The 63262-nt window shown below is 40.8% G+C and overlaps 4 protein-coding genes and 1 non-coding gene across 5 annotated transcripts in view; 4 read left to right on the plus strand and 1 right to left on the minus strand.

Annotated features, from left to right (window-relative positions):
• The first annotated feature begins 505 nt into the window (after nucleotides 1–505).
• Nucleotides 506–578, plus strand: Trnar-ccg. Its single transcript has one exon. It is a non-coding gene; the product is annotated as a tRNA-Arg (tRNA).
• Nucleotides 579–4905: 4327 nt separating this feature from the next.
• LOC124152157 (neurexin-4-like) lies at nucleotides 4906–33996 on the minus strand. The gene is made up of 25 exons (XM_046524950.2): nucleotides 33844–33996; nucleotides 31601–31747; nucleotides 29348–29538; nucleotides 28628–28769; nucleotides 27678–27881; nucleotides 26699–26877; nucleotides 25565–25732; nucleotides 24196–24360; nucleotides 23249–23330; nucleotides 22437–22592; nucleotides 20240–20375; nucleotides 17742–17848; nucleotides 17077–17202; nucleotides 15883–16089; nucleotides 15194–15496; nucleotides 14643–14813; nucleotides 13510–13728; nucleotides 12253–12375; nucleotides 11820–11939; nucleotides 10786–10971; nucleotides 9027–9166; nucleotides 7924–8020; nucleotides 7382–7504; nucleotides 6838–6990; nucleotides 4906–6531 (listed from the first exon to the last, which is right to left on the minus strand). Exons 1-25 carry the CDS (start codon nucleotides 33914–33916, stop codon nucleotides 6341–6343), a joined length of 3909 nt encoding a protein of 1302 aa, XP_046380906.1. The 5' UTR covers nucleotides 33917–33996; the 3' UTR covers nucleotides 4906–6340.
• Nucleotides 33997–39104: 5108 nt separating this feature from the next.
• LOC124152626 (neuronal acetylcholine receptor subunit alpha-7-like) lies at nucleotides 39105–40226 on the plus strand. Its single transcript, XM_046525616.2, has one exon. It carries the CDS (start codon nucleotides 39105–39107, stop codon nucleotides 40224–40226), a length of 1122 nt encoding a protein of 373 aa, XP_046381572.2.
• Nucleotides 40227–43455: 3229 nt separating this feature from the next.
• LOC125372269 (acetylcholine receptor subunit alpha-like) lies at nucleotides 43456–44589 on the plus strand. Its single transcript, XM_048381582.1, has one exon. The coding sequence runs from the start codon at nucleotides 43456–43458 to the stop codon at nucleotides 44587–44589; it is 1134 nt and encodes a 377-aa protein (XP_048237539.1).
• Nucleotides 44590–55311: 10722 nt separating this feature from the next.
• The window catches only part of LOC124152145, a 19316-nt gene continuing 11365 nt past the window's right edge, over nucleotides 55312–63262 (plus strand). Inside the window, exon 1 of the mRNA XM_046524938.2 lies at nucleotides 55312–55542. Within this exon, the coding sequence (XP_046380894.2) occupies nucleotides 55418–55542 (125 nt within the window). The 5' untranslated portion in view covers nucleotides 55312–55417. The remainder of the gene's footprint in view (nucleotides 55543–63262) is intronic.

Genomic DNA, 63262 nt, shown 5'->3' on the forward strand with positions numbered 1-63262 from the left:
TAAAGGTGAGTGTTCTAACGATTTATTTCACATTTATTGCTTGTCGAAGTCAGCGGGTTGGTTTAAATCGTAATGCTTTTCTTAATACCACGGAAACACGTGTCGCGAGGGTATATACGTATATTCATCCCCATTCGGCTTTGAAATTAAGAGAATTTGATAGAATTAGTTTTATTTTCATTATTTACAACTTTCTGAGACTATAGATCTATGTGTGAGGCCACAAGCTAACAGTCAGGCCTGTGCTGTGCGCATTGCCCAACTGCATGATTGAATGTGGGCCAAACCACGCGATGTTATCAAGCGAGAGTCAGTCTGCGTGCACAGGTCCCCGGATATGCTCGGTAACGTAATGGGTCACGAATATCGTACCGATACGACTTAGTGTACTGTTTTAGTGTATCAAAGTGATTTCAAATTGTTTTACAATGAAAATATTGCCAAGGAGAGAGAAGAGATATAGCTCGCAAAAGCATACCCTTAATTGCCACGGCTTTGAATCGAAGACCTTGTGGCCTAATGGATAAGGCGTCGGCCTCCGGAGCCGAAGATTGTGGGTTCGAGTCCCATCAAGGTCGAACCTTTTTCATTTTTATTTTTACAACTTAGTTAAACATTATTCACGAATGATACATTCAATATAACAAATTAACACGACAGGAAGTCGTTTTGACTTTTTTTTACAAAAAAATAAGTTTTGGAATTGATTATATAATTGCTGCAACCAAATTATCAGCCTATGGCTGTGAATAACTACAACATAATCGCAGAAGTCGTTTTTTTTAAACAAACATTAGGCCACAGTTGTTTGTTTGTTGGTCGGATTTGCGGTGTTTAAAATGAACAATGTGTGTGTGTGTGTGTGTGTGTGTGTGTGTGTGTGTGTGTGTGTGTGTATGTATGTCACAAAAAAAAGAGTCTAGAACTCGCCTATGCAGAAGATGTGTGACTCGTAAACTTATTGACTCGGTTTGCAATGAAATAATCGTGAATAGATATATAGGTTTCACACGATGTGGTGTGTTTTTATGTAATTTCTTTTCTTGGATAGACAGAGACCGTTCATAAATTATGAAGCAGGGGTTCGGACGAACAACATAATCACTGGATGTGACTTTACACGAATTATTCAAAATAAAACAACGTTGATAAATGTATTGTACACAGTCCACTTGGGTTCATTAGGTTAAACCCGCGACATACATGAAGCAAATTTATATCAACAATAACAATGTGTATATAAATAAGGAGCCAAATCTATCTATTAAATCATGCTCAGAGCGCGACAGTATAACCCGGTCAGTGGATTAGTGTGCACACGCATTTCATTCTCAACTCCCTGGGGAGTATTCAACCCAAGTTGCCTTATGATAGCTCTTACGGTCACATTACCATCTTATCCTACCGATTGCCCATTCACTGCTAGGTGAACAGAGGCATATTTCGACTGACACGTACTACATGCAAACCTGTTTCTGCGCAGGGCCGAAGCTGTAGAAACTCTCAGGAATCAGGTTTGCCGAATACGGTCACCCATCGAACGACTCTCCGCCACCAACGTTCCTTATCTTGCCATCATATATGACGACTCCCCACTTGTCCCACGTCAGTTATGATCTTAATATAATTGATTCATCATTTAGAAGCAAACATGATGTGTTGCAGGTCTCAGATGGTTACCTCTTTGGTGAAACCCACGAGCACGGGTTTGGTGCTGACAAACTTAGAAACATTATCTGGCCGAACCTGGATTCGAACCCACAATCATAGGTTTCTGGCATGATATAGTGCATGTCCGAACAGATATGTTTTAAAAAGTTAAAGTTTAAATGTTTGTAGGAAAGATGCATGTACTTATAAGGCAGGGAATTCCAGGCATAACAGCCTTAGCCAAAAGAGCTAGATCCACCAGGTTTCATTTTTAAATTCGGAATAACATCTCAATAGTCAATCACCAGATCACACAGGCATGTCGAAATTGTGCCACACTGAGAACTAAGGTATGGAACTTTAAAGTAACGAGATCTCAGAACTGACAATCCTTTGGATCTCTTGCCTTCACACCAAATGCATGTATTTAAAGTTTTTTGGTATAAATGAGTGTTAAAATTAAATTAGTAACCAACGCACATTGGTATAATTTCAGCATTTTAGAAGCATTTTATATCAACTCGTTAAAATCAAACCTAATTCTTGCTTCCGCTAACGTATTTGGCGACAGCGATACTAAGATCTGATTTTAATTAGATTGCATTACATATTCGATAGCAACTGCATGTTTATTGTAAATGTAGTATCTTTCAAGTTTAAAAGTGTCATCGTCTTTGACACACATGGTCATGGACCATTGCTATTAAACGACGAACGCATGAGTGGGCGGATATCGCGACACACTAAGGGACCTGGCATTTGGAGTTCCTGGGGGCCCTGGGATATTGTACCGAGATTAGATATTTATTCAGCTACAGCTATAAAACCAGATATCAGGCAGCTTGGGTTGTATACTCCCCATGAAGCTGAGAATGATTCTTGAGTGCACATTGACCCAGTGACGGGGTAATAATAGCGTTTTGATCATACCCCTGAGTGGTGTGGAAATATGGAAATTATTATTTTTTGTGGCAGAGAACTACTTTTCTTTTCAACAGTCTTAAGCATAATTATATTTTAAAGAATTATCGGGACAATTTATTTTTTTCGATAAAATCCCAGCTTACAAACTGTACAATTTGCAGAAATATCTTTATTAATAATATTGAGATATACACCAAGACCACGATGCCCAAGGCGAAGTCTGGGTAAGAGAACATCTTCTCCCTGATTTGTTTTAGATATTTGTAATTTATTAATAAAAGGCTCGATGCCATAGAGATGGTGTCCTTTCAAGAATGATGCCCTTAGCTGTTGTCACTTTGTTGTACGAATGACATTGTGCAGGAGAAGGTGATATTATGTCATCAAAGTCTAATGCAGCTTTTGCCAATTTATCATTCTCATTTCCATACAGTCCTACGTTAGCATTTGCCCATGGAAATTCAACATAAAAAAGATCTTTACTTTATTCATTATAAAGGATGAGTATAATGTTGATTAAGCCCTGCCTTGCTGAGGAAGAATCAGAATACAGTACGTTCATCATTGTTTAGTGCACTACATAACGTGGTACTCGTGGGGCTTTCAGGTAAGAATAAAGGTCCCCAGTAAACTATGCTTGTCGCAAGACTCTACTATATGGATTGGTTGGTCAGGATTGGTGACATAGCTGATTGCATGTCATCGTATCCCAATTGCGTAGATCGATGCTCACGATGTCAGTCACTGGATTGTCAGGTCCAGACTCGGTTATTTATAGACCGGCGTCACGCCGCTGGAATATTGCCGAGTGTGGCGTTGAACAAACCAAAACAAAGCACAACGTAGTGTGGTTCAAGCACAAAGCACAAAATAGGGAGCTGTACAGGGACAATTACCAACCTGGTTTCCTGGGTATGCTGCGCTAGCGCTTGACTGTAGCGCCAGCGCAGCATACCCGGGGAACCAGGCTGAGTCAGATTTAAGAACTAGGAGACTTTGTATCATTGAAATGCTCTGAGTGTTACGTGTAGATTGTGTTGCCTGTTTGGAAGACGTGTTCAAAGTTTTTGAAGAGATAAGCAACTCCAACATATTTTTCCAAACATATGCTATTTAAGAATATCGATGAAGAGTTCCACTTCAACGGGTGTCATTACTTGGACATTATGTAGAGGGGAATGTCCGAGTAACTCTCCATTCCTTAAAAATAATAGAGCAGAGGCCCCACAGGGGTCGATGCCCATCATTTTTTTAAGGAATGGAGAGTTACGAGGATATTCCCTTACTTAAAAAAACATCCTTACTTAAACACTTATACACAAAATATTCTGTTGTGGAAAATATTTGAAAAATAAACAAGAACTCTTTGTTGTCTGCATTTATACTGCGTGAGTCGCCCTTGCGTGATGCACGAGGAATGAGTTCTATGCCAACAAAGAGGTGTGTAGTCAAGAAAAGTTACTTTGAGAAGACTTGATAAAAAATGGGTAAGAACCCAACGATTGGTCAAACAGTCTTGTATAGGGCGTGGCATGGTCCGAAATAATATCCCAATGTCATGACCACTCCTCTTGCAGCGCCTATCCTATTTCAGCTGACCGGATGGCCTTTGACGTCCGCATGCACACGTCAAGGGTGCTGTTGTACGAAACAACTTTAGCCCTATGTTTGTCGAGAGTGTATGTTGAGGTATGGGAGTTATGATCACCTAAGCGCTAAGATCGCTTTGTACAACACCACCCTTGACTCCTGGCTGACCATTGCATTCTTGTGAGGTTTTGCTGCCGGATGTAGTCAGTTAATATTTGCTAACTGGGAAAGAGTGTTATTGTCTTAAAAGACAAAATATGGACCAACAGGGCGCAAACAGTATACTTGTTAACGCCAGTATATTGTCTCTTACATGGGCAACATAAGTGTCAGACAGTGATCTCGCCCCTTGCTTTAACATGCATGTAAGCCTTTGCTGTCATATCTCTGGCATACACTTTTCTGGTGATGCTAGTTGCTGCTGTTGATGCTGCTGCTACCGTTGCTACTACTACCATAATGCCAATGCTCGAAGCGCTGCATTATTATTACCCATAATGGATCAGTGTGCACTCAATTTTTAATTCTCATCTCCCTTGGGAGTGTACAACCCAAGCTACCTGTGAGGTGCAAGGTGAACATCACCATCTCATCCTACCGGGTACCCATTCACTTCTGAGTGAACAGAGGCACATTCCGAAGTCACTTGCTCAAGGAGACACCACATCTACGTTAGTGTGGCTGTGACAATAAACACTGTGAGTCACTTTCTCAAAATTGGAAACAAAATCAAGCAAAATATCACATGACTATAATTTTATTACAAATTATGTTGAGCATGTTCGTATATACATCAATGATCAGAGAATGTTCGGCACGGTTTAACAGGACATACACAGACAGGTAATATACTATTCACAAATAACCAACTGACAAGTTCTTCAATTAAATAAGGGATATTTCAGAAGATCAATTTGAAGTTCATAATTTTTTCATAAACATATTTTTTTTGCCTTATACGACTACTAAGGTTTCTTAAAATAATGAAAATAAAAACTTAAAGAAACAAAGTGAATATATGATGATGAGTGTGAAGCACCTACATTCCGTATTCCATTCATTTTCTCAAGCATCTTGGCACCTCAGATTAAGACTATCTCTGCCATTATTGCTACAGTGACATTAATGTATAAAAATATGGAATGATATTTATATTACAAATGTAAACTTAACCTGAAAATGATTATGTATGGAATTATGTAAATATATTTACACTATGTACAGATATGAAATATAAAAAACCTTATAAAATCTGAACAGTTATACTAGAATGATTCATGTTTATTATCTAAAAATTAAAAACTAAAATCTTTTGAGTGTATGGAATGCAGAAATGACACTGGTCATTGCATATGTTCAATACACAAGCAATGTCATCATTGGACAATGGCAGGTGTATTTTAGAAGGGATTCTAGTTTCTGATATTGTTGTGGAATACAAAGACTCATGTAGATCAACTGCCATTATAATGTTCTAATTCCAGACTAATATATGATTCATACTAAAACAAAAACACCTGAAATCCAACTGAATAGAAGTTTGATTATTGGCCAAAGGACTAAAAGGCAGAGACCAGGGCCTCTATTTCATAATTTACGGTATATTGAATTCACATTTTATCAAGAAGAATAAGGCATACTTAACACTTTACAAAGACAAATGGATTTGGCATACTTGATCCAATACTCAGACAGATGGTAATCGTGATAGTGTCTTTGGGTGAACTATTGTATAGTTCGGGGTAAGGCGAGCTTTATTGCATGTAATGCTGGTTAACACCTTTTCACATATGATAAATTACAACTCATTACTGATAAAACCAAAGTAGTAGCATAACACTACATATAAACAGATCTTTCTCTCAAATCATTTACCATTAAATCTTCATACTAGTCATATCAACAAAGATATTAGTAAGTGAGTGAGTGAGTGAGTATGGTTTTACGTCGCTTTCAGCAATATTTCAGCAATATCACGGCGGGGAACACCAGAAATGGGCTTCACACATTGTACCCATGTCGGGAATCGAACCCGGGTCTTCGGTGTGACGAGCGAACGCTTTAACCACTAGGCTACCCGACCGCCCCCAACAGAGATATTAAAGTCATAGAATTAAAAAAGGTCTGATCTATTTTAAAAGTCCACACCATTCACACTTAATATAAAATGAGCCCCTCAGATAAACCATTCCTGTTTCTTGGCTATATCTGGAAGCCCAGTCTGGTTATAAACAACGGCAGTGTCGGGGTTATCAGCGTACTCGGCCCCCTTGGCTTCCTTGGTGTCGTAGTCGCCGCCACTACATCGCAGCTTCGCGAGGACAACGATGAAGATGATGATGAGGACGAAGATGAGAGCCAGCACAACTGAAACACAGAAGACGATTATTATTTATGTTGTTTCTCTTTCACAGAATGAATTGGGAAATATCTAATTTCAATGTGTGAACTTTTTCTGACAGTTTCTTCAGACTTGGGGACGAACCTTGGCAACTGAGCAGGTATAGATAAAAAAAACAGCATGTGTATGTCTTACTCAAACAATGCTTGTCAAACACAATACAGATTCGTCAGAAAACTGTTTCTAATTTTTGATAAAAAGGTGATGGAAGAACGTGGTGCATACAAAACTGTACGAAGGCGTACAACTTATGTAACAACTCCTGTATGTACCTCCTAAGATGATTCTTTCATTTGTCGTAAGACCCTCATCAGGGAAGTATGGATATGTGACGTTGATGACATCGCCGCCACGGGGACGTGTCTCGATGGGATCGGGGGCCTGTGTGTATTCTTCAAATCCACACATATCTTCTCTCACTTTGCCTGAAATGAAAATATGCCACATGGTGAAATACAGTATCTTTTGATGAAAGTGTATGTATTTGTTCACAGATTCCCTGTGCACTATCCAAATGCAACCTGTACCCTGTGCACTATCCAAATGCAAGACATACCCTGTGCACTATCCAAATGCAAGACCTACGCTGTGTACTTCCCCAAATGCAAGCATACCCTGTGTACTCCTCCAAATGCAAGCATACCCTGTGAACTTCCCCAAATGCAAGCATACCCTGTGTACTTCCCCAAATGCAAGACCTACCCCGAGTACTATCAAAACACAAGACATACCCTGTGTACTTCCCCAAACACAAGACCTATGCTGTGTACAAGGTAAACTACCAACACACAGCCTGCATGTGTCTGTTCTCCTTACCCTCAGGGATGAGGCTGATAAAGGCAGGTCGGGGGTCCTGGAAAGCTCTCTTCAAGGGGAAGATGTTGTCCACTTGCATGCGGAAGATACACCCTTCAAACCCCTTGGCTGAGTTGGCAGTATCTGAAACATCAAATGTTATTGTGTGTCAAAATGTTCTTGCTTTTTTATATCAAATGTCAAAATATTAGGGACTGGTCATATATCATAAGGGGGTTGGGGTTGGGGTGGGGAGTGCAGTGAGATTAAGAAAGGAATGGGGGTAGGTCAAGCAGTAATGAGACAGCTAAAAAATGATAAATTTGAACATTATTAAATATAAAATGGGGTAGTGGGGTGAGTGGGGCGAGTGGGGTGAGTGGGAGGAGTGGGGTGGGGGCAGCAGTCTTGAGACAAATTCCACTCCTCCCCTAATAATAATTGACCCTTAAGTCATTTTAGCTGTGATTCACCGACTGTCTTTCGACATTAAGAGACAATATCCATGTCTTAATTTTATTAATCTGACTAAATTTAAACATGAAGTCCCATCAAAGTCTTACCGTTGCTGCCGATGAAAAGATATTTGGGGTTGTCCAAGATGGTGTCGCTGGACTCGGAGACGTCAAATGTCTCCTCAACTGGAGGGTAGTCATCAACCTACAGTGGGTAAACCATACTGTACTTATACTCAAGTACAAAATGTCAACATACACAGACATAAGGACCTGTACCTCACCTGAATTATTTCACATTTGTGACGCAAAATATAATTCATATATTATTTAAAAATAACTAAAAATAGATCAGGGTTTTACATTGACCTTCTAATCTAGGGGCCAAGAGAGCGCCAATTACTAATTTCAAGGGTCCTGTAAAGTAATGAAATGGTGTAATGTACTGTACTGTACTGTACTGTAAGATGTAATAATTAGTTTACATACAGTAACTTTATATTTCTTGTCAAGAATTTGGTACTCTGAATATTATTGTGCGTCTGGACGCAATATACAGTAAAATACGTTTAATAACGAACACGCTTATAACGAACTAACGGATATTACAAACTTAATTTTTGGCCCCTGCCACTTGCTGTATAGATGTTGTATATATGCTCATAACGAACTACTGTTATAGCGAACTATAATCAGTGGTCCATTTGAGTTTGTTATAACCGTAGTTTACTGTATATCTATTCTACTTCCATTCTAAATATGTGTGTGTACTGGATGCACATTTCTGCGTCACGTAAAACCCTGAATAGAAACTGAACCACCAGCTTCTCAAATGTTCTGATTTAATGGGAAAAAACCTTAATGATGACATCACGCTACTGTTCTTACAGTTGATTCGAAGCCAGGAATTCACTGGGAACTTGCATTTTAAACAAGTAAACTTACGCACATAATTATAGGTCATTTTGCAAAGTTATAGAGAAATTATGATTCAACCATAACATGGTCAAAATCAAAGAAACCACTTGACTATGTTGATTCCAGAGATAGAATCAACTCATCACGGCCATAATCATTGTGAACTGAGAATCAAACCCATGATCATTGCATCCTGGGAAACCCAAGGGAGAAAACTCTGCACAGGTTTTTTTGTCTGGCCTGAGTCAACTGGGCCCCCATGGTGGCTGAGCACTGGCTACCTGTGAGCTTACCTGGACATATATAGTCCTGCCCTTGTTGCTTCTCCTGACAACCACCTCGTGCTGCTGGCCATTGGTGAAGTCTATTCCAATGTTGGGGGTGTTCACCTCTTCCCTCTGGAAACCCACGTCCAGGGCCACCTTCACTCCACCTGCAAACAGGAACATGTATTGTAAACAAAGACAGCGACATGGCTAGATTTAGATATTGTTGGGCATTGCTACAATTGAGGGAAGGAAAGTATGTTAAGGTCACCATTCTGCAGTTTTCATAGGCGGATCCAGATGGTCCAGACCCACCCCTCCCCGTTTGAAAACCAAATGTAGGGCTTTAAAAAATAAAAGAATTGGTTCTCAGACAAATTTGAAACTATAGTGCGGGCAGGTGGTGTTTTTTTTCTTTTCTTAGTTGTACAAACTAATATGTAACCAAATAGACAGTCGTGTAACCAAATAGAATCAACCTGGGAAAGGGACTCCCAACATAAATGTATTCCTCGATGAGTAAATTACTGCAATACAGTATTTGACTACCATTGGACTCTGAATATTTAAGAATTTAAAATTTATTTTTTTTAAATATGGAAATAAAACGAAACGTGCAGTGAACTTTATGATCGTGCGGTGCCTGAGAACTAAGACTATTTTTTTGTTTAGCCTAGTATGTTATAGACAATTTCACCCCATCCCCTCCCCGCTTTTGAGGGAGGATTTTGATATTTTGGACCCCTCCTATTTAAAAATGCTGGCTCTGCCCTTGAGTTTGATGAATTGACAAGGAATAGCCAAGGCTCTAGTAACAAGATTGTTCTACCCGTAATTCACCTTACAAATTAATTTTAAACAATGAAAAAACTAAGGTAACCAAATCATAATGTTATCCTACACTGCTCCTCAATAACTATAGCCTGTGTCTACAACCGGAATAATGTTAAAGTAATGCTAAAGTTCTGTGTCTCACATTGTTGGAGTTTGTGCGAAATGAAAGAATGCTATCAAACAGATTTTTGCAATGGCTGACATTAAACATACATTCTCATCAACAGATACATGTACAAAATCCATGATGAACCTTTGATTTGATAGTCTGACATTCTAGGTGGCCATATTCATCAACAAAAATGTCCCTCAGCTTCAGTGTACAAGAAGGGACTTCTATAGCCACATATTGATACCATGTGATCCTGGTCTGGAAGCCTATTAGTAGAAGTCTATGATGACCTTGAATCCATGGGCTGCAAGGCCTCAACTAATCCCGAAACTAAAATTACTCTGAATGGTCATCCCATCCAATCATCCAATCACCATTTTCACAAAAACATCATAGTGATAGTGACATATGCTACACAACTTTTGAAAGGGAAACTGAGATGCATCAACAGCTTGAGGGAATGTTACATTAAATCATTTTTGTCTATCTTGGAATGACATTGAAAATGATGAGTTCCAAGTCAAAATTAAAAGCTATTTGTATGACGTCTTCCAGAAATCACTGGACACTCAGAATATCCTTATCAAAAGTTGAGTAGTGTATGATAGCGAATTGAGAACCATCAATCTAGCAATCCCTAGCTCTCCTCAAAGAGTGAGTGATTGAGTATGGTTTTACGCCGCTTTTAGCAATATTCCAGCAATATCACGGCGGGGGACACCAGAAATGGGCTTCACACATTGTACGTATGTCGGGATTGAACCCGGGTCTTAGGCGTGACGAGCAGCGCTTTAACTACTAGGCTACCTGACCTCCCCTCTCCTCAAAGAAAACACGTACCATTGTTGTTCATTTCCACGGAGATGTACTCCGTGTTGGGTTCGTTCCTCATCTGCATGAGGATGCCCTGCTTGTTCTTGGTGGAGAATCCTATCCGAGCGTACTGGAAGTCCGAGGCCGAGAGACCCTGATCCTCATCGAAGGTGTATCGGACCATGAAGTTGGTTTGCATGTTGACTCCCACCTCTGTAAGAACATCATTTAAATCAACAGCTTATCTTGACCAGTGATTTGTTGTTTAACACCGCACTCAGCAATATTCCGGCTATGTGACAGCGGTCTCTAAGTAATCGAGGCTGGACAGACAATCCAGTGATCGATATTGCTAGCATTGATCCATGGTATTGCTGTGTGATGACACGCAATCAACCAGTCACCGAGCAACCCGATCAATTTGGCCACCTGCATTGTCTATATTATAATAAGGGGCCCTGTTCCGATAAATCACAAACTTGTACACCAATCTGTAAGTAATCCTTATAAGTGTCCTGTAAAAAGTCTGAAGATATACATGACTGTCTAGTTTCTGTATTTTCCTCTGCTTACAGAATTTCTTAGGGAAAACACAGCAGTGTATAAGGGTTTATATCGCCATGTTAACTGTAAAACATCTCATTCACTCATAAAAGATAACTTTATCTTAAAAACATGCCATCATCTGTGGATTTAACTGTGTCTGAGTGATGCCACACTACTCATTATAGAACGAGTAATTGCGATAAACATTGCCTTCTGAAAATGTATGATGATCCAAAACCTATGATCCTATGATATAATTGCATTTTAACTATAATCAAAATCTTTTTAGTCTTGATGATATAACTGAGAGTTTGAACCCTCTCTAACTCGTTGCGTATGGCTTTAAAAAGTAACCCCTTGGTCAATTTCCTTAGTGCCCAGGCACTTATCATGAGTAATTCACTAAGTTCAGTAAATTCTGCAATACTAAAAAGCCAGTGTTGATGGTACAGAGAGTACACCATATGTTGGTAGAGAGTACACCATCTTGCAGACAAGCCTGGAACCCGACCTACCTCTGCCGCACATCCAGCCTCGGAAGGGGGTGTAGGAGCAGTCACATGTGTAGCCCGAGTACCCCTCCCGGCACGTGCCCCCGTTGAAACAGGGGTTGCTGGAACACTTGCCCACGCAGCCTGGAAAAAAGGGGAACAACTTGCAATTTATTTTGCGCCTTGTTTCCATCATAACGTGCACAACGCTGCTCACTATATATTCAACATTTACACAAAAGAGACGACGTACAGAAGAAGCTACACTGACAAAGCTGTGACAGTGGATCGCTGCTCTCACACATCACCAATGGCCATGAAGGGAAACATGATAATATATCTGGATAGATAAAATCTCCTTGGAAGAATTTCAAGAATTATTTAGCAAAGGTAATAGAGTCACTTTATTAGAGCATATTAACAAAAAGCGGAAAGTGTTATGTTTCCGAATACTGACCAACGGCTACTCCATAGGTGACATCCCCTCTTTCGACCTTGCCCTTCATGTCTAGGAGCTGACCGTTCACTCGCAGGCCCCGCATACATCCTACGAACCCGTCATTGAAGTCAACAGCAGCACCTGAAATATTACATGACATCTCAAATTGTCTGAGATACTGTTTGTGTGATGGTTGTATAACACCCGACTCAAAGTCACAAACAGACAATCCAGTGATTAGGTGGGTGGAGGGGGCAGGGAGAAAGCAAGGGAGTGTGTGGGTGGGGTTGTGGAGGGGAGAGAGAGAGGGGGAGAGAGAGAGGGAAAGAAAGGGAGATGGGAGAGGAGGGATTGAGAGTGTGGGAGGGTTGTGGAGAGGGAGGGTTGAGGGTGTGGGAGGGTTGGGGAGAGGGAGGGTTGAGGGTGTGGGAGGGTTGGATGGTGGGTGGGAGGGGAGACGGGAGAGTGGTGGAGGGGAGAGAGGAAAGGGGAGAAGGAGGGTGGGTGGATGGCATGGAGGCGAGAGGGAGAGGGAGGGGATGGGAGAGTCAGGGTTGAGGGAGGGTTGAATGGTGGGTGGGAGGGGAGACAGGGGAGTGGTGGAGGGGAGAGAGGAAGGGGGAGAAGGAGGGTGGGTAGATGGCATGGAGGAGAGAGAGGAGATGGGAGAGGAATGGGAGAGGAAGGGGAGAGGGTGTGGGAGGGTGTGGGAGGGTTGGGGAGAGGGATGTTGGATGGTGGGTGGGAGGGGAGACGAGACGGTGGAGTGTTGGAGGGGAGAAAGAAAAGGGAAAGGAGATGAGGGTGGATTCAGAGGAGAGGAAGGGGCGAGAAGCAGGGTGGATGGGTTTAACACTGCCATCATCAAAATGTCAGTTACATATGACAACATGTCAGTGATTCAGGTCATATCAAACACTTTGGTGAGCGAGGATCACAACGGGTTGAAATCTTGGAATCAAGCCAACAACCAGCAGATCCAAGCACAGCCAAGGGACAAAACTCAGAATAAACAATTTGCAACTGGGCCACCTCAGCTAAGAAGTACAACCTTATTTCTAAATTATCAAGTGAAATGACAAAATTATCTCTGAGTGAAGAAGAATATTTGATTTTTCCAAAACAGGAAGTGAACTTTTTGGAATCAAAGTGCAGTTGATTTTCAACTTTTCAAGGTTCACTGTCAATGAACACCCATAATAATTTATTCTTTTTCTTAATTCCCATCACCTGACAAGACGATACACAGAATTCCCTTCCTGCACTGCTACATACCAATAACTAGTCTGCTTGTGAGGTCCAACATTCGGATGAGGTCGGAGTCTTCATTTACGAAGACCTCGGTGTAGTCATCGATCCTCATCCAAGCCTGCTTCCTGTTGTGTTCTATGTGGACCGTGTGCCATGTGTCATCGTTTAGGGGCCCTGGAGACTGGTAGGTCAGGACCTGCACGCCGTTGCCCACATCGTAGCGGAACTGCACAGTGTCTCCCTCTGTCAGCAAGATTAAGAACATATAAACTCTGGTGAACATGTCGTGCTTATGGGTCGTTGAGTTCATGGGGTTTACACTACTCAAAACAAGAGTCATCAGAAGATGGCAAATCCCCCCTGGCCCTACAATAGTAAAAGGCACCACTTCAGCCCCTGGTTAATACATGTACCCAGTTTAGATGAAAATCTTTCACTGTTTTCAAGTCACGCTCTGGAAACAAAATACGGGGATGACTTTATTACATACTTCAGTGTGAAAGACTGAGTTTTCTGAAGTTGAGAAAAGTGATATTTTTATTGCAGTGAACATAACACTTTGACGGACTATTGTCATACAAGATCCGTACACAAACTGTTGACTTCCTCTTTGTGTTAGTTCCACATTGGCAAGGCCAAATAATAACAGTTGTCACTTTTGGAGTTAACATCGAATTTGTTATTCTCTTGAAAATGTTTCGTTATAAACAGTAAATTTCTCATTTAACTCATCAATCGAAACTGTTTGTTTGGAACTTGGTACTACTTTTTAAGTCACATTCACATGGGGTGTAACAACATCCCTGCATGTCAGTGTTTCAAGGTTTTACATTTGTAACAAAATTTTTTTTTTACAAACACACAAAAAGTATAAAATAAATAGGATATTCCATGTTTCTAATGAAAATCATGTTTCTCTCATCTCTTGAAAGGAGAAACATATTTCACCTGACACATAAAATATCTCAATATATCCCCGCTCATTATATGCCGGGGATAAATAGAGAAGGATCACTGGATTCTTGTATATTACTATAGTTAATTATGTCACGACATGACATTTCGGTATGTTGACCTTCTATAAATAAAGTTGCCAAATAATACAACCATTTCTAACCTGGAAGCACAACATGGGACCTCTATACTGAACTACTTACGGGAGAGTCGGACTTCGATGAAGTCTCTGGGCCCGACGTTGTGGACCATGACGCCATCTGTGGACGTGGTGCGGAACTGGTACCAGATGTCACCTGCGTTCTCTGCCTCAAAAGTTGCAAATTCTAAAGTGGCATCAGCCTTCCTGAAGGTGATGACGTTATCGAACAGATCTGAAACAAAACAATTTTGAATGATTAAAATGTCACTATCAATTTACATTCAATTCTTGTCGGGCAGCCTCTTCGAAGCAGTCTTAGCGCTTAAGAGTGACCATTTTGTCTGCCAAGGGCACTTAGTTAGAAATCCTAGATAAATCCCTGTCATCATAATATCACCATGGTAACACATATAATGCAGTGGAAGCTTATAGCTTATTATATGAGATAGGAATAGTTGTTTGACAGTATTATCTCAGGGGAGACTACTCCCATCAAACTTCCTGTACTGACCATGTGCTCACTGGTGACCTAGTAAAACTGCATTCACAAACACACAGTTGTCTTTTGAATGTTGCAACTACCCCAGTACCATCATCGCCTCAACAACATACCATCTCCTACACATTCCAGCTTTCCGACTCGGTGTGCCCCAGACTTCGTGTCCGTCACAGTGCCAGTGTCGCCCATGTGAAGCTCCAGCACAGGGAGGTAGTCCTTGTGAACCAGGTACCCCTTGTCCGAGGTCTGCAGCAGTTGACCAGCATCACAGTTACAGGTTTCGCTCCCACTGATACAGCCCTTCTCGTCCAGACCACAGGAACACTTGAAGGAGCCTGGAGCGGCACCGCCCCAGTAGTACATGGGCTGGTATGTGCGGCCCACCCACCAGGCAAACGATCTCTCTAATGTGTCACCTGGAACACAGAGAAAGTCACATGTAAATTCATGTGTTCGTCAGTCTCACAACCACTAAACCCTATTATTTTCCCATCCGCCCAGCCCTTACTGTTACGCTGTAGCCCTGTAATGCTCTACAGCCCTTAGGGACTAACTATTTGATATTCTGGGAGATGGATGGGGTGGGAGTGAGGTGGGTGGAGAGGTGGGTAGCTTTGGATTTAGTATCAAGATTGCATATTTTTTCAGCAGTTACAGGGTAGAAACATGACTTTTATAGTCAGTTAACTCTCTTGCCTCAGGAAGATGACAATTTATTTGTTTTTCAACAGTCTGAAGCAAAATATATGTTTTCAAAAATTTTCGGAACAATGTTCTTTTTTCAATAAAATTCCAGCCTCACCTGGTTTAGCCAGAAGCCTGGAGTTGAAGCAGCTGTATTCAATGTACTGCTTGCAGCTGGCAGATCTCTCGATGACATTGGTGAGTTCTGGGAGGCCGGTGACGTAGTTGACAAAGCGGATGTAGGACCCGGGCTCCTGGTAGCCATTGACCGTGATCCAGTTCTCACTGTCATGGCTGATGTAGGTCACTGGGTATCCGGCATCATCTTAAAGTATCACATGAGAAAGTGTTGATTTAACTTCATTGAATAAACATTTTTCCAGATGTTTCACAGTAATACCAGTTCAATTTTGAAGCAACGCTGAATGTCACCGAGGCTGTAACCCATGAGTATATTATGGATCATAATATGAGTAAACTTAACAATGGACAATAACTTAAGTGAACTTAAGAATGGATCATAATTTGAGTGAACTTAAGAATGGACCATAATTTGAGTTACCTTAACAACGGACAATAACTTAAGTGAACTTAAGGATGGATCATACTTTGAGTGAACTTAAGAATGGACCATAATTTGAGTGAACTTAAGAATGGATCATAATTTGAGTTAACTTAACAATGGAAATAACTTAAGTGAACTTAAGGATGGATAATACTTTAATTGAACCTAAGAATGGATCATAATTTGAGTGAACTTAAGAATTGCCAATAACTTATGTAAACTTAACAATGGATCATAACTTATATGAACTTAAGAATGGGTCATAACTTAAGTGAACTTAACAATGGACCATAATTCAAGTGAACTTGACAATGGATCATAACTTATATGAACTTAACAATGGATCATACCTTATATGAACTTAAGAATGGGTCATAACTTAAGTGAACTTAACAATGGACCATAATTCAAGTGAACTGAACAATGGATCATAACTTAAGTGAACTTAACAATGGATCATATATGTAAATAATCAAGTCTGTACAGGCCATACAGTGAATGAGATTGTGAGCAAGGACACACACCACTGGGATAAGATGACACGCAAACAACAAAGCCTGACAACCCGATCCATTTGGTCATCTCTTATGACCACCATAAATTTATAGCGACTTATTCTGACCAGGTATCCATCCCTACAGGGTATTTAAGCTCTAAACATGACCATACCTATAATTAGTATACACTGTATCTCCTCCCAGGCTCCTCACAGAGTCCTGACTTACATGTCATGGTGGTGCAACTTACTCATTTCACACATGACCTTGAACGGCCCGAGTGGTCCAGAGCCGTCAGGGTCGATGGTGGCTTCTTCAACTCCTTCGATCGTCTCAGAGTACAGCTTGTGCATAGTGCAGGAGATGTGGTGAGCAGCTAGGCAGAGATAACACACACAAGTTACTTCCTGTGGATCAACAGCCTATCTGTCACGTCTACTATGGAACATTTCTTTCACTATTTCCGGCATTCGTCTACACCCCCTCAGCCCCAAATCTGCAGCAAAAGTCCAGCCCAGATTGTTGTTTAACGCCGCACTCAGCAATATTCCAGCCACATGACGGCGGTCCGTAAATAATCGAGTCTGGACCAGACAATCCAGTGATTAACATCATGAGCATCGATCCACGCAATTGGGGTACGATGACGATGTCTCATAGCGGTTTAGCCAATTAGATCTCTTCTATGAACAATACAAGATGACTGTCAAGATCAACCAAAACAGTTAGTGCTTTTCATGATACTGTTCTGAAAAATCATGATAAATGCTTCGGAAAAATAAAATAGTTTGTAGAATCTTGCATTTCTGACACCACCTTCTATATTAAAACGCAATTATAAGTAATATACAGTACAGAGAGAATACATTTGTAGCCTGAACCTCACTCTACTGCATAATGTTATTGGGTACTCACAGATATGACACATCTCCCCCTTGTAGCCGGTGTTGTCGCACCTGCAGTAGAAGTTGTCCCAGTTCTGGGTGCAGTTGCCGCCGTGTTCACAAGGATTTGGGGTGCACCTGGAGACAAGCAGTAATAATAATAATGATGATGATGACAATCATAATAATTATATGAATACATATTATAATGCGCCAATGTCACACCTTAAAGCATGCTCACAGTGTAACATTATTACCACAAGTAGGTCAACAATCAGATTACTATTTCATCCTCCCGGGTACCCATCCACTGATGGGTGAACAGAGGCATATTTTTCTAACAAAGCCAATTCCCTTAGGAGACACCAAACATACGATGTGACAGTGAGTACAACTGACGGCAAAGAGATCATAGCGTATTTGCCGTAGTAAACTTCAACAAGAGCCTTCTGACCAACTTGTACACCTATCTGTAAGTCAATCTCATTAAAATCAGATCTTAGTTCTTGCTGTCGCTAAACAAAAATCTGAGGACATCCCATTACGGGTCACTTCAGACCGACCTTGCGCGAACTTTGACCGACCAATTGAATGACTAATCAGAAGGCAGCTTTCTTGTGCTTTACGGCACAAATTTCAAATTAGCGACTACGCTTTGAAACATATTTTGACAAATTCTCGATTACAAATTTGAAACCTGAACAAAAAAACACATTCTGGGATTGTTACGATTCAGTCGTTAAACACGTAACTATCGTTCGGAATACCCTATGTTAAAGTTTTCGAGATTGCATGATTAGAAATCACATTCTGACTGTCACTTTCATAATCTGGTCAGCAACTCACTGATTGGTCAGATGAAAGGTCGTTCTGACGTGACCCTTAATGGGACGTCTTCAGATCTTTGTTTAGCGGTAGCGAGAACAAAGGTCTGATTTTAATGAGATTGATCTGTAAGTAATCATTATATGCCCCCAGTTCTAAACTTGAAAATTAATATGACTTGTGAACATTACAGACCTTTTACAGAAACACAGCAGTTTAAAAGGGATACAAATTGCCTCGTAACTATTATTGAGTGAGTGAGTTGGGTTTAACGCCGCTTTTAACAGTATTCCTGTTATATTGCGGCGTGTCAGCTTAATGTGGGAGGAAAGCCCGAAGTGATGCAGGTCTAAGACGTTCACCACTTTGGTGAAACCCACGAGTATGGTGCTGACAAACTGACAAACATAGAAACATAATCGGGGCGACCTGGTATTCGAACCCACAATCATAGGTTTCTAGTGTGCCCAAGGGATGCAATTCTGCACATTGAATCACAGCACCTTAGACGACTGAGCCACCCTTGGCCCCCTTGGCCCCCATAACTACTATTGAAAATATTTGAGGTTCATTGACATTCAAACCAAGTTTGTTCTGTCCTGCCCAATCACTGTTACAAAGTTTATGAATTCTAAGGGCCTCACAAACTCTGCCCTTTCAGATGGATGCAGTACTTTTTATCAATCTGAAATATATGGAGGGATAAACTTTATCCCTTGAACAGAGATCCAGATAACTTTTTGAGCAATTGAGTTTTTACTCAAGGGTTTCTATTTTAATTGGGTTCTTACATTTTTCATTGGGTAACCAATATTTTTTTACTCATCTATCAATCACTCTATTTGGATTTTCCCAAAATTAGTTAATATTTTAAGATTTCTAAATGACTTGACTCAGAAAGTAAAATTTTTATACATTTGATTTTTTTCATTTAATGCATGTGTTTCTGTACGCAAGTTTTTGGGGGAGCAAATACACTGCTTATCTGAAGCTCTGCTTGAACAAGTATTTGTCACAGAGTGACGAAATATCCCCCGCCTGTACACCATAGTACCAAATATGAAGACAATCCAGTGTTTAGTTCTTGAGATATCGCGGCAACACCATTTTCCAACTCTAAAAGCAGATTTGTCTGCTGTGACCTTGAAAATGGGATCAAGGTCACCAAAACCGACTGGTGTCTGCGGAGTCTGTATATACACCATAGTTCCAAATATGAAGACAATCCAGCGATTAGTTCTTGAGATATCGCGGCAACACCGTTTTCTAACTCCAAAAGCAGATTTGCCTGCTGTGACCTTGAAAATGGGATCAAGGTCACCAAAACCGACTGGTGTCTGCGGAGTCTGTATATACACCATAGTTCCAAATATGAAGACAATCCAGTGTTTAGTTCTTGAGATATCGCGGCAACACCGTTTTCCAACTCTAAAAGCAGATTTGTCTGCTGTGACCTTGAAAATGGGATCAAGGTCACCAAAACCGACTGGTGTCTGCGGAGTCTGTATATACACCATAGTTCCAAATATGAAGACAATCCAGTGTTTAGTTCTTGAGATATCGCGGCAAGAAACAGGTGGGACGTACGGACGGACGGACGTACGGAAGGACGGTCGTGAATACTATATCCCCCGCTTCGCGCTTTCGCGCGGCGGGGGATAATAAGCAAGGACCTTTGTACAATGCTGGTATATCCAGACTCACCTATCTCGAATAGCACACGTTCCAACATCAGCATCAAAGATGCTTCCCTGGTCCAATGTTGCAAGGTTGACGACCCGGGCAGCAACTTCCAGATTCCGAAGACATCCCCGGAAACCTGTGGCTATATCCTGGCCACCTGGAATAATAGTCATTTCCATGTAGTTAGGCTAAAAATAATAACAGTCTTTGTTCTCAGGCACTGCCTGCATCATCATAAAGTCTGCAGCATGTTTAGTTTTTATTTCCATTTTAAAAAACAAACAAACAAACAAACAAATCCTTAACTATTCAAAGTCCAACGGTATTCAGATACTGTATTCCAGTATTTTACTCATCATGGAATACATTTATGTAGAGAGGCCCTTTACCAGGTTGATTGTCAGAGCTCCGGATAAGCTTTTGGTGTTGTGGGTATTTTACCCAGGCATTTTAAAATCATTGGGTATCAGTAATTTTACCTGCATATTCAAATTTCTGTTACCCACTAGTTTTTACACGTGGGTATTTAAGTTAAATATTTAAAAACACTATTCATCTAGTCCCTGCAAACTGGTGTCGGGTGGGTTCGAGAGCTTTATAGGACTCAAAAATACCACGATACTTCCACAAGAAAGTGTGATGGCAAATGATCATGATGTAACTGTCATCGTGGAGTTTGGCAAGGTTGACGGAATGCCCCTTTATAATTTCAAAATAAGTTGCTGATTTGCTAATCGAATACGCAGGCTTACTTCACAATATTTTGATGATACGCACAAGTTTTATTTTTGTAGCGTATCTGTGATGTTCGTTGTGTATTTGATACGCTTGGATTATATTTTACTGTGTATTTCTGCATTTCTGATGCGTATTTCACGCAGATACGCAGCTTATCTGGAACTCTGATTTACACAGTTAGTTCAACTTAAAAAATAAAATTGTATTTGGTTTTACAACTGTATGTTTGGTTATATACTAGTTTGAACAACAGCAAAAAAAACACTGCCCACACTATAATTTCAAAAGCAAATGCCTGAGAAACTATTCTTTTATTTTTTTACGTCTTATCCGACTGAACTACACTGAATAGGGCCTCTCTGAAAATGTGTGCAAAACTTCAGCCATATCATTGGGAGCTAATAATCCATATCTGTCATTTACCACTTTAGTTAGTTTGTTTGTTGTTTAACGCCACACCCAACAATATTCCAGCTGTATGACATCAGTCCAAATCTGAATCTGAACCAGACAATTCAGTGGTTGATATTGTGAGCAATGATCCACAATGTCGCGGTACGAGAACATGCTTTCAACCAAGTCTGACCACTCGATCCATTTGGTTGCCTATTCAAATGAGCATAGGTTGCTGGGGACCTATTCCAACTCTTAGTGCACATGGGAGTACCAATTTAGTAAACCATTGGTAAGGTGATCACAAACCTAGAAAAATAATCACAGTGAATCTCAGATTCAAACCCATGGTGATAGGTTTCTGGCACACCTAAGGGAAACAACTCTACGCAGAGTATAGAAGCACCTAGACAATTAACTGGTTCAACCACGTACTCCGTAGAAGCTGTGAAAATATTACTTAAACCCTGAAAAATCAAACATATCCAGCTAGACCACACCTGACTCCAGACTCGATTATTTACAGACCGCTGTCATATAGCTGGAGGTGAGGTGAAATGGGGTTTAACGTCGCGTCCAAGATTATTGCACTTATATAGCGACATGCATGTACGTGTGTGTGTTTGTGTGGCTGCTTGTACTAGTCCGGACTGATGCCGATTTATAGTGCTAGCTCACTGAGATACCATGCCGCAGTTTAACATGAATATCCCACTCAGACACAGTATACTGACTCCGAGCAGACCAGTCCTTGTTTTAGCCCCTTAAAGTCGAGCGCCAGACAGGGTAACAACAAGTACCATCTTTTAACGTCTTTTGGTATGACACGGCCGGGGATCGAACCCCGGACCTTCCGCTCTCCGGGCGGACGCTCTACCACTAGACCACGGGGGCGGTCTCATATAGCTGGAATAATGCTGACTTCAGCGTTAAACAACAAACAAACAAACAATATTTCCAGTATTGTTTCTAATGACACCTTACATCTGATATTTTCTCATCACACTACTGACATTTTATTCTGATTAATGCTATGAACTAATTTCAATATTTCATCATCGAAGTAAGCTGGAATGAGATCACTGACCTATGTAGTAGGTAGTCGACGCTCCAATGTCCAGCGCCCTGTTGGAGACCTTGACATTGCGGTCAACGGTGCAGTTGACCTTGGTGGTGTCAACATAGATGGAGAACTTGTGCCACAGGCCATCAGTGAAACCTCTCGTAGAACTCAAAATGTCCGCTACAAATCAAATGAATGTACAGTTCAGTTAGTGAGTGAGTTGGGTTCAATGATTGTTTGAACAATATTTCAATTATTTTCTTCTCATTGATGAAACCCATCAGGGTGTGGTGGTGATAAACATATTCAGGGGAAATCTGTGAATCAAAACAAAGATCCTGCCACGCCTAAGGGAGGCAACTTAACACCAGAAAATATGCTGCTATTATTCAAACTAAAAAATTATTCTGAAAGGCAGTTTTCCCATGGCAGTGATATTTTAATTACAATTTAAAGTAGGTATAACTACTTTATATTTTGATGGTCTTTTCATCCCGACAGTGTATCTTGAACCCTGGCAGGGCATGACCACACATGGATGTCCAGTGGTCCGTTCCACAAAACGATCTTAGAGTTAGGCGATCGTTAATCTGATCCTTCAACATTACATTACGACAGTCCTAGCACTAGAGCCGCTTTGTTGATCGGGGCCCAGGACTGTTCTGTATCATCCCCTACCCTACATAATTATTGTCTGTTATCTAATCACCTTCTCACAATGCCAAAATCACCTCATTTTTTATACCTGAAGCAAATATTTTTTTTTTATAAGATTCCCAGAATTACCCCAGAATTTCAAATGGAAGGTGTATCCCTGACATTCAGTCTATGCTTACTGTTTCTGACGACATCTTCAATGATCTGTCCAGTCCGCGACACCACCTTGTATGCCACGTAGCCATTGTTGTCCAGCGTCACCTGAAACAGTCACCAACAGTTGCCATGGTTACACATAGTCCTCCTTCACACTAATGCCCTCATGATACCACACCCACTTATGGACTATTTCACTGATTGGCTCATAATAGTGAGTGAGTGAGTGAGTGAGTGAGTGAGTGAGTGAGTGAGTGAGTTGGGTCTTACGCCGTTTTTAACAGTATTCCAGTTATATCACGGCTTGTCAGCTTAATGTGGGAGGAAAGCCCAAAGTGATGCAGGTCTCGGACGTTTACCACTTAGGTGGAACCCACGAGCACGGGTATGGTGCTGACAAACCTAGAAACATAATCGGGGCAAACCGGGATTCAAACCCACAATCATAGGTTTCTGGTGCGCCCAAGGAACGCAACTCCCAGTGAATCGTGGCGCCTTAGACGACTGGGCCACCCGTGCCCCTGGCTCATAATAGAATGGGTGGGGCTACACAGATTTCTACAGCATGAACACTGCTTTTTACATTTACACCTCCATAAAACACACAAACATGTTCCAAGTCAATCCTCAAAAGGAATTCATGACATCATACAATACAATATATATCCCAATTCTCTATGAAGGGGTGAGTGAATTGTGTTGAAATTTGCTCTGAACAGCTAAAAGTGGGAAGAAAGTGGTAGGAATGGATAAGTGAGGATGTTTACACACTAGTGACTAACCAAGAAACATTGTCAGAGCAAACCCATGATCAGCTGATCCTGGCAGACCTAAGGGACACAACCCTGCACAACAAATTCAGGCACCTTAAACTAGCAGTAAATCTTGTACTTTTCCATATTAGCCTATTGTGTTGAACATTTTGTGATGCACATCCAAATACAGTGTTTGTTGACCCCGAGACACTCACCGTGACCCCGCTACCCGCCTCCTCCAGCGCATGGTACATCAGCATGCCGTTCTCATCGTGAGTACGGAAGTCAAAGTTCACTCGGATTGGTCCACCCGCATCTCGGCCTGACAGCTTCAGGTACGACTTGGTTGTTGGGAATGTGACAGGAATCGATGAGGAAATCTGTGAATAACATAGTGAATTCAATGGCCTGTAGAGCTACAAACAATACACTGCCACTGTATAGTGTTACACCTGTCATTGCATGATGCATTTTGTCCAGTTGCTGATATAATGATTTATCATATAATGGGTAAGTTTCTCGGCAGGATAAACCCGACGGATAAAAACGATATCCGTTGGGGTCATATGCAGATAGTGATGCAAATATCAAAGGTCAAGTAGGGACTACTTTCACTGTTTATACACAAACATGGCATCGCCCTTGTCATTCAGCGATCGAGTCAGAATTAACCATAGGGAATCTGGATGAACTACAAGGATAATTGCTATCATTATCAAAAGAACAGCCTAATATACTGAAAATCTGTGTCTAACTGTGACATAGCTAAGGCATTTGATAAGTTTTGGCAACTTTGGAGATATAAATTCGAAACAATTTTGCGAGGACACGAGGCCTAGCCAAGCGGGATCAGTAGCCATATCTGTGCTTGTAGACCTCTGCGGCTTGAAACCTTCTCCACAAATTAAAATAGTTGGATTTGGCCGAAATATATTTGAATTGTTACCTTGTTTCGTTTTGTCGCTGTGTGTACATCTGACTACACTTCTTAACGTTATGACAGGACAGACCTACTGTCAACGTCTGACCGTGGCCCCGACGTCTCATAGACTAGGGTTAGGGTAGCTTCCCTTTGACAAAGGGCAGTTACTCCAGCAGACAGACCGATGGATTGCCACGAAAGGCAATTAAAAACAATTGTTGTTTTGCGTATATGTTGCTTCGCCACTGGATAAGAAACCGATTTCAGTTGGAACTATATTGGCTACTGTCACTGTCCGACTGACACATCACTTACCCTATGACATAATAAATATTAATAAATGTTAATGCGCGCATTCCAGGAAAACTCGCAATGTTTCGGTAATGTTTGTGAGAGATGGAAAGCCATTTTAAAGCACCGATTTAAAGTATGACATTGTATGATAAAGAGGTTATCACACATGTGTGTTTGGGGATGGTAAATATCCTGTATTAGGAATAAACACTATGTATTTAGCTCGCCAAGGCTCGCTAAATACGATGTTTATTCCCAATGCAGGATATTTACCATCCCCAAACACACGCGAGTAATAACCCCCTTTTTATCAAGTGTAGTACATTCTTATTGGAGGGCAAATATGGGCCTAGTTTGACCAAACTTACCCCACAAGTGAAAGCAACCACGCCCCCCTTCAGTTCAGCCGACGCTCCACCTTGAGCATCTTCCAACAGCTTGGCACCATTGAAGTTGACATTTTCCACACAGCCCACAAAATTATATTTAACCTCAATCCCCTCCTGATTGAAGTATGGGACACCTCCAATGTACAACTGAAAACAGAAAAATAAAAATAATAACAAACATATTCCCCTCAAACCATATCAACTACAATTGAAAATTATAATCAAAATCCTGTGTAACTTCCTTTATGATGGACCCCAACTGGGGATTTCAGCAATCACCATGGTAACCCTACTGGGGATATCTGCAATCACCATGGTAATCCTACTGGGGATCTCAGCAATCACCATGGTAACCCTACTGGTGATCTCTGAAATCACCACAGTAACCCTACTGGGTGATCTCTGCAATCACCATGGCAACCCTACTGGGGATCTCTGCAATCATCATGGTAATCCTACTGGGGATCTCTGCCATCACCATAGTAACACTACTAAGGATCTCAGCAATCACCATTGTAAAACTACTGGAGATCTCTGCAACATCACCAGTGTAATCCTTAAAGGAAAAAGTGCCTTGAATTGGTATAACTAATGTTTTGGCTTTGTAGAAATGATAGTAGCTGGATCAAGAGTAAAAGGAATTTTAATAATGTTAATGCACAGATTTACAAAATCATTTGCATTGCATGGAATATGAAAGTACATTGTTAAAATACTGAATTAAAACAAATACAAATTTGAACAAAATGGTTATTTTTTTTCGCAAAGGCACTTTTTCAGAATCCTAAATAAATCCTGGTTATGTTTTGTTTGTTTGTTGTTTTACGTGGCAATCAGCAATATTCCAGCTATATGACGTCTGTCTGTAAATAATTTAGTCTGGACCCGACAATCCAGTGATTGACATCATGGCATCGATCCACGCAATTGGGATAAGATGACATACATCAAGTCAGCGAACCTGACCACCCGATCCTGTTAGTTGCCTCTTACGACAAGCACAGACGCCTTTTATGGCAAGCATGGGTTGCTGAAGTCCTATGCTAACCCAGATCCCTGGTGATGAGGCAAGTTGGGACAAAAGCCTCATGTCATTATGAACTGTCCACTCACATATTTATCCAAGTCCAGCCGGTAGAACAGTCCGTTGGTTTCCAACTCATTGACCAGCCTGTCCACTACGACCTTCAACTTCTTCTTCTCCCGAGTGATGACCACGTCATGCCACTGGTGGTCGTCAAGGAGACTGCCGCCGATCACCTCGGTGCGACCACGGCTCGACTGAGTGGACCCTAGAAGCAAACAGGACCGACATTCATAAACAGATATAAATATACTGTGTACATTCTTGTCAATACTCTTCTTGTAATTGACATCCTCAATTAATAACCTCCCTAATAACTGCACACCAGCACATTACCATGTTGAAAATGTTATCTCTGCATGTATCATAAACTAGAGGGGGTAGCAAAAGGAGGTGAAATGGGGATTAACATCGCATTCCAAGATTACTGCACTTATAAAGCTATGTGCATGCATGTGTGTGTGTGGCTGCTTGTGCTTATCCAGAATTTTGCCAGTTTTATAGCTATACCATGCTGCAGTTTAACATGAATACCCCATTCAGACACAGTATACTGACTCCGAGCTGACCAGTCCTTTTTTATGCCCTTGATGACGAACACCAGGCAGGCTAATAAGTATCATCTTTTAACGTCTTTTGGTGGGATCAAACCACTGACATTCCACGCTCTGGGCAACTCTATCAACTACACTACAGAAGCAGTAAAACTTGAGCAAGTTGAGTAAATAGTTTTACAAAAAACAACCAAAACACAACTTCTTTCAAATATTTTGGTCAACATGTCAAGAGGCAAAAATAGATGCAGGAGGCAAACATGGCAAAACATGAAAAGTTGTCACTGTCAGGGTTGATCTGAAAGACAAATCAGTCAAAAACATGTAAGCATTAAACATATTGTCTCTGTTATTGGAGAACCTGATGACAGACAGTAGATGAAAATTAAAGCTCCAAATATGTGAATTTCAAGAGGCGTTTCACCAAACTTGGGGAATAAACCCCCTTACTTACCCAAATCTATCCTGAAGTACATGTAGCCCCTCCTCATCTCCATGACAATATAGTCTCCCTGGTTTCCGCTGGCGTAGAACAGGACACCGTCTGGCTTGTTGGTCTTGAAGCGAAGTTCCAAGGTGTCGGACTCCGACGGCACTGGTTGGCGACTGAGATCAAACTGCATGTAGCTTGTTTCAGTGAAGGAAGCAACAAAGGGGTCTGGAAGAAGAGTGAGTGAGTGAGTGAGTGAGTGAGTGAGTGAGTGAGTGAGTGAGTGAGTGAGTGAGTGAGTGAGTGAGTGAGTGAGTGAGTGAGTTGGGTTTAACAGTATGTCAGTTATATCATGGTGTGTCAGCCTGATGCGGAGTGAGTATGGTCTTATGCCACTTTTAGAAATATTCCAGCAATATCACAACAGAGGACACCCGAAATGGGCTTCACACATTGTACCCACTTGGAGAATTGAACCCGGATCTTCGGCGTGACAAGCAAACGCCTTAACCACACGGCTACCCCACTGCCCCTGCCTGATGTGGCAGGAGTGAGGGTAAGTGAGTGAGTTTGATTTTATGCCGTTTTTAGCAATATTCCAGCAATATTATGGCTTCACACATTGTACCCATGTCGTTAATCGAACCCGGGTCTTCAGCATGATGAGCAAAAGCTATAACCTATAGGGTACCCGACCACCCATGACGTGGCAGGAGGTGATGCAGGCCTTGGTAAAACCCATGAGGATGGGTATGGTGCACATAAAATAGAAACAATCATTCAGAACTGGGGATTTTAACATCGGCCTTTGAGCTGGTTAAAACATTACAATGATTCTGTACTAAGAAAAAAAATGTTAGGAATCCTGAATTTTTTTCAGGATATTTTTGGAAGTGAAGACTGATCACACAATTTTATAAAAAGATCTCCAAATATATTCATGAGCCTTAAGATTTTTTGTTGAGTATACTCACTGAAAAGGCAGCCGTAGATCTCCATCCTCAAGGAGATAAACATGTTCCAGCGCTGTGGGTTGAAGCGGATGTATCGGGCAACGATCGGGTAGTGGAGTGTGTTCTGGACGATCTTCCAGCCATTGTCATTACCCACAAACATCTGAAATAGGACATAGACTCTAGTAATGACAAGCCATTTGATGATTATGGTAATTGGATTAGATATCTATGAAATAATCTTTATCATTTCCTGTTGTACTTTTTGTTCCGCCACAGGCGATGTTAAACCTGTAGTCGTTGTACATTACAAGGTGTGTGTAGGTGTGCAGCAGGGTTGTTTTCTTTATCCCTCACCATTAACACATTAGCACAACAATGCAATTTAATTGAGATTTTGAGCCTGATAATGCCATGACAAAATGATCATCATTAGCACGATTAGCTTCCTAATTGGACAGGCTTAGTTCTGAAATAGTTTCTGCATTGTTTAACACCACACTCAACAATATTCCAGCCATAAGGTGGTCTGTAAATGGTTGAGTCTGTACCAGACAATCCAGTGACTGACATTGGGAGTGTCATGGATAAAATGACATGCATCAACATGGTCAGCAAGCTTGACCACCTGATTCTGTTAGTCGCCTCTTACGAAAAGCATGGGTTGCTGAAGACCAATCCTAACCAAAAACTGAATGTTGGTGAGTGTGGGGTGGAAGGAAAGAGATTTGAGCTACTAACTTCTGGGATGCCATATTCATTGGTATATCTTCTCCATGTGTTTCTATCATCAGAATATTCCAAAAAGTATTCTGTGACGAATTCATCACTCCCCTGGCGCCCCTGTGTTGCAACTGCTGTGACAAAGTATCGGGCTCCAAGATCTACCCCCAGGTACTGAATTGCATTCTGGGTACCTGCAGTCCATGCCCCTGAAAAAGTTGGAAATAAGACCATTGAAATTTAACAAACAAGTAGGTTTAAAAAACCCTCAATTATAACATTATCGACATGCTTGCATACTTGGACAAAACACCTTTTACCATCAAACTACCATCAAAACCATGCAATTTTATTTCAATTTAGCTCATTTTATTCATGCAAAGTAATGAAATAGAATTCTGTACATCAAGCCACTTGGCTTCACCGTGCTCACTGAAGGCCATTTATGACTGACAGCTTTCAAGCCCGGGGGCACGGGTGGCCCAGTCGTCTAAGGCGCTGTGATTCGCTGTGCAGAGTTGCGTCCCTTGAACACGCAAGAAACCTATGATTGTGGGTTCGAATCCCGGTTCGCCCCGATTATGTTTCTAGGTTTGTCAGCACCATACCCGTGCTCTTGGGTTTCACCGAAGTGGTAAACGTCTGAGACCTGCATCTCTTCGGGCTTTCCTCCCACATTAAGCTGACACGCCGTGATATAACTGGAATACTGTTAAAAGCGGCGTTAAACCAAACTCACTCACTCACTTTCAAGCCATCATGATGTACAATGCATGTTGATTATGTTTGCCATGTTCCAGCTTTATTACTACAGCCTTTACTACAGCCACTTTCGGTCAGGCAAACATGTGGTTGATTGCATGAACAATAATCCACACTGTCAGGGTAAAATAGCAAACGTCATCATAAATCCTGTCAAACATTGTGACTCTGAAATCCTCATTTAGACAGCACCTTTGGCCAGCATTGGGTTTTAGGGATTTATCAAGGAATCCAAACTAACAGCTCTTGAGAAAATTTGGGGGAAAAAAAAGTTTGTCCAAAATAAGGATTTTTGTTTTAAAGCTCTTATTTTCATAAATTCAGAGGTCTTTGAACATTCAGGGATGTGAGCAGATCATCCCCAAAAGAGAGGAAAACTCTACGAGGGTCTTGCGCCATCCCCTCCCCCCCAAAAAACACCTTTTTGAACATTTGATTGCATTTTAAGCAGTTTCACACAGTTTGGACAACATCTACATGTAGTAACAGGGTAGTAAGTCAATGGTAAAAGTCAATAAGCCAAATAAAACAAACCTGGCAGATGCAGTAAAATTTCGAAGTTAAATCAGTACTTAAAAAAATTTAGCTTCCGCGCATCGTTTAACTCTGTTTTGACCCGCCGGGTCTGGAAGCAATACTGTCATAAACTTCACCCCCCATCCCAACTGTCACAAGCGTGCAATGTCTGACCCTTATCCCATGTTGAAGCATATTGAAAAAAACTTACCTTGTACTTACTTACCTTTTGTTGAAAAAAAACAAAACAACATTGCAAACATAAAACATTAACATGATTAATACAACATATATCCCTGTGTTATGGGTTTTCAGATGCTGAAGAAACATTCATAGTTTTCTCGCTAATCACATGAACAACTGTAAAACATCTCATTCAGTTATAGGCTAAAAGACAACTGTATCTTAAAAACAAGCCATCATCATATTTACAGTTTCTGTGTGACGCCACACCCCATGTTATAGTGCAAGTCTTCGTGAAAGAAAATGTATGATGTCCGAAAACCTATCATCTGACGATAATAGTAATGTGCCATGAATAATAATTAAGGCATATATATGATGCTGAAAGCTCTGATCGAAAACAGGACAATCTGCGACTGTTGTCTGTAAACATGATAATATTTTTCGGAGTATTTTTTTTAAAATCTTGACTATATTTTTATGTGGAAGATGATTTTTTCCGTGGACTACTGTTTGAAAAACGTGATTTTTCGCGTTTCCGGAGATTTCACATCCCTGATCACTGTATGTTAACATTACATTTAGTAATACAAAATTGAGCAATAAAGCATCTTCCGTTTTATTGAACCTGGTATCAATGACTTCAAGAACCTGATCATACCATGACATTAGATATAACAATATTAACATGGTTTGGAAATGTTTTGATTCCAATTTGGGAATAATTACTGGCATTTGCTGCAGATTGCCAACCTCTGAGCAAGTCGAGGTAAATTTCTGTCACAACACAAGGGCAATAACTCATCCTACCTGTGGGGTCATTAAGCCGTGCTCGGCTAGCAGGTCTCTTGTTGTTGTTAGTGGACGACCACATGGCGCCATCAGGGATCTTTCCGGAGCCAACACCAAGTGGTTCCTGGTACTCAGCACGGCATTCGTCATACTCATAGACATCACCTAGGTTACAAGAGAGGGGAAGGTCATATCTCCGTTGCATTGCTTCTATTCTCCATTTATACAAGGTGAGGTGAAATGGGGTTTAACGTCGCGTCCAAGATTATTGCACTTATATAGCGACGTGCATGTACATATGTGTGTTTGTGTGGCTGCTTGTACTAGTCCGGACTGATGCCGATTTATAGTGCTAGCTCACTGAGATACCATGCCGCAGTTTAACATGAATACCCCACTCAGACACAGTATACTGACTCCGAGCTGACCACTCCTTGTTTTAGCCCCTTTATGCCGAACGCCAGACAGGGTAACAACAAGTACCATCTTTTAACGTCTTTTGGTATGATGAGGCCGGGGATCGAACCCCGGACCTTCTGCTCTCCGGGCAGACACTCTACCACTAGACGACAGAGGCGGTCCCATTTATACAAACTTGACACTTGTAATGGAAATGGAGTAAGCATGGTAAGTATGTGAGTGTGTTTGGTTTAACTTTTTTCTGAACCATATTTCAGTTATATCACAGTGTGTCAGTTTAATGTGGGAGGAAGTGGCCTTGGGCTTTTTACCACATTTTCCCATGATCACAGTGTATGGGGCTTAGAAAAAAGTTTAATCAGGTGAATCTGGGATTCAAACTCATCATCATCGTTTTCTGATACATCTAGGGGACGCAACTCTACCACTCAAATTGCCACGCCTTGGACGAGTGAGCCACCTGTGCCTCCTTATGAATCATGAAAAGTAATACCTTTATGATAAGCAATGATGAGTGAACTACACACACTGACAGAACTGCCCTTACAAACACTGACAGAACTGCCCTTACAAACACTGACAGAACTGCCCTTACAAACACTGACAGAACTGCCCTTACAAACACTGACAGAACTGCCCTTACAAACACTGACAGAACTGCCCTTACTAACACTGACAGAACTGCCCTACAATAAGACATTTGATTTAATCAAAATAACGTACCTGCAGTATTTAAATGAAACAACATGTCTATGAGTTATCATCTGGATCACTCAGCTCCAATTTCTAATACACAGAGCTACTGATATGCAGCATATTTGTGTAAAATATCCCCCCCCAAAATATTCAAAACCCAATTACTTTCGATTAAATTGCATTGCATTAAATTAAAAACTCAAAACAGCTAACATAAATACCCAGTGAAGCTATTTCTGCATGTTCAGCATGCGTACAAAGGAGCTAATTTACTTCACGAGTCAAGCCTATATCATGTATATATTTAGAACAGTTATCATGGTTATATACATGTAAAACATGATTTCATTTTTGTAAAATCTTAAAATTAAAACTAATTTTGGGAAAAACCCAATAGACCGATGAGTAGATGAGTGAAAAGATATTGGTTACCCAATGAACAAACGCAATAACCCAATTAAAAAAGAAACCCCTGAGTTAAAACTCAATTACTCAAAAAATTATCTGGAGCTCTGAATACACTTTGCATAACACACAAGAGGCCTATAATCCCTGAGTTTCATAAGAGTTAGAGTCATGCTGAAGTCAGAGTTCACTCACACAGCTAACATGCATAATACTTTCTTCCATAACATGACAACTATAGGACAGTCATAAATCACACTTGACAACTGAACGTTTGTGAAACCTGAATGTCAAGAGTTTGAGGTTATGTGAATCTGAGAATCAAGAACATGACAATCATTAAAACCAATTTACAAGGTAACACTACCATAAATCTACAGATTAGCACTCTTTTCTTCATGTCTTTTTGGAGATACCGCTTCATTTCCGGGATTCGATTGACCCGAATCTCATGCTGAGTAACTCTACAAATATGCAGGAACATTTCCCGTCAAATGGCATATGCAGACAAATAATATACGTAAATATGTATTATGATGACAATAGAAAACACTTCTGATGACACCTAATAGCCCCCGCATGGCTAGATTACTTTTAAACGTTGTTAAACTAAGTTACATTGGAGTAAATAGAGGTAATCCGCCATTTTGGAATGTCGGTCATCACAGGTGCGAAATCACCTGTCAGGTAAAACTTGCAATCAACGAACAGTCAAAATACTTGGTGGTCGAATTACTTACGTGATCGTTCCGACACAGTTATATGAACCCATAGTGCCACTAAGGGCAGCGTATATTTCCACTTTAGAAACATTGTTTATAGGCGAATCCTCATGTTCAAACGCCTGTACCTGTCTTCTGGTCACGTGAAGCAAATGTGTCCTTTCATTGGATGATAACATGCAAAGGGAGACAGTACCAGGTAAGTTGACAATCACTTGACGTACCACTACAAATTGAAATAAAGATATTATTAGGCCATTTAAACAGTAACAAGGCGAGGTTGAGGTAAAACATCAGTTCTCGTGGAAGAATGTCAAAGAAAACATGTTTATGAGTGTACCAGAAAACAGGTTTTATTATAGTTAAGTTTTTTACCTGGTATTCCAAAACAGCATGAATTTTGTACACGATTATCCCATTCGTACGCGTTGAATACTGAGTCAGTTGGGTTTTACGTCGCTTTTAACAGTATTCCAGTGTATGAATACTTTTCAGTTTATCTGCGGTTACCGCATCCTCATCTGTACATCGTTCAGTATTAGTGCCTATATTCATTACACAGTATCTTGATATATCATTTGAGTTTCTATGGGGTGTATATGTAATTGAATGACCCATGAAGATCCGGGGTAAAATAGGTCTTCAGCAACCCGAGGTTGCCGTAAAAGCCGGCTATGCTTGTCGTAATCGTGAGGTGACTGACGGGATCGAGTGGTCAGGCTCGCTGACTTCGTTGATGCATGTCATCGTATCCCAATTGCGTGGATCCATGCTCATGATGTCAATCACTGGATTGTCTGGTCCAGACTCGATTATTTACAGACCGCCGTCACATAGCTGGAATATTGCTGAGTGCGGCGTTAAACAACAACCAAACAAACATGGTGGATACGACTCCCCGTTGGAAAAGCGTGCCACTCACGACTATGCGCTAGATAGATTTACAACACGTTTACATCTCCGATTGGATAAACAAATCATAAAATGATATAAACAATACATACCAACCGCTAAAAGACCCGCTTACCTTACAATCGTGATTGACTGATTGATTATTAAAATTATTATTTTGAAAGCAGAAGTGTCACTCAAACCATGATACAACGCACCATTAACCTTCCTGTAAGACCTGTTCAGCAAAAGTCATAAATATCACGATGGGAAACACCAGAAATATGTTTCACACATTGTACCCATGACGCTGAAAAGTATATTTACTTTTATAAGATCCTCTCTATAATATATATCACACTGTACATCTGTATGATAATGAAGGCTGTACATATATAAAACGGCGTAAGTTTACAAATATATTTTTTGACAAAGTGATATATTATTTACTTACTCAAGCTCAGAATATGATGTGTGATAAACACATTTGGTTAAGTTGCTTTCTAGATTCTTTTGAAGCCAATTTTGTTTCCGGAGCTTGGGAAACTATCTCCCCCCTCTTTATATACATAAAATACAAACTATAAGTCTAAAAAGTTACTCTTTTTGGATAACGTTTGTACCCGTCCAGAAATTTACCAGAAAGGATTTGTTATTGTTCTTGAGTTTTGAGAATTATTTGATTATTGACGAATAACTTCGTGACAGTAAAATTAAATAGGCAAAATAATAATCGTGTCTGGTCCAGAGAATCCAGTGATTGACATCATGAGCATCGAACCACACAACTGGGATACGATATGCATCAACCAAGTCAGCGAGCCTGAGCACCCGATCCGATTACTCGCATCTGAGACAAGCATATTCGCCTTTCACGGCAAGTATGGGTTGCTGAAGATCTGTTCTAACCCGGATCTTCACGGGTGATACAAATACATATACACAACATAGAAACTGAAATGATATATTAATATCTTTCTATTTTAAGCTTTTTTCTCCCTCTAAGTGTTTCCGAGATGAAAAAGGCGCGGAATAACTCCGTGAGTCATCGGTCCATTCGTCACCACTCGTGTCATTTCGGAAAAATGACGAATGCTTGTTACGGAAATACGCGAGTATATGCAATCGGACTTACGGAATATGCCGAGGGGTCATATCAGAGTGTTTGAAGCGTTAGTAAAATATTAACACCACAGTTAAAATGTACAAAATTATTTGGATGTAACGACGACATGTGTTTTCTGTCACGTTTACGCTGGTAGTGTATAGAATTTAATGTTTAATAGTTGTGCCAGTTGATAGATGTTTTACCATCGGTAGCACTGAAGTTAAACTCGGATCTTGAGCAAAACATTGTTTTTCATATATATTTGCCCTGATCTAAACCCAGATGTATTCATTCCGTTAACCCTCATATCGACATCTATCACAACACTATGGGTAGCATCCGAGGGCTTACAATCAAATAACCGATTAATCAAAGGTTTAACGGAACGTTTGTTTGTTGTTTTACTTCATAATCAGCAATATTCTAGTTATAATATAATATCCAAAATAATTATTGTTTGGCCATTTAATTACTTATTTCCATCTTGTTTGTATTATGGGCCTAGGGCTTAAAACACAGAATAAATTCTGTCGTCTACTACTACTACTACTATTATTATTATTATTACTACTAAAAATAATAATAATAACAATAACAACAACAACAACAATAAAAATAAAAACGCATATTAATAACGCCCCTAAACCATAACAGTTTGACACTGACCAGTTCATTATCGAGCCTGGACCAGACAAACAAGTGATTGATATTGTGAACAACGTCCCACACAGTCGGGTAACGATGACACACATTCTACCAAATCACCCAACCTGGCTGCCTGACTCAGTTTGACGCCTCTTACGACAAGCATAAGTTGCAGGGGACTAATTGTAACCTGGAATCACAACGGTGGAATAACATACCTCTGTATTACCTACATACGTTTATACGAAAATGCCATGGGCCACGTTTTTGATATTTTAGCCACAGCTGGGCATAATGAATGATTTTCTTACGCGCTGTCGTGAAAGAAAAATACGGAAGTTTCATTTTATATATAATATACGTGCCTCGTTATAAGATGAGATTACTGATTGGTTTAGATGTGTATACCCGTGTATACTTGTATTTCAGTTATAACACGACGTGCCAGCTTGATGTGGGGGAAAGCACGAAGTTATGCTGGTCTCAGACGTTTCCTACTTCGGGGAAACCCACAAGCACGGGTACGGTGCTGATAAATATAAACACATATTTAGTCAGAACCAGGATTCGAACCCACGATCACATAACAGGTGTCTGGCACTTCCAAGGGACGCAACTCCGCGTTTGCTTACTCGCCACTAATTATATTTCCACTATAACTACTACTAATGATAATGATACCACCATCACTGCCACCCCCCCACTACTACTACTACTACTACTACTACTACTACTACTACTACTACTACTACTACTACTCTTCGATGGTACTCCCTTTTGTGTGTAGATGCCATGGCGCTCAGAAACGACAGAGCGTATGAAATATCTACAACAATATAATGACGCATTCGGAACTTATCGTTTTAGTTCGTTTTCGAGATACAGAATTCAGATATCCTGATCTGAATGCTTCTCTCTCTCGTCAACGAGAAGTACCACGAAATCTCGACGCTGATTGGCTCCTCTGGAGGCTTCCTTAGATCTTCACGTAGATAGGTATCGTATCAGAGTAAAATGATCAGATTTTGATGAGATTGGCAATTTGGAGTCCACGGCATCTCGGAAAAACAATCCGTTGTCATCAGCTCATGAATTTATGAAGGAGTGCAAACCAACATTTCATTCAATGTGAAGGACACGACTCCTTCTCGAATCATGTCGATATTTTCTTTGGCTGTAGACAATTGTTACTTATATATATTTATAGAATTATTCCATTACTTGATGTACTACAAATACCCAGGGGCGTTAATACCGCTGACATCAATACCGCTTGCAAGCGCGCACCGCGATCTCTTAGGTTTGACGGCATCACGTGGTCAGGGCGTGAAAACTTGCCAACAGTAATGTAACCAGACATCAATACATGTTGTCAAATGTAAGACTCTGGTTTAAATACATTGCGTGCTCAATTAATGTGTTAAAAGCATTTATATTGTCAGAGACAATCGACCCACTTTATAAAAAAAACCCCGATAATGAATAGATGAAATGTTTTTGGAACTAATGCTTAGATACCTGTTTTCGTTTGGCGACATGTACACGTGACAGTAACAGGAACATTAGACACAGGTTCAGGGGGATATTTCAAGGTAAGCCAACTTTGTGAATATTTCCTAGGCCCTTGACTAGTTTTGGCACGGGTGTCCCTGTCGTGTAAGGCGCTGCAATTAGCTGTTGTGCTAGAAAGCTTTGATAGTGTGTTGGCTCTGATTGCTTCTAGAACAGCCCAACTTTTGTTCGTGGGTTTCACTGAGGTGTTGAAATAAGATCCGCGTAACTTCGGGTTTTCCTCCCACACCCATCTTCCCCAGGCAAGGGCGTCCACTAGCTTCTTTTTTTAAATCATAGTCTTGTGTAGAAGCTAGTCTAATGGTAGAGCGTCCGCCCGGATAGCGGAAGGTCCGGGGTTCGATCCCCAGCCGTGTCATACCAACAGACGTTAAAAGATGGTACTTGTTGTTACCCTGTCTGGCGCTCTGCATTAAGGGGCTAAAACAGGGACTGGTCGGCTCGGAGTCAGTATACTGTATCTGAGTGGGGTATTCATGTTAAACTGTGGCATGGTATCTCAGTGTGCTAGCACTATAAATCAGCAGCAGTCCGGACTAGTACAAGCAGCCACACTCACATACACGTGCATGCACGTCGCTATATAAGCGCAATAATCTTGGACGCGACATTACACCCCATTTCACCTCACCTCCCAACTAATATCCACTACTCCCAACTTCGTTTCAACTCATCCATTCCTAACCCCACTATCTTCATTATCTCCCGAGTGAGTGAGTGGGGTTTACGCCGTGTTTGCAATACACCAGCATTATCACAACGGGGGCACCAGAAATGGGCTTCACACTCACTACTCATGTGGGAATCGAACCCGGGCCTCGCCTTCAGCGAACGCTTTAACCACGAGGCTACCCCACCGCCCCCAGTCTACCTGAAGAAAGTACCTGTCCCATCTTCTCGACTACTTACCTACATCTTGCCCAAAAGCACGCCACCCACAAGCTACTGTCATCTTTTTCATCCTCATTAAATAGTTAGTAAAAGTACTCCCGAAGGATATACATACTATTCTTTTATAACAGTATCACCGAGCGTCCGTCAAACAAACGAGAACGTTTCTTCAATGGATACATTATTCTGCATCGCCGCCGCCACAACTCTCCTGCTCGCGAAGGGACAGTCTTATGACGACCTAGTCCGCCTGGAGAAGCAGCTGTTTCCGAACTACTCCTCCACGTGGAGACCAGTCAGGAACCACAGTCACGTGACAAATATCTCCATACAATTCACGATTGCTTCCCTTGTTTCCATGGATATACTCAACGAACAAATAGTTAATAAGGTAATTCTGAGCCTTTCGTGGTACGACCAATTTTTGGTCTGGAATTCCAATGAATACGGTGGAACTGAAAAAATTACCCCAAGGAGGGGGACCGTTTGGGAACCAATGCTACTTGTTCCAAATGCAATCCAACAATGGGATATGGCCGCTGATGCCACAGCTTCCTTGTCAGTTGGGAGAACCGGCCTGGTAATGCTTTTACTTGGAGGACCACTAAAAACTTCTTTTCCTGTGGATATGAGGAAGTTTCCCTTTGATACTCAGACCATATCAATAAGTTTGTACCCTGTCCAATACGATGAAAACGAAGTAGTGTTTTCAGTATCACAAGATTATGGCATTCCAGATAGTTTGAGGTCACACGGCGAATGGACAATTCAGAGTTCCTCCTTTGAAGCTGTCACGAGTGGAAACTATTGCGGTGTTGAGCTCCGCATGATAATCCAGAGGAAGCCCATCTTTTATATTTTATCCATTATACTACCCATCAGTCTCTTGTCCTTCCTCAACATGGTTGTGTTTGCAGTTCCGGCCGAATCTGGAGAGAAGTTATCCTTCTCGTTGACAACAATGCTCTCACTGGCTGTCTACATGAGTTTCGTCAGTCAGATAATGCCCAACAAATCTGTGCCTCTATCCTTCATGGCTGTATATCTTGCATCAGTTCTGTGTCTGAGTGCTCTTGCAATTTTAGCAACAGTTATAGTCCTTCGTCTGTACCACAAACCAGAAAGGGAAACGCCGCCATATTGGATGACCCAGATTCTGTGTGTAAACAAGGCTGCTTCTGAGGCTAAAGTGACGTACAGCGAAGTCAGCGCCAAACTGGACATTGTGTTTGGTGTGGTGTTCGGACTGCTTGCGACCTTGGCCGTTGGGACACAAGTTTATGTGATGCAATGAGATGACTGATGTGTTGATTTCTTCTCTGAGATTCAGGAATTGGTATGACGCGGCCGGGGATCTTCGGGCGGACGCTCTACCACTAGACCACGGAGGCAGTCTTGATGTGGGCGGAAAGCCCGAAGTATGCAGGTTACAAAAGCTTATCACTTTGGTGACAGCTACGAACACGGGTATGGTGCTGACAAACAGGAGCGAACGGGGCGAACCGGGATTCGAACCCACCATCATGGGTCGCAACTCTGCACAGCAAATTTCGACGACTGGGCCACGCGTGAACCCAATCACACAAGGAAAATGACACATAAACAATTTAAATCATCGGTTATCTTGGGTATAATATCCCCATTCTATACTACGCAAAAAAGTAGTGGATATTTGGACTACAGGAAAATACACCAATGTCTGTGAATGAAAGTAAGTGATTTGTGTGCCAAGAACATTTCCGAAGAAATCAAGTTCCCAAACACATCATTGTGACAGTCATTGTGGCTTCGGACAGCACGTGCTAGGGGTGGTATGCAAGATTTACCATTGTCACTCAGACCTCGTTGTGAGCAGACACATATTGCTTTTCTTGGAAGACACTTTATTAAACACATATAACCATTAACGAAGCAAATGCATTGATCAGGCAACGTTTGCAACATGCGGAACGTTTACGTGCCATAGGCATGTTACAGGTGTGAATACTGTTGCCCTAACGCTGCATGTTTCTCACTCTGTATCCGCAGATTGTAGGCCCGAGACCAACAAACACATAACGTCGAGGGGCGGTCGAGTAGCCTAGTGGTTAAAGCGTTCGCTCGTCACGCCAAAGACCCAGGTTCGATTCCCGACATGGTTAAAATGTGTGAAGCCCATTTCTGGTGTCCCCCGCCGTGATATTGCTGGAATATCGCAAGAATATTGATCTTCATGCGGAGTATGAGTTCATATTTTATCTTGGCAATTTGGAATACAAGGTATCTCGAAAATACAACCCGTTGGCCAGTTCACGCCCTGATGTAGGAGTACACATGACAGTCAATGTGAAGGACACGTGACGTAACCAGAATCATTTTAACATTTGCTTTTGTTCTATGCAATTTTTACTTATAGTATAATTATTCTATTAGTTGACGCACTTCAAATATCTAAGGACGTTAGCACCGTAACATCAATACCACTGGTTAGCGCACAGCATGATATATCTGCGTTGATGGTATCACATGGTCCGGCGTGTAAACTTGCCCACAGCACTGTAATCTGACATCAATACAAGTTGTTAAATGGAAGACACTAGTGTAAATACATTGCATGCTCAATTATAATGATAAAAGCATTTGATTGTCAGGAGTAATCGACCGACTTAATGATTAGAATGAAATGTTTTTGGAACTAATGCTTAGATACCTGTTTTCGTTTGGCGACATGTACACGAGACAGTAACAGGAACATTAGACACAGGATCAGGGGGATATTTCAAGGTAAGTCCACTCTGTGATTATTTCCTAGGCTCTTGACTATTTTTGGCACGGGTGTCCCTGTCGTGTAAGGCGCTGCAATTAGCTGTCGTGCGCCCGTGAGGGGTGCCAGAAACATTTGATCGTGTGTTGGCTCTTATTGCTTCTAGAAGAGCCATGCCTCTGTTCGTGGGTTTCACCGAGGTGTTGAAATAAGAACCGCGTAACTTCGGGTTTTCCTCCCACACCGAGCTGATACCCCGTGACTCCACTCTAAGTATATATCCTATAATCTTCACTTGTTGGGGCACAGGTGTCCCTGTCGTCTAGGGCGCTGCTGCAACGCTGTGATATAACTGGAATAATGTTCATAGCGGTGTTAAACCCAACTCACCCACCCACCAAGGGCGCTGCTGCAACGCTGTGATATAACTGGAATAATGATCACAGCGGTGTTTAACCCAACTCACCCACCCACCTTAGGCGCTGCTGCAACGCTGTGATATAACTGGAATAATGTTCAAAGCTGTGTTAAATCCAACTCACCCACCCAACTAAGGCGCTGCTGCAACGTTGTGATATAACTGGAATAATATTCAAAGCATGTTAAACCTAACTCACCAACCCACCTAGGGAGCTGCTGCAACGCCGTGATATAACTGGAATAATGTTCAAAGCGGTGTTAAACCACACCCACCCACCCACCCACCGAGGGCGCTGCTGCAACCCTGTGATCAAACTAGAATAATGTTCAAAGCGGTGTTAAACCCAGCTCACCAACCCAACTAAGGCGCTGCTGCAACGCCGTGATCTAACTAGAATAATGTTCAAAGCAGTGTTAAACCAAACTCACCCACCCACCAAGGGCGCTGCTGCAGAGCCGTGATATAACTGGAATAAATGTTCAAAGCATGTTAAACCCAACTCACGCACCCACCTTAGGCGCTTCTGCAACGCCGTGATATAACTGGAATAATGTTCAAGGCGGTGTTTAACCCAACTCACCCACCCACCTTAGGCGCTACAGTACGTTGTGATATAACTGGAACAATGTTCAAAGCTGTGTTAAAACCAACTGACCCACCCAATAGGGCGCTGCAGTACGCTGTGTTGCGTCCCTTAGGTCATGGGTTTGGCCCGATTGTTTCTAGGTTTGTCAGCACCATACTGCTGACGGGGGGTTTCACCGAGAGGTCAAACTAAGACCAGCGTCATTTCGGGCTTTCCTCCTACATCAAGTTGACATTCCGTGATATAACGGAAATACAATTGAAAGCGGCGTTAAGCCCCTAATATAAAAAACGTCAAAGCCCGAGAATAAAAATCATTGATTATCCGCCGAATTAGATTCTGTTGGGCGTAAAAGGCAAATAGGAGGCGAGAATTATATGAATGGCTGATACAAAACAGTGATGACATCGGATGTTCACGAAAAACTCCAACAGTGCGGATCGTTTCACATGCTTTTAACCGGCTGCTGTCATTTATCTGGAATACTAGTATTGCTGACTGCGGCGTTAAACGTCATTTACTCAGTGAATAGTATTGTTACCTTTCATATCTTCACAACTAATATTCGTTTCAAGCACCACCCCCCCCCCCCCCCCCCCCCCCCCCCAAGCCTCCACTCTTCTTTATCTACCGGTCTACCTGAAGGAAGTAGCTGTCTCATCAACTCGACTACTTACCTCTATCCCGCTCAAAAGTCCTTCTGCATCATCATCAAGGGTTTATCAAGTACTTCTTTTATTACAGTATTACGAACACACGAGAACGTTTCTTCAATGGATACATTATTCTGCCTCGCCGCCGCCACAACTCTCCTGCTCGCGAAGGGACAGTCTTATGACGACCTAGTCCGCCTGGAGAAGCTGCTGTTTCCGAACTACTCCTCCACGTGGAGACCAGTCAGGAACCTCAGTCACGTGACAAATATCTCCATACAATTCACGATTGCTTCCCTTGTTTCCATGGATATTCTCAACGAACAAATAGTTAATAAGGTAATTCTGCGCCTTTCGTGGTACGACCAATTTTTGGTCTGGAATTCAAGCGAATACGGCGGAATTGAGACGATTGCGCCTAGGAGGGGGACCGTTTGGGAACCAATGCTACTTGTTCCAAATGCAATCCAACAATGGGATATGGCCGCTGATGCCACAGCTTCCTTGTCAGTTGGGAGTACCGGCCTGGTAATGATTTTACTTGGAGGACCATTAAAAACTTCTTTTCCTGTGGATATGACGAAGTTTCCTTTTGACACACAGGTCATATCAATAAGTTTGTACCCTGTCCAATACGATAAAAACGAAGTAGTGTTTTCAGTGTCCCATGATGATGGCATTCCAGATAGTTTGAGGTCACACGGCGAATGGACAATAAAGAGTTCATCCTTTGAGGCAGTTATTCCGAGTGGAAACCGTTGCGGTGTTGAGTTACGCATGATAATCCAGAGGAAACCCATCTTTTACATTTTATCCATTATACTACCCATCAGTCTCTTGTCCTTCCTCAACATGGTTGTGTTTGCAGTTCCGGCCGAATCTGGAGAGAAATTATCCTTCTCGTTGACAACAATGCTCTCACTGGCTGTCTACATGAGTTTCGTAAGTCAGATAATGCCCAACAAATCTGTGCCTCTCTCCTTCATGGCTGTATATCTTGCATCAGTTCTGTGTCTGAGTGCTCTTGCAATTTTAGCAACAGTTTTCGTCCTTCGTCTGTACCACAAACCGGAAACGGAAACGCCGCCATTTTGGGTGACCCAGATTCTGTGTGTGAAAAAGGCTGCTACTGGGGCCAAAGTGACGTTCCGCGAGGTCAGCGCGACGCTGGACGTTGTGTTTGGTGTGGTGTTTGGATTGTGTGCAACCTTGGCCGTTGGGACACAAGTTTATGTAATGCAATTAGCTGAGTGATGTCTTGATTTCTTCTCTCAGACTCTGGAATCGGGATGGTTAACACCAGCTGTTAAAACCATGCAGCTTTTACCCCTCATCATGTTATTATCTCATTTTATCATGAGTAATACTATGGGCACATTCACCACCACAGCTTCATTTTAAGTCTAGTTCGAATGACATGACAAATATAGCCGTCTTATCAAGTTACACTGTTGAGCAATCAGCTATATGGTTACTTTGCTCGATTTGAGATTGCACGCTGTCTAAAAAACAACAACTGCGTATGTTATGCATCACCAATCACTTCCTTTTCGTGTCTTTTCCAGCTAAAAGTTCATTTAGAACTGTCTTAAGAAATAAATGGCTCGCTCGTACGAATTCATGAGTGACACTCTGGTTCTTCATTTCAAGGTCATGAGCGAGATTTGTGCAATGTTAGTGATAAGATGTTACTTCCGACGTGTTGAAGAGTATGTTCAGAGTATAAAAGAATATGGTACACTGCATCCTCGATATCAACTTCCCCGAGGCAAGGAGTTTACTGACTATAAAGGTCCAGGTTCCGCCCTTGCCGAACTAGGCTGGAATTTCCAGGCTCGATCGTAGCGCCACCGGTGGCTATTACGGGTTATGTCCCTTCTATGTCGCTCCTATTGACCAATCAGGTGCAATCTCTCATATCTCACTTGCATTTACTTCAAATAAAATGTCCAGTCAAGACGATCTGATCAATAATCAAGATCTATAATGTAATAAAACGGGTCATCAAATTACTTGAGCACCTTGATTAAAAACATCAAACGTTTTGGAAAATATCTGTCGACGTCTAGTTGAAGGTACACACACTTTGCAAATCCTACAGTCGACCGAAATCTTCAAGTTGAAATCCATGTTGTTTGCGAAATGGATGTCTAGTGCGTTGCGCGATTTTGATTGGACTCGTTAGTCCAGCCAAAATATAACTCTGGAATTCCAGCCAAGTTCAGCAAGGGTGGAAACTGGACTTTTAGAGTGAGTTAACACCCTTGTCCCGGGAAAAATTGCCTCTATCCAGGGCTCGCATTCCGGTAAATTAACACAAACCCCCGGATCCATTCCTGTGGCTCCCGTTCGCGATCTCAGATTACCCGCCCTTGGTCTTCGTTAACATTTTATAGACCAATCAAACGTCGAGACAAGGGAAAAAAGGAAACGGTAATGGGAGATAACTCGTTTTGCCATGTTGTTGATATCGTCAACCAAATATTGAGGCTGGTTTGTAACTCTAATTCTGATTGGTACTGGGTATTAGGCTGAGTAGGAAGCAAATCAACTTCGCTGTAGTAAATCAAGGGCGGGTAACTTGAGAATGGATCCGGGAATGGAACCAGGGGCTAGTGTAGGTTTACCAAAATAATATCCCTGGCGATTGTGAGGCTAGGCACACTGGATAATCGAGGATGTTTATCACTTTACCTTGTCGAACATGATTCCATTACTGATAAAAGAGGAACCAGGCTAGAGTCAAAATGGCATCAACAAAAAGAAACTAATTCATCAAATTGATGATTTATATCAATCTAGTGAAATAGATATGACTATGTAGATACAAAATATAACTTATTTATTCTATTTCAATACCATTTTTACAGATCTATAAATGTGACCGTCGCGTTTTTGGTCACCGTGTTAAGCCCATTGGTGTTCCCCCGATGTAATAAGGCTGGGATATTGCAAAAAGCGGGGTACAACCCAACTCACTCACTCATTGTTGGTCACGTGTCCTGAAGCTGATATACTATTTGATATGAAAAGTAGGTCACCTTGACCAACATAACATGCTCTTGCTGTGTTATTGTGTTAAAGCTGATAATTGCTCAAACTTAATCACTATTTTCCCTTAAATTTCATATGCTGCACAAACACTAACTGCTAAATGAGGATTACACTCAAATTGTTACATCGTGGATCCAAGGTCAAAGTCACGGGTTACATAATACTTACACAAACATATTTTAAACCTCATATTTATAAAGATCTTTGAATACTTGGCATATTAAAAAAATTGGCTTGTGAGTAACGGTTTCAGTTAAACTAGTTTTATTTATATGAGCACTTAAGGTCAAGGTCAATAGAGGGACATTTTCTGTAACATTTTATATTTTTGGCTGGAATGATGAAACTTGGTGTGTACATGTATCTTAGTAAACAGCTATCATTGATATGGAAAGGTCACCTTGCCCTTCTTTCCGTGCTCCCGCTGTTTATTTGTCAAAGTTAATAATTGTTGTAACTTAATGATTATTGCTACTTAAATGTTTATTCAATGCACACACTCTAACTACCAAATGAGGAATACACTGAAAACGTTATATGAACTATCTAAGGTCTAGATCATGATATAATGCTTACGAAAAAAAATTTAAACGTAACTTTAAAAAAATATTTGTGTAAAGAATAAGTAAGGATATTTTAAGAGTGCTTCTTTGAATATTTTATCCATCGCAAGGGGTCGTTACTCTGTAGTGTGATAATAGTTTAGACATAATTGGAAATGTTTGAGAGAACACCATTGTGAAATGGGGCGAGCGAAATAGTATGTTTTGCCATACAGATGACTAAGGCTAATAATCTGCTAAGCGCTTGACTCACGCAAAAATAAATTCAAACCGATGTTTCTGTAGATATTGACTGGATTTTGTTCAAACTTGGCATATTTGGCCTTTCGATGGAGAACTCGGATTGCTATGGTTGAGCAATAAATGGACACCAACAGTTGCACATGTGTCACCACCCCTAGTGTCACCACATGAATACTTGTTTTCCAAAACACATATTTTTCCCAAACAGGTTTTCAAGAGCACAAATGTATAGCTTTCGGTGAAGAGATATCAGATAACATTTGGCACACGAACACTTGCAGTTGCACAATAGGAACACTAGAGATTGCACTATCAAACTTTAGTGTTAACTTTGAAATGAACGTATACATGTAACTTAATGTACTTAAATTTTTCCAAAGAAATATTTTCTAAACAATATTTGAAAAACACAATTGCACAACTTTCTAAAGTGAGGTATGAAAATATAAGCCCTAGTGTCATCATGTGGATACTAGCGGAGCACCTACCTTTAGTGTTAACTTTTGAAATGAATGAATTCCAAGTGTATTTTCCAAAACAAATATCAATTTAAAACAACAGAGATATTAAATCATTTAGGGTCAAATGAACACTAGCGGTCGTAAATATAACACCTAGTGTCGCCATATGAACACTAGCGGTCGTAAATATAACACCTAGTGTCGCCATATGAACACTAGGTGTGTGAAATGGATGAATAATACCTTTCCTTAGCTGTTGTTCTTGTTGGGTTTTTTAAAAATATTATTTTGAAAACGGTTTTCAAAACCTCAGTCGCACGACATTATATACGGAGATAAAATATCATTTTGGGCAAATGAACACTAGCAGTGTCACACAGTGTTACCATATGAACGCTAGAGATTGCAATATCAACTCTTAGCGTTAACTTTTGCAATGAATGCTTAATTACTTAGTTTATTTTCCAACACAAATATCATTTTTTAACAGGTTTTCAAAATACACTTGCATAACTTTCTAAACAGAGATATTTGATCATTTTGAACCTCGTGAGATTTAATGCTTGATCATGAATGGTACCAATGTCAACACCTGGAACTATACATATTCTGTAGAGTCGCGGTTTAAGTTTTCTCCATATTATTGATATTTTTATATTATATGGAGAAATATAATTTATTTAGTAAGAGAGTATATGTTTCTTTGCTGTTTAACGCCGCACTCAGCAATATTCCAGCTGTATGACGGCGGTCTGTAAATAATTGAATCTGGACAAGACAATCAAGTGATTGACATCACAAGCATCGATCAACGCAATTGGGATACGATGACATGCACTGTCAGCCGGCCTGACCACCCGATCTCGTTAATCGCCTCTTACGATAAGCAAGGGATGCTGAAGGCATATTCCAACCCGGATCTCCACGGGCCCAGTAAGGGAATAAAATTTAGAGGTACAGGATTAACGTCATGATCATTTCAGGGTGACCTGTTCGTGTCTACGCCCGTTCGTGCGTGCGTGCATGCTTGCGTGAGTGCTGGAGTGATGTGTTTGTGTGTGTGTGTGTGTGTGTGTGTGTGTGTGTGTGTGTGTGTGTGGTCGTGAGGGTGGGCAGTTGGCTGTGGCGTGGTGGGATGCTTGGTTCATAAGGCATGTGTGTATTTCACAGGGTACGTGACAAGGTAGCCAAAATTGTATGGATAATAACTTCTTTAATACTGTAAAAAGCGACGTTTCGGTATAGATCCTTATACCGTTGTCAAGCAAGACAGAATGAGGGACATAGTACAGAATATATATAGTAGGTGGAGGATTAACAGTATTTAAGAAGTGGTTATCCATAAAATTGTGTCTACCTTGTCATCCGTCACCTTCTAAGTAATGCCTATCAAACAATTTACAGGGTACGTGGTTGAAGATTATAGGTTTGAGTGATGTTTGCTGCATGTTGCAACCAGTGACGTGACCGTTCCTATGCTCTCACTTAGACCTACACACAGCATGGCTGTCAGAAAAGTCTAGTGTGAGAACTTTGTACATTATGTATATCTGTGTCACAGTACTGGATATTTCATCTTGCCATAGAACAGTGTATATTGTTTAAAAGGCCGGTTAAAAACTGGCGGTAAAACACGTCACTAAACGGAAATGCTGTGCGTTAAAAGGCGTACCCACCCCGGACTTGTACAAGCAGCCACACACACACACATGCATGCACATCCCTTATATAAAATCCCCAAATCACCTCACCTAGTATAGGATATCCATAGATTGGCGGGAAGCATGAAAAGTGAAATGACTTACCACGATAAAAAATTGTTGTCAAAGGATTCAAGGATTCAAATCTTTTTAAGATTTTCATCAAGGCGTCTTTCAAGCTTGGCCAACATCGTAATACCAGGAACAAGAAGCCCTTACTTTAGCATGGTAAAGGTGAATGATTAACTAGAAACGGTGAACGGTGTTTGTTTGACAAACAATTAATTAGACCCTCTTACTCAACCAGTTTGCAACTTGCTCAATTATTGTCAACATGCGAAAAGGAAAAAATCCAATCAAAGAGATTTTTTCCCAAACGTTTCAACCAATTTTCATCAAAATTCTTAAGGCCCGCAACGGTAGTATAGAGATAACATGTACCATGTTTCGTGAAATTATACCCAGCAGTTTTTTTCTACAAGATGTTAAAAAGATTTGAGGCACTAGAATGACCTCAGTGTCACCTTTCCGTGACCTTCATCCTCATGTTAAGTACATAAATATGTCTGCAGAATCAAATTTGGCATGCACTAACACTATCTTACTGAACGAAAAGAGAGAAAACTTGAATATAGCGATTGTTTCCGATAGTTTGGATCTCGTCATGACCTTGACCGTCAAACAGATTTCCTTAAAAAATCACTGGGCTCGCAACCGTAGTGTAGAGATGACATGTGCCAAGTTACGTGAAATTTGGAATAACGATTTTCACGGGAAGTTGGTAACAAGGTTTTCCCGCAAGTTTCCACCTCTGTGTGACCTTGACCGTCAAACCGATAACCTTCAAAAGTCAATGGGCTCGCGCCCTCGGTTTAGAGATGACAACTGCCAAGTTTCGAAAAATATGAAATAACGGTTCAGGAAACACTATGGTTACCTCACAAGGTTATTGCATTCTCCCTGCTGACCAGGACAGTTGTTCTCTACGACGTCCGCGCACACATTTCAAACCATTGGCAAAATCATATGTCTTTACCTCCAGGTATCGCTAGACCGTTTACGGGTCGTCTTGCTACCTGCTTCGTTAGTAAGTGGTTATGGGGCAGTTTTCTCTCTGGTACTGACTTATTCTGGTGGTTTTGAGATGACCTCATATATTTCGTACCCCTTTTTTCTATTTATCCGTGGATAACCAACTTTCCCACGATTGTCTTGTTTAGCTCAAGTACAGTACCTATTGGGAGTCAAGTTACCCTCTTCGCCAAGTACACTTTTTAAATAATCGTGAATCTAGATAATGCTTGCCAGGCAGTTATTTCTTCACGAGGTTGATTGGTTGGTTGGATGTTTTACGCCGCACTCAGCAATATTCCACCTATATGACGGCGGTCTGTAAATAATCGAGTATGGACCAGACAATCCAGTGATTGATATCCACGCAACTGAGATCGATGACATGCTTCGACCAAGTCAGGGAGCTTGACCACCCGATCCCGTTAGTCGCCTCTAACGACAAGCATAGTCGCCTTTTGCCTTCACGAAGCGGAAATCTGAAGATACCAAATCTGGTGAATACGGAGGATGTTCAAAGTCACAGTCATGTATTGCAGCCATGGCGACTTGTGGACAGGTGCTTTAGGTGCCTTTAGTGAGTTTCCCTAGGACGTTTAGCCTTGATATTCTCACTCAGTTACCTAAGCAGATTTGCATTATATTGGCCAGTAATGGTCTGATCCTTCGGTAGTCCATCCTAGCCATCACATTGCCAGCTGATTGAATAGACTTTGCCTTCTTCTTCAGGGACATTAGATGTTTCCACTGCTTTGACTTTTGTTTAGTGGTGAACGTACGTCCCATGATTACAAATATACTGCATCGGCTTCCAAACGACGTTAATTCACACGGGAGATGATGAACACGGAGCGTTTCTGATCCGGAATCAGGAGCCTTAGAACCCAGCCTGTTGAAACAATTGTCATGCCCAGTTCATTCCTCAAAATGTTCTCAACTCTTTGATGACATATGCCTACAGTATTGACCCTGTGAAGCGTGTGATTCGTCGATAATCCATCATGATACCATGTATTTCATCAACAGTTGCCTCAGTGGTTGCAGGTGAAGGTCTTCCTGATTTTGGATCATCAAGGCTCTCTCCTTCCCTCCTGAACTCCGCTTCCCATCTCTTATCAGTGGAGTCCCCCGCCGTGATATTGCTGGAATATTGCTAACAGCGGCGAAAAACCAAAATCACTCACTTCCTCACTCTTAACAGTGGCAAAGGAATGAGCACCACCCTTGGCATGATTCGCAAGGATGACCGTTGGAGGACCTTCAGTTGGAGATGCTTCATGTCAGATGGGGAGCCAAGTCTGTCCATTTTCATCAACAGATAATACCTGGTCACTTTGATGCCTGCCGGCATATGCTGCCTGGTAAAGTAGTTGGTTCAAATGAAGCCTGAAGCATGACAAGAATTGCTCTTGAAACAGGCAACTGTTAAGGATGTATCGCATCCTTCGTAGACAGACTCATATCTTTTTCTACATTTTCAGCCAAGTCTCGTATTTCACAAACGCTGAGTCAGCGAAACCTTCAAAGTGGGTGAAGATATGAAGGAAAGTAACCCTTTGTCGGAACTATCTACAACCCTTCAGTCAAATGTACTTAAACTGATCAATAACGAAGCCCAGCTTTTGTAAATGACCAAGTGACAGTTGGTGCACCTATTGCAACTGTACACGTTAATGATGATGATGATGATGATGATTATGAAGGATGATGATGGTAATGGATGATGATGATGATGATGATGATGAATGCTGATGGTAATGGATGATGATGATAAAGAATGCTGATGTAATGAATGGTGATGATGATAAAGAAGGTTGATGGTAATGGATGATGATGATGATTATAAAGAATGCTGATATAATTTGATGATGATGATAATGATATAGAATGTTGAATGTAATGGATGATGATGATGATGATGATGACAATGAATGTTGATGGTAATGATGATGATATAGAATGCTGATGTAATGAATGGTGATGATGATAAAGAAGGCTGATGGTAATGGATGATGATGATGATGATGATGATAAAGAATGCTGATGTAATGGATGATGATGATAATGATAAAGAATCCTGATGTAATGGATGCTGCTGCTGCTGCTGATATTGAGGCTGATGATGACAATAGGGGTGGTCATTAATATATGGTTACCGATTTTAGAATAAATATTGAACGTTGAGATAAACGTATTCGACCTTCAAAGATTGAACGGTTACTAGCCATGAAAAGATTTCTTTGTATAAATGCCCTAATGACATTTTATCCAATCCTATTGATCCCACAAACGCTTAGTATATATGTTTAAAGCTAAACTTATCTTTTGAATAAATATTTCACTCATTACATTCATGTAGCCGAAGCAATCTGTCGACACTGTCCTTGATAACAAAATAATCATTACATGGTTGATCAATTCCCTCCGCAGACAAACTAAATAACTTCATATAAAACAAAATTATTGAGTTTTTTCTTGATTGGTACACTGCATCATAACCACAGCTCTGCTAATGGTTATTATCCCGTCAATTGATTTGCACGTTTAAATAAGTTCAAACAGCAGTAAGTTTTCATGGACATGATATTATGTTTAAAAAAAAATGTTTTACATCAATACTGATGCACTGTCTCGCTAGGTTCCTTGTTATACCTTGTTGGGCGTTTAATGAAACTGATTTGTTTGTGTCCTGTGATTCATTAATGTTTTATATTGATAATCGACATTGCAAAGCATGCAGGTGAGTAATTCATTGATTTCTGTTTAAGTAGAATTCGGCTGTGTCATGGTTCTTCATATCGTTGTCCTGGCAACCTATAAGAAATCACACCGAAACGGCACTGCAAGTATAGGACAAGGAAAAGAAATTCATAAACCATATTCCTCTGGTCATTGGTCAGTTTATAATTCCATAATTTAGATATTGTTCTTGTGGCGTTAAAGGACAGTGACAACGCTAATGTTCACGTTCTTGTTTTAAACATGTTCATATGGGAACAGAAATGCGTATGTAGAACCTTTGTTATAAAGTGTAAAAATATCGCACATACGGACATCAAATAGAGGGGCTGTCCCCGCACGGTTAGCGCAATAGCAAGTGATATGAATCCGTCACAATAATGCATTAACGCAAAACACAAAGTGCCATGGCAATACAGGCGGTACCAGTCCTAATAGAATTTCCAGATTTACATATTTCCGGATTTACTAATCATGGGACCCGTGAAGATCCGGGGTAGAATAGGTCTTCAGCAACCCATGCTTGACGTAAAAGGCGACTATGCTTGTCGTAAGAGGCGACTAACGGGATCGGGTGGTCAGGCTCGCTGACTTGGTTGATGCATGTCATCGTATCCCAATTGCGTGGATCGATGCTCATGATATCAATCACTGGACTGTCTGGTCCAGACCCGATAATTTACAGACCACCGTCATGTACCTGGAATATTGCTGAGTGCGGCGTTAAACAACAAACAAACAACTAATCATGGGTTGGGAGTATTGTCGGATTCGTACTGATTATCGTTCTTGATTTCACCAAGGTGGTTAGCGTTTAAGACCTTTGTTGCATATGGCTTTCCTCCACATTAAATGGGAACTATTCTCAACATTCCGTCACCAGTTTTAATCTTGTTGTAATTAGTGCAAGTGCAGTTAGACCAAATGGTTTTGCACGACTTGAATAAAACTTGCTTGATTGACAGTCCCCACTAGCCTTGCTCCAATTTGACCTAGAAATATTGTTCGAAGCGACTCAAAGCCCAACTCACCCTACCAATGTTGACAGACCTCAAAACAAGAAGACGCACACACTTTCAAGCTCAATGACGACGGCCAACCCCACCCATTCCCCTCTCTAGGCATCCGGCATACCACTTAATTTGACTTGGCATCCGATTTAAGACCTCTTGAATCATATCAGTGTACACAGCCTGTGCAAGTAAATGCGTGCTCATACGCTTAGGGCTAATTATTTTATTGATTTTCACTCTTTTTAAGAAAATAAGGGCGAAAAATACATTTTTACTTTGAAATATTGCGTATGAGATAAACATTTCATGGCACTGCGTACTGCGCTGCGTATTCTGAATACCACTTAACAGGGTCCGGAATCCTGCGTACAAGGGGACTACTTCCACAGTGGTAGTGCCACAGTGTGTCATCAAGACTGGGTTCCTGACGAAGGGTAAATCTGACTGTGTTGTGTAACCTCTTTAACGCTCGCCACAAGCGATATAGCACATGTACACTGTAGTCTATCGTACAGATCCTGAAATACATGAACACAAAAACTTCCAAGCATGTCTACAATATTTTGGCAAGTCTAGATCTTTTCAGCTCAAGTCTGAAAATGAAGATATTACATAAAATTCTTAGGAGGCAATTAGAAATAAAAATATATAGCATGACAAGTCATTCGTCACTCTTACATACAGGAACGATAAGTCTATTTTATTTTAGACAATAAGATTTTAAAATATTTTTCAACGTTTTTAGAGGGGCTGATAAATTTGACATCAGTTATTCACTATAAATGTATTCCTTTGTCCAACAATTGAATTTCCTTCATCTAATACTTTTATTTTATTAAATGCGAATAATTCACGTGGAGCAAACCTTTTGTAAAACATTTTTTCCGGATCGATATTTTCTCCGGGGAAAAAATACATGAGAGGATAATATTGCAGACAGAAAACTGTTCCTCGACCGATTCAAATGCTGCGAAAATTAATATCACTTGTCGGACAGGATATGCGGGTTAAACCGCTCACACGCCCTACTTAGCATTGTATGGGTTACGGAAATCTCCGATCATAATCGCTATCGTATAGCATGCACTGAAACGGGCGCTAAGGTGTGCGAGTCTCGCTACCAACCCAACTCGCGAGATCGGAGCATGCCAACCAAGTAACTAGGGACGCTAGTGCCCGGATGCAGTCGGTTAGCGAGGACACTTGTGTCAGAAAGGGAAAAGTTTCAGACAGTGAAAATGACATCGCTTGAAATTCGACCAGCTCGCGATCTCAACCGAAGAGAACCACCGGAATGGGGAACAGGGAAGGCTAAGGAGCATGTAGACCCGTGGATACCCCGAACTCCAACTTGGCATTATTCGTAAGTATTGCGGTAGAGAAAGGGCCCACCCGACTGAGTGGTATTTTTATCAGTTGTGTTCATGCTGGATTATCTTCAATGAGTAGCTATGTACTCAATAATGATCTTAGTATTTTTTCACAAAGCTTTGATCGTGTATACCCCTTCGTAAATCATGACAAAGGTATGCATATACCATTTATATGGCCTTGATATATATGATCATAAATACATCATTTTGCTTTAAATAGCGACGAGTATGATACGATTTTAGATGTGCGCGGTATATTTTAGTATCCAATTATTTTAAATAAATGCAAATATTAAACTTTAACTAATTAAAAATATATATTTATAAATGTATTCCATACCATCATGTACTATGTACAGTTATACGCAGTATGTCATTCGAAAACAACCCGTATGGAACACGTTGATGCAGATGTGATCGATCATAACAATGTTGATACAGACAATATGTTCTGTTTACTGTCCTGGTCGATAAACTTGGTAAGTTCCATGTACACCCAGTTGCCATATCAGGATAACCCATGTGTATATATATGCTTCAGATCAGTATTCGAGTATTAGAGATAATCTTATTGTTGGTCATATGATTTCACAGTCACCTTCATTTATTATTATCCATACGAAGAAAGATTAATATTTAACACCGACATACAAAGTCTGACATTGAGGAAGTTTGGGCTATTCAGTGGAGTGAGGGTATGAATTATTTATGTGACTCCATGTTTAACATGAGATACGAGGATACTTAGATAGCTACATACCGCGATGATTGGTGATATGTGATTAATGGTGTTGTTGGAATGAATGCAATGTTTATGTAATGGGTTCCATCGTTCTAGATAAACAGGAGGCTGATGCTTCATGCGTATCGAGTAATGCCAGTGTTATAACCAATAATACTTAACATGGGGCGGATGTTTACTTCATATCTTGACGTTAATGTTCACGTTACAATAGATGCTCGTGCTATACATAAAAGAAAATACATACATAAAAAATATCAGAGATATATAGAAATAGCATATATTGTAATATGTTTTAGTCTTTCGACAGGCAGATTTTTACCTATAAAATATTTTCAACTCAGTATTACTTTTAATCTTACGACAGACTGTAAAATACTATCCTTCAAATTTTCTCATGTCTCATGACAGACAGATCGTCAAATATCCCAATACCATCAGTTCAATCTTTGTTTATGTTAAAAAATGTCAACTATCCAAATACCATCAACTCAATCCTCGTTTACGCTAAATATTGTCAACAAACCAAATACCATCAACTCAATCCTTGTTTACGTTTAATATTGTCAACAAACCAAATCCTTGTTTACGCTAAATATTGTCAACAAACCAAATACCATAAATACAATCCTCGTTTACGTTAAATATTGTCAACAAACCAAATACCATCAACTCAATCCTTGTTTACGCTAAATATTGTCAACAAACCAAATACCATAAACTCAACACTTATATACGCCAAACATTATCAACGAAGCAAATACCATCAAGCCAATCCTTGTTTTTGCTAATTATTGTCAACAAACCAAATACCATCAAATCAACACTTGTATACGTTGTCTTGCGTCCTCGACAATCTAATCACCCATTACGGAGAAGACTTGACTAAGAAGCAGGAGAAGAAGAGGAAGAAGATGAAGAAAATCAAGATAATGATGACAGCAACCACAAACCTTTATAAACATGTTATGTACCACTTCTAAAAAACAAATTCATACCTTTACAAAAAGACCGCTACGTATATGTACCTAAGTCTCATACGATTAACGGTAATCAGCAGGTAGACAAAACGTTCCACCTGACGGAACATATTGTAACATTTAAAGTAATCGATAACGCTCAAGGTGACGCCAAATCCTATAGCTCTCAAGCATGCCTACCAAGGCAGAACGACCAATGCTAGAACTCCTTTGTATTGGCCAGATCGTTTTATAACTGTCTCCAACACTTCGGCAATTATACAATATATCTCTTGATACAGTAGCTCTGACAGTTACATATCAGTGGGCATGTATCTATCAGTTACATTAACAGACATGTTAACCTAAGTCTGTCTTTGAAGCTTAGGGTCTACGTCACGCCAACGTACTATTATCTCTCTGTAAGCTGAACGTATAACGTATACTTTGTTGTTTGTAAACCGCTTATCCAATTACACACAGTTGGGGCATTTGGTGCAAATCACAGTATCCTCATTCTGGGTTTTATTGGGAAGACACACTTATATACATCTTCTCCCTTAGTCGCACAGGATCCGCTGATCGTGGGTTTGAATCCAATATTTGCCCCGATTAAGATCGATCCGTGAACATCCGGGTTAGAATAGGTCTTCAGCAACCCATGCTTGTCGTAAGAGGCGACTAGCGGGTTCGGGTGGTCAGGTTCGCTGACTTGGTTGATGCATGTCATCGCATCCCAATTGCGTGGATCGATGCTCATGATGATGATTGTCTGGTCTAGACTCGATTATTTACAAACCACCGTCATATAGCTGTAATATAGCTGAGTGCGGCGTTAAACATCAAACAAACATTATTTTTCTGTAATATTCTTCACACGTCCATCTTATCTATGTAGGAGAGGGTGACTTACAGGGCAAAGTGGGTGGTCCTTTAGGGTAAGACAGAGAGAGGCCTCTCAGCTCCCCAACCTTGTTATACAATGCGCAATGTGTTACCAACTGGCCCTATTGAGCTACAAGTGTTTTCCAATTGCTTGCTTCCTACAATCAAGGGCGTTGTTCACGATAAACACACAAATAGTCCAGCTTGTGCCCAGGTGCTCAATTTGTCCGATAAAGTAGACGAGAGACGCCGTTAGACCGCCGTCATATAGCTGGAATAATGCTGAATGCGGCGTTAAACAACAAACAAACACGATTGTGAACCTTGGTCTGTCGGCACCGTACCCAGGACGTGTTCATCTTCATCACTTCGGGCTTTCCTCCCACTTCAACTGACACAGCGTTACATAACCCAAATACTGTTCAAAACGGCGTAAAACACAATTCATATACTCGAGTAATACATCACCTTTGTTGACACGCACGTGTACGATCCTGAAAGCTTATCCGCCAAAAAAATACTGAAATATATTTGCTGGAATCTGAATTGTCAGATTCTGATCGTTTACGCCCTTGTACAAAATCTACATTCTACCTTTCTATTTTCATTATCTATTTTATAAGCTCTAATTTCATTTTGAAGTTTTCCGTGATTGTGTATTATCCATAAGTGTCATTGGTATATATGACGTATAATCTTGAACCTGTCTGAAAAAACACCTATGCCAAATCAGTACTGTGTCTAAACTTGGTGCATTAATGCTTACTGCGCGTAAATACTCACACGTTCACCTTTAATCATTCATTACGTCACCACTAGTTTTTGACAATTCTTTCATTGCAAATGCAGACTTATCTTTAAAGTTCATCTGTAAGGTGGATTATTGAAAGTACAGCTTTTCAAACTCTAGTGCTGAAACCTGACATGTCAATAATGTCTCCATTAAAAAATAAGATTAACCCCGGACTATATAGCTCGTATATGATAAGATTGACCTTAGAGAATGAATGACAGGTATAAATGTCATGCGATTAACACATATCTAAAGAGAGCAATATGTCAAAACGTTGTTAATATCAACCAACATGTATATTGCAAGGCCAGAGTCTATCCCAGCCCGCCTTCCATTCACCGTTACATTCTGCCTAACCCCTTAAAGTGCCGCTGGATGAAAACGTTGTTAATATCAACCAACATGTATATTGCAAGGCCAGAGTCTATCCCAGCCCGCCTTCCATTCACCGTTACATTCCGCCAAACCCCTTGAAGTGCCGCTGGATTAAAACGTTGAATTTAATATACTTATAATGAACACTTCGCGCACACATGTCACCCGTTGTCAACGACCACGTACCCAAGCGCGAAGAACGTCACTGAGGTAAATGTCACTGTGGCCGAAACCTTTGTGCAGTCAATACTATCTCGATCGACTATCAGTGGTGCATGTTATATATGGCAATTGTAGATGCGTGGATTGATAAGGGATCATTGATCAACTGTATGCTATAACATTTTGAGTAACGGCGACCCTCCAATTCAGGGCGTATTTATACAGTGGTATAATGTACTGTGTATTTGTCAGTCACTGAGTTAGATTCGACTTATATCAAAAGATCACCTAAAGGCGTTTTAGTCACATCAAATACAAATTATCTTTTACAAATACCATGTAATGGATCGCCCACCACATCCTTTGTTTGCCACCCTCCTAACGCAGTCTGTGATAACTAAATAAGGAAGATCTATAAATATATCTTATTTAATAAAACACGAACACTGAAAAAATGATCCAGGTTTTCAACAAAACAACTATGCACCGGTGAGCGCACTGTCAGGATCGCGTTGTCACGACGCCTTAAACGACATATCGGGTTAACCAGTTTCCAAGTATCCCACAAGAAACCTGTTAATTATTTCTATTTTATATAATGTTCAGATGAATTAATTGTTTTATTAATACGGTGTTATTAAAAAATATTTGAACTGTGCCGGTAAACTTAGCATATTTCGAACATATCGCGGAATGAATAAATACACTCCTTTTATCTCGAAGATCGTAGACTTATATTGCTGGGGGAAATTTCGTGCAAAAGGGCTTGTTACTTCGAGAAAAGCATATATTCGTGTTAGAGGAGTTTGTGGCTGATTGAAAAGGCCTGCTTCGTGTCAGACAACTGATTAGATACTCAACAGGGCGTGGTTGGGATGACGGTGTTTCGGGATTAACCAATAATTTGTGTTAAAAGACTTATAGAATACTGAACACCATACCATTGAGTGAGTGAGAAGGGTTTTATGCCGCTTTTCGCAATATCCCCGCAACATCTAGGAGAAGGACACAAGAAATAGGTTTTACACATTTGGGGATTCGATCCCGGATCTACGACGGTATATATAGGCTACCCCTATCATGGCATCGAAATGAAACTTATTTCTTAAAGAACACTTAACAATGCGAACGTATAGCGAAGATGCATGCGTAGCGTGCTAATGTTAGTCACAAACATGAACAACCCATAGGGTTTTGAACATCTGTGAAACAGAAATAGCAGCATATATAATATATCATTCTATCCAAATTCATCTTAATCCCCAGCCACGAGATTGCTAAGGCCGACGTTGGCAACGTGGTCAGCCCCCGTGCGAGGCGACACCTGCAGTAAGGGGTTAACAGCGGGGGTTTTATTGATGACAGGCGGTCGATACAAATGCCGAATCTCCTGTGACAACTTCAAGCTGGTTTTATTGAAGAGAATATAATTGGAAAGGTTAAAAGCGGAGGCCTAGAGACGTGAATCGGGGTACACAGGAGTGAATTGGATAACACGACATAACCTGTCAACAAACACATTGTGTTATCACCTTGTGTTGGTTGGTGACTTGTTTGTGCCCTCGAGATCTGGTAGGAATGCGTGGGTGTTTAGGCTGTCAAAACGAATCTCGTGGCGTATGGTTAGCTTAATGCTTGGCTAAGCCAACATGGCTGGATTCAGCAGTTTGATATTTTTTTGTTATCGCGACAGAGTGTGTCAGATTCAGTTCTGTAAAATCGCGAGAATTTGTTAATGTTCTCATCAGTTAGATTTGGTCTTTGTTCTCCATAGAAACTGTATTGATCAATGAAACGACTTCATCTTTCTATCTGCTTTAGGATATATCTATCTATCCATCCATCTATATATATTTATTTATCATCCATTTTTCCATCATCTCTCTATTATCATCCATCTATATTAGTAGCTTTGGCGCCGTAATTCGCTGTGCAGAGTTACGTCCCTTCGCAATGGCAGAATCCTATGATCATTGGTACTCAATTTCGCCCTGATTATGATTCTTGGTTTGTCAGCACCATATCCGATCTCATGGGTTCCACTGAGGTGTTAAACTTGTAAGAACCGCGTTACATTTCTCCAGCATGAAGCTGAACGTCGCGTTAAACTGAAATACGCGAAGAAAAACAATTCACTCACGTACTGCCGTCTAGGGGCGGTCGGGTAGCCTAGTGGTTAAAGCGTTCGCTCGTCACGCCGAAGACCCGGGTTCGATTCCCGACATGGGTACAATGTGTGAAGCCCATTTCTGGTGTCCCCCGCCGTGATATTGCTGGAATATTGCTAAAAGCGGCGTAAAACCATACTCACTCACTCACTCACTACTACCAACTACCCAAGGATCTCTAGAAACATACAAGCACTGGGGAGCTTCGTGGTCGTACTTACTTGCCTAAAAAGTGTTTCTCGGCCTCAAAGGTAAGGGAAATAGGACTTTTAAATTTGTGTGTTTGAATACAAAAGTGGTGAGAGATGAACACTTAATGTATGTGTCAATTTGTCTTGGGGGCCTCTTAACGGAAAAATATTTTTTTTTTTAGGGATATTAGACACCGGTACCTAGCATTCTGGTCATGTCTCCATGAAAACCAATTCTTTATATGGATCTTATGTGCACTTTAAATGCAGATATAAAGCTGAATTAATAACTATCGCATTCCGCCTTGAATTCAACGCTAAGTGGTGAGGTGTAATTCCCGCTTTTGACATTCATTTCTTTCATCGTCATTGACCCAGGCTGTATCCATGGTTACGATATTTACTTTCGATCTCGTGTCGTTAATTAATGCCCACGTGAGATAACGTTGTTTGTGCTTGATTGGGAATCCCCGCGTACAAAAAATATCGATCTCAATGTTTCATTTTGTTTCTCTCTCACATCCGATCGGGTTCATTCTTTGATCTGTTTAATTATTGATTTGTTGCCAAGCAGCAACAAGCAACGTCACAAAAGAAATGTCTGTCGCAGAGAGAGCGAGCGATGATTCAGTCTGCTAAATCCGATTTTAAACGCTGTCAAATACATCACTCATAACATTGTACAGAGAGCAAATGTAAAATTCAATTTTAAAAAGCAATTGAAACTACAACATGTTTCTTCTAACCTAAGAGCGTTCATGGACAGTTACATAACAAGGAGTAAGCGCGAGGCAGCGTTATTTGGGGAGAGAGGGTTGAGTTGGGCGCAGTTTTGGGAAAAGGTTGATGTGCCTTAAAAAAAAAAAAATGTACCTTATGATTCGAAAAACACTTTGTATTTGTTAGCAAAATATTATTCAATTAACAGATATTTTTTTTAATAATTTGGTAACTTGTTTCTTTATACGTCAATATGAGTATTATACTTACAAATGGTGAGTGCATGTGTACCACAAACTCTGGATCCGCGTATGGGGAGGATAAAGGAAGAGCGGGATGAGTCAGTATTGCTCAATATGTGCAACATGTCAGGTTAGACAGTAAAGTGTTTCTGTAATTGTCTTATTTTTATTAATTATTGAGTTTTAATTTCTAGCCAATATCAGATAATCTTATTCGCAACCTCAAACACAATTGTATAGTTACATAGACAGAATGGAAACAATACACAGGCATGGGCTTGAGCGTGCGGTTCGGTGCACGCAATGGTACGTATGTATATTTACATCCATTTGTTTGTTTGTTTCTTCTGTGAGAATAGGGCCGTGGTCTGGTGGTAGAGCGTCTGCCTGGAGAGCGGAAGGTCGTTGGTTCGATTCCCGGCCGTGTCATACCAAAAGACGTTGAATAATAATAATAACAACAACAACAACAA

This window comes from Haliotis rufescens, unplaced genomic scaffold (assembly GCF_023055435.1).
Source record: "Haliotis rufescens isolate VD_foot unplaced genomic scaffold, xgHalRufe1.0.p SCAF_4, whole genome shotgun sequence".
Classification (NCBI taxonomy): domain Eukaryota; kingdom Metazoa; phylum Mollusca; class Gastropoda; order Lepetellida; family Haliotidae; genus Haliotis; species Haliotis rufescens.

Excerpts from the sequence above, each read along its gene's own strand:
- LOC124152157 (XM_046524950.2), bottom strand. The coding sequence starts at position 33,916 with ATGTTTCTAAAGTGGAAATATACGCTGCCCTTAGTGGCACTATGGGTT. Across the intron at positions 31,748-33,843 it reads AACTGTGTCGGAACGATCAC|GTGATGTCTATGAGTATGAC; the intron begins GTAAGTAATTCG and ends CTTGTAACCTAG. Across the intron at positions 12,376-13,509 it reads CACAAGCAGACTAGTTATTG|GTGCTGCTGTTGACTTCAAT; the intron begins GTATGTAGCAGT and ends GTAATATTTCAG.
- LOC124152626 (XM_046525616.2), top strand. The coding sequence starts at position 39,105 with ATGGATACATTATTCTGCATCGCCGCCGCCACAACTCTCCTGCTCGCG.
- LOC125372269 (XM_048381582.1), top strand. The coding sequence starts at position 43,456 with ATGGATACATTATTCTGCCTCGCCGCCGCCACAACTCTCCTGCTCGCG.